Source organism: Crocuta crocuta, unplaced genomic scaffold, assembly GCF_008692635.1.
Source record: "Crocuta crocuta isolate KB4526 unplaced genomic scaffold, BGI_CrCroc_1.0 scaffold378, whole genome shotgun sequence".
NCBI classification, from domain to species: domain Eukaryota; kingdom Metazoa; phylum Chordata; class Mammalia; order Carnivora; family Hyaenidae; genus Crocuta; species Crocuta crocuta.
In genome coordinates this window covers 1,767,071-1,839,159 of record NW_027528871.1, presented here as the reverse complement: position 1 = coordinate 1,839,159, position 72,089 = coordinate 1,767,071, and positions in this window count along the sequence as shown.

The following is a 72,089-nucleotide window of genomic DNA, read 5'->3' as shown; positions in this document are numbered from 1 at the left end:
GTTTTAGCTAAAAGCATCCAGTGTCCTAGTAAGCTGATGTTTGAAGAAAGGCTTATGAATGTAGTTGGCAGAACAAGAGTTAAGGTCCAAGAAAGCTGGAAAAGACTGGAGCCATAATGGGATCACCCAAATCAAGCCAATAAAAGTTGATAATCATGGCAAGAAAAGAAAAAAGAAAAAAAAAAGACAGGCATGGAGACAGTGAGGTTCAGAAGAACCAGGATTTTGCAATTAACCATGAAAAATAATAGACAAATTGTTTTCATAATTTGACCAAAACAAATCCATACCATTTACAATGCTTCTTGTTGTGACAGATAATTCTTCTTAAAATAACTTAAACTATAAAAATTTCCCTGGGGCACCAGGGTGGCTCAGTTGGTTAAGCAACCATCAGCTCAGGTCATGATCTCAAGGGTTCATGAATTCGGGCCCTGCATCAGGCTCTGTGCTGACAGCTCAGTGCCTGGAGCCTGCTTCAGATTCTGTGTCTCCCTCTTTCTCTGTCCTTCCTCCATTCACACTGTCTCTCTCTGTCTCTCAAAAAAGGAATCCATGTTAAAAAATTTCAAAAAAAGAAAATTTTCCTATTCTCAGAAGTGCATCTATATGTGCTAGGATAATCTGGGGGTTGAGGATTGACTTAGTCAATCTTGTAGCATCTCCAACTCTCCTCCTTTAAGATTTTCTCCGTGTGGCTGTTTTATTTATTTATTTATTTATTTACGTTTTTAAGTTTGTTTAGGTATTTTGAGAGAGAGTGTGAGCAGTGCAGAGAGAGAGAGAGATGAAGAGAGAATCCTAAGCAGGCTCTGCACTGTCAGCACAGAGCCTGAGGGGCTCAAACCGACAAACTGTGAGATCATGACCTCAGTTAAAATCAAGAGTCAGCCGCTTAACCAGCTGAGCCACCCAGGTGCCCCAGTGGTTTCTTTATTTTTAGAGGGTAACAACAACAACAAAACAGTTTTTAAAAGTTCTACATGGGGAGGAAGGAAGACCCTGTCCAAAGGAGGACAATGAGGAAGGACTTCCTTAAAGCCCCCAACAAATACCTTTAAATGCATTTTAAATCCACAAACTGGATCATGAACTTATTCTTGAACCAGACATGTCCAACAGTGACCTTACATCCCAGTTTTCCCCAAACCTGTTTTCTGTCAGGATTAAATGGTGTCCCTTTCACTCTTGGAATTGTCTCAGTTTAGATAATAAATTATGTTGCTATTCCATCTAAAGTCATGCTAGTCAAACCCTAGAACCTGAGTTACGATCAGGTTTTGTTGGGGCATTTGTGCAGGATAAAGAAGGGAGGATCCCTGAACGAAGTCAAGGTTCTTTATGAAAGAGAAAGAAAACTAACGTCTGCAAGAAATCCACAGTGCCCTGCGAGATATCTTTTTTGGGGTTAAAGGATTAATTGTGTCCTTCCCACCTCCGACGTTGACATATGGAAGTCCTAACTCCCAATGTGGCTGTATTTGGAAATAGGGACACTAATGAATAATAAAGGCTCAGTGAGGTCTTCAGAATGGGACCTTAACCCAGTAACACTGAGGTTCTGATAAGAAGAGGAAGAGACATCAGAAATCCCTCTCTGCACACACAATAGAAACTATGAGGATATAATGAGAAGTAGTTTTCTACAAGCAAGGAAGAGAAGCCACCAGAAAACAACCCTAACGACATCTTGATTTTGGATCCAATAAGTATGAAAAAAATAAATTTTTGTTGTGCAGGCTATCCAGCCTGTAGTATTTTGTTATGGCAGTCCAAGCAGATTAATATATGTCCCAACTGTATTTTTTCTTTGATAAGTATATGGAAATTTACCTATGGTGCTGGGCACTTTCAACTGTGAATGCTTAGAGGGAATGTGGGTTTTTCTTTTCTACTTTTTCCACTCCATTTACCTCTGCATTTAAGATTCTCTAGTTCTTTAGTTATGGAGCTATATCCTTAACTCTAGATGAAGAGGCTGAATGTACAACTGACCCACGGTCCCCAAGCTTTTAAAATGCCATATGTTATGTATATATTCTTGGATATTTGTGACCCATTTTAGACTTCCCTTTTGCCTCATTTATGGGTGCACAGACATGTGGTAACTTGGATGGGCTCAGTATAAATTCTGTCTGGCATAGAGAAACTAAAACAAACAAACAAACAAAAATCCCCAAAACAGGAAAATTTTTTAAAAGAGCATGAATGGGGGGAGGGACAGAGAGAGAGAAAGAGGGAGAGAGAATCCCAAACAGGTCTTGTACTGCCAGCACAAACCCTGATGTGGGGCTTGAACTCACAACACCTCAAGATCACAACCTGAGCTGAAACCAAGAGTCAGACACTTAACCCCCTGAGCCACCCAGGTGTGCCTGGAAAGCTTTTAATATGAGATGAAAGAATATTAAAGAGAAGTTAAGAGAGAAATGTTTAATCATTTGAGTGAAGTGAAGAGTTGGTGCACATTTGAGAGAGAGAGATGCATTTTTAACCTAACCTCAACTCGGATCTTCCTTATGTTTATTCAAATGTACCTAATTCTACTCACTTCCCCCCCACCCCAGTTGAAAAGCTTTTTTTATGAAGAACATCACTTCCCATATTCTGTATTTGTCCTTAAATAAATAGAACCTCAGGTTAAATTCCTTTAAGGCTATATTAGATTTGCTCTCCATCAAGTTTGTTAAGGCATATTTTCGAAGATAGTGACTATCTAATCTAGGCATTCATTCTAAATTTAATGTACAAGTTATGAAAACTTCAGGGCATGAGAGGATGGAAGACTTATGCTGGTTATACACAATTAGACCAGACTTGGACCATCACCATCTTATTGTTAGGATTGCAATTCATTGGTTTCTAAACATTTTGTTTACATACCACTATTGAGAACACACAAAAGTATTTTCACCTGTCCAGGAGGATCTGAGAGAACAACCTGTAATAAAATAAACTAGAACCTTTGGAGTAAAATGTGAATATTCATACTAAGTAGGATGTATATTATAAGATCAATTCAAGTCAGCTTTTGCTTCTGGAAGAACTTAGGTCATGCTGAATTTGTAGCCATCTGAGATAATAAAAGAAAGGCCTTTTTACTTTTTGGAGAGTTTTGGATTCAGAATTGGATAAAGGGTTATAGACCTACAATATCTTCACAACCCAGATTTATGAGGAAGAAACTGAGACATGGAGGATAAAAAAAATAAAAAAATATTCAGAGTTCCACAGCTGGTTCCTGAAAGAGGCATGATTCAAATCCCTACAGTGCAGATTCATTAAGTCATATCTGTGAGACAAGCAACAAACCAGAAGAAATTCTACTCTCTCATGGGATGAGGAAACTGTTAAGAAGTGGCATTTGAGCTTTACTCTGTTGGATTTTTATAAGCATATTACTGACTCGATGCTCTTCCTCACCAAGTAAAGAAAACACAATCAGCATGAGAAGGAAATTCAAATGTGATCTTGACTTTTGGATGAGTTTGGAGGGTACAGGTAGGAGGAAAAAGATGAGAAAGAGGGGAGGGGCCGAGCTGCAGACTCTCAGCACTCAATTAATGCTTGGAAATCCAGACATGATCCTGGAAGTAACAGGAACATGACTGAATGATGAAATGGTATGGTCGGAGTTGTGAGGGATTAATGAGTTAACAAAACATGGATAGAGAGAAAGGTAGGAATTAACTGGACATCTTCATATATGTAACTTCCAAAACAAATCAAATGAGTTATCCCTATCAAGCCCGCCCCCTAAACCAGTGCATAAATTCACATGAATTCTTGCTATTAGCTTTAACAAATCACATTTGTACTGGGTCTATGAATATTAAATTATGACATGACCCTGTCTTCATCAAGCTAGGGTATAGTCTGTAGTAGATGGTGGTACAAACATGTCATGTACTCCTTGAAATTCGTAAGTTTGGAGCAATTTTCATAGAGTTCTACTCAATGTTTGATATTTAGTTAATACTCTAATTAGCTTAAGAATTTCCTATTAAGTATGTTAGAAATGGTATTATGGGGAAATGTCTCAAGGTAGCTAGCTATCTCATAAGCCTCCAAGCTGTAATCATGTGATGTGAACACAACCAGTTGGATTGATTGGAGGGTCCTACCTAAAGACATCACTCACTGAGTAAAAAACACAATATACTGAGTTAACTAAAAATGGAATGGCCCTACAGGGGAAGAAGGAACAGGAAGTAATATAAAGTAAATAGAAAATATCCTTTCTCAATGTATTGAAGTAAATCAAGATTGAGTATAGAAAGGGAGTCAGGCAAAATAAGGTGCCAAAATCTATAATGAAATATCAAAATTGTAGAAGGAGTTAATAAAAATGTGTTAGCTGCAGGTTACAAGTCACTGCTGGTTTTGTTATCAGTATATAAGAGAATTAACTACAGTAGCACTCACATAACACCAGGATAATTAAAGTTCTGTCAGGATCCCTATTATAAAGCCCAGTCTTTCATGCTCAGCCATATAACTTGGCCCAGAGATGAAATTTAGGGCACAGCTGAAGGCCAAGAAATTTTAGTCTCTAAATGAATACTTTGGATAAAAATGCACACACCACATATGTTGTGTGCCTATTTATCTATATATGTGAATTTCTCTCTCTATGTGTATGTATATGTGTGTATACATATTCTAAAAAAAGACAATAATTTATTAATATAAGGTTTTTGAAAGTTAATGTGAAAACTTCAGAAAGTTTAATCAGTTAATCAGTAGTATCCATTTGCCTATGAGCTCTTAATTCTAATTTTTCATTTTTTACTAGAAGCCTTTCTGTGTGTTAGACATCACCTCCCTTAAACATTAAGTGCATTTAGAGAAAATTCATTTTACAAAGCTTATAATCATGTTTTATCCAGTTTTCCACTTATCTTTTTCTTGTCTCTTACTTTCTTCACCAACCCTTGAGAGCCTTTTTTTAGTTTAAGCATAAAATTGTATGGGCTGTTCAATATTTGAAAGGTACAGACAACCTGGTAATCATCTACAAAAGCTGACAGATCTTTGATAGAACTTGAACTGACCCATCGCATGAGTCATGCTTATGTTTAATTTATTAAAGTATTTAAAATTTTTTTTTGAAGTTTATTTACTTTTGAAGGAGAGAGAGAGAAAGCACAAGCAGAGGGGACTGGCAGAGAGAGGGGGAGACACAGAATCCGAAGCAGGCTCTAGGCTCTGAGCTGTCAGCACAGAGCCCTACACAGGGCTGGAACTCAAAAGCAGTGAGATTATGACCTGAGCCGAAGTCAGACATTTAACCGATTGAGCCACCCAGGTGCCCCTAAATCATTCTTTTCTTAACCCCACGTTAATTTTTGTGTTGATACAATTCATTATTGTTCTTTATTTCACTGATAAAGAAAATAAATGCCTGGGCATAAAAATTATCTATTTTGCGTTAAAAAAAATTGATATGGACAAACAAGGAAAAAGATGAGCAGCATGCCGACTATTTTTTAAAGTATTTTTTTTTTGTTTACCTTATGTCCCAACCTTTATAGGAAAGAGGTGGGAAAGAGTGGAAGATTTTTCTATGCAATATTCTTAGAGCAATCATGTGTTTTTGCAAAGTTAAGCTGCTTGGTTATGTTGAAATTCAAGTACTAGTAAATGTAATTCCTACCTAAGCATATTTATGCATATTATCCATTATTAACTTCTGTATAATAGTAAAAAGAAAAAATTTCCAGGCATCCTTGCATGCATTTAAAAACATGAATCCCAGCATACTATTGATTATTATTCTATATGGTAACATAAATATACTAAGAATATTTCAATGATACACACTATTCTTCTGAAAATGTTTACATCTGTTTTGTACAAAATTCATAAATTGCATCCACTGTTAGATGAAAAAGTTTGTTAAATGGTCTATTTCAAAGATAGTTCTCTATCACACAGTATATTTAGAATTTCTCCGTGGGGTATTCTCAGCCTTTTTACATATGTTGGAATAGTAACAAGCTTTCTGTTATACTCCCATTGGTATGAGTAGTAATAGTCTCCACTGCAAATCACATTATTGCGTGAGAATTTAGCATGTGCATCTCTAATTTTTACAGACGAGTCCTGTTTGTTAAACAAACTTAATAATTTCAATCATACTATTGTTGAAAATCCATTCATATGAAAGCCATTGTGCCAGGTGCAGGAGAAACTAAGTGATAGTAAAATCATTTCAGAGCTCTCAGACCTCAAAGAGCCTATTTAACTAAAGTAGATAGATTAGAAACTGAAAGGACATCTACCAATTCAAACCCTGTCTCCTTATGATGCTTTAAATATTTTAGTGTCCTCCAAGCGAAACATTTCACTTTTATTTATCAAAAAGTGTGGTTTACATGATGCATATGTGTACAAATATATACACAAAATTAAAATTACTTTAATTACTTTTATTTTTTTAATGTTTATTTATTTACTTTGAGAGAGAGAGAAAGAGAGAAAGACAGAAAGCAGGGAAGAGTCAGAGAAAGAGGGAGAGAGAGAACCCCAAGCAGACTCTGTGCTGTCAGCACAGAGCACAATGCAGGGATGATCTCACAACTCTGGGATCATGACCTAAGCAGAAATCAAGAGTCAAGAGTCAGACACTCAACTGACTGAGCCACTCAAGCACTCCTACTTTAATTACTTTTAGTATAATTAATAGATGGAAATATACTATGCTAAAAGAAAAATGAGAATGTAATCAAATTTAATATCAAAGTTAAAACTTTGCATATAAATTTCCTAGAGAAAACAAGGTACTAACATTCATGGACTATACTTGGGCTAGCTGAGGTAGAGAATCACTTCTGAAAAGGAATTATTTCAAAATACAACCACCCTTATTTCCACTTGAGAAAGTAATCATTATTTCCAAGCTACATTGGGCTGAATTTCCTGCTAACAAATGTGATAATATAGAACTCTATGAAAATTAATGTTCCAATGAGAACTCCAAAAATGATCTCTTCAAAAAATAATATTAGTGCATTAAAATAAAGAATTACACATTAAGTTCCCAGTTAAGCCCTCATAGCATTAATGCAAAAATAGGCTGTGATGTATTCACCTTATTTCTTTCAGTTTAAAATATTTTTTAGTCCTGGAGGATGTTTAGAGAAACTAACCCATATCAAGATTAAGATCACACTGAAGCTTATTTATCAGGAATGTTCAGAGGTTTGTCAAACAAATAAAACAAAGAATTTCAGAAATAGTATTTAATTTCCATTATTGATACAAGATAACCCTCTTCACTGCATTTGATTATTTCGTAACTTTTTTGATTGGGGCTTTCAGACCATTATGGTAATTCATTTGATTATACCTCAGCTATCATGTATTGATAATTTAATTTTCTTTGTCTTAGGACCATTGTTTTCTCTTCCTTTCTTCCTTCTTTCCTTCCTTCCTTCCTTCCTTCCTTCCTTTTTAAAAAAATTTTTACTTTAAAGACTTGTAAGATTTGGTTTAGAATATTCGTATGATCTGGACATAAGCCAGAAAGATACCAACATGGAAAATAAATATTTTTCCATATTCCTCACTACATCACTTCCAACTTTTATACATAAACTTTTGTACAGGCGGTTCCTGTTCTTAGATTATTATCCAAGAAAAAAAAAAAAGAAGTATAAAATAGTGAGTGTTTCATATAAAGACACCAGTTCTATTTATTTTACAAGTATGCAGCAGAGGGGTAGGCAGAGAAGAGGCTGTGCTAATGCATAATCAGCAGTGTCATGAGCTGCCTGGATATGACACAGTCTGCTGAAGGGTTTATACTTCTTCTCCAGGCACTAGCATGGCTGTGCTCAGTGACCAGTGCCCATTCTGACTGACTGATGTCCTATTTTGATTGGTTGATACCCAGCTGTCCAAGTTGTTAAATATTTTAAATATCACCCCTCCTCTGTTGGTGAACTTGAACAAAATAATCCTTTCTCACTTTCAGCTATGAAACAAGGGGTGTCTTCCAAATCCCTTTCAGTCATTACAGCCTATCGCTTGGGATTTAACTCTACACAATGAGTAGGAGTCAAGATACACAGTGAAAATGCCATAGAGCAAATTTTTGAGAGCATTGCAACTCCACCACTGAGTTAGAAGATATAATATCAACTGTTGAAATAGATATTGAGAGCGGTCACTGCAGGGTCTTATGGAGACGATTTTATCAATTAGACAACATGGGCCTATGTGGAAATGGAAGCCAGCTGGTTTTATAAAACCAAGCCTCGAGAGTATAAAGACTAATGTTAAATATGTTCATCTACAAGCTTGCTGAGCAACTCCAGCTTTCTTGAACAAAACTGCAGAGCCAGAAATTTCCAAAATGTTAAGTCTACATTTTTGTTTGTGATTTATTAGTTTTGTTTTAGTAACAAGGTGGAAAATGACTCCAATTGTCTTAATTAATATGGTGAATATAAAAACACTTTGGTAATGTAAACATACTAAACCAAAATTAGTAAGCTATTTATCATCATAAAGTATCATTCTTTGGTTCATAAATACATGAGATACAGCATGTACTATATTACAGGCATTGTGTTACTTCCCGGAGACACAAATAAACTACCTATACTCAAATCTTTTTTTCAGTATCTGCCTCTGGAAAAATGTAGTCTAAGCCAGGTCAGTGTGTGTGTGTGTGTGTGTGTGTGTGTGTCTGTGTGTGTCTGTGTGTGTCTGTGTGCACATGTGTACACACTAATATGTTGAAGCAGGATGAGATGTAGGACATTCCAGACAGCTGAAATACCATATACAAAAACGAGGAGGTGGAAAACAAAAAGAATTCTAACAAAACCTAATAATTTACAGAATGAGGAAAGGACATAGTGTACAGAATGATAAGAGAACATCATGTATTGAATATCAGAAGCAAGAATATAAGTAACTTTCTATGGTGCATTAAAAAGAATTTGTACTAGCTCATGAAGACCATTGTGGACTTGCTTAAGTACAAGGGCATTGGGTACAGAGGAATTTGTTGGATATAAATTCTATTAAGAAAGTTTTGTGTATTCTTTAAAATAATAGAGAAGTCTAAATATGCTAATGGGGAGATGATAAAGAAGCAAGATATGAATAAAATAGTTATTAGAGTTGTTTAATGTCCATTTATTTTATGTTGATGAACATATATTGGTTACCAACAAGAAAAAACAAAATTGAACTGCTTTTTTTTTTAGTTTATTTATTTATTTTGAGAGAGGGAGAGAGACAGAGCAGGGGAGGGGTGGAGAGAGAGGAAGAGCAAGAATCCCACTCAGGCTCTGGACTGTCAGGGTGGAGCCTGACTCAGGGATTGATCCCAGAACAGTGAGATCATGACCTGGGTCATCAGATGCTCAATCAGCTGAGCCACCCAGGATCCCCAAAACTAAATGGAATTTCTGTTCTCCCATCATGTTAACAGTAGAGTAACTATTGAGTAGCAATAGAGTATAAGAATAGAGTAATGATTTCCACTGCCTTGTGTTCCAGTTAATTAATTCTTTCTTCTGCTTGGTCTAGTATGCTGTTGAACTCCTCTATTGAGTTTTCCAGTTTAGTTCTTGTATTTTTCAGCTCTATGATTTCTGCTTGACACTTTAGTATATTTTATGTCTTTGCTGAAATTATCACTTTGTTCATGCACTGCTCTCCTGACCTCACTGAACATCTTTATGCCCATTATTTTGAACTCTCTATTAAGTAAATTGCTTATCTCCATTTTATTAAGGTTGGTTTCTGGACATTGATCTTGTTCTTTTGTTTGGAATATATTTCCCTGTTTATTCTCTTTGACTCTCTGTGTTGGTTTCTGTGAATGAGGTAAAACAGTCACCTCTCCTAGTCTTTACAGAGTGGTTTTGTGTAGGAACTGAATCCTTGTCAAATTTTCTGAGATCCCAACTGATTCTCAAACCTTGGTGATTTGTCCAAGCATTTTTTTTTTTTTTTTTTTTTTTTGGTTCTTAGTAGCTTCCAGTAGTTGATGGTGGGCCAAGAACCATCAGTGTCCCAAAAACATGGGAAATACCCATATAACTACTCCAGATCCCTGGCATAATTGTCTGGTCCTTCATCTCTCCAGTAAAGGCTAATTGGAAGCCTGACTTTCAGCAGTCTAGCTCCTTATCAGGGAGAAACTGGGACCAGGTGTTTGCTCACTCATACTTGCTAAGCCAGAGAGAATAATTTCTGAAAATATTAGTGCTCCATAATAGAACCACCTTTTTGTTTAGTGAGATCCTGGGAGACTGTGGTTGCTGAGCCCCATCAGGATCCAGGGCTAGATGATTTGGGACCCAATTTCTCTAATGATAGAAGCTATAAAATTAGGGGTGATGTATATGTGAACAAGCTCCTTCTAGGGAGAAACTGGAGACTTGATTCTACTGTTGGAGAAATATGTGTGTGAGCGGTAGCAGGGGAGACAGTGGGACATGCCCTCAAGCTCCTTCAAGCTTCTGGGAGAATCCCAGTCAGGTCCTGTGTGCAGGATGTTTAGAAACTGGAACCTCTCCCAACAGCTGGGAAAGTATTCAGTCAACTCGTTTCCAGAGAAAAACAGGAAGATGAGTGCTTTTGCCTGTGCCCTCTGCACTGAGCCCAGGTGTGTGCTGCAGGGAGTATTTGTACACTCATTTAAAAACTTCTTCTCTCTTTGTTAGTGTTCTGTGTTACTTAAGAATGCAAGCCCCATTGCCTATCAGGGATAGGTAATTGTGAAGAGAGCATCCTTTGGGTGATAGTTCTAAATGTGGGGTGATTAAATGCATGAAGAAGATCCTTCTAGAGTGAAGCTGGAGATTGGTTTTATAGTTGGAGTAAGCCAAGTGAAGGATGTGAGGAAGGGCCGACTGGCTCTTTTAAGTTCCTGGGAGGATCTCTGTCAGCCAGCGCTAGATGTGGGTTAATTAGAAGCCGGACCCTCAAGCAATGCATACATTGGTAACGTATGCACTCAAACTCTTCCAGGTAAAAACTGAAAGATGGCCATTTTTGTCTGCTTCCTCTGTGCTGAATCTGGGGGCAATAGTTAGAGGGAGTGCTTGTGTGCTCCTTTAACAACCACTTATGTGTTTGCTATAGTCCTCTGGAACTCATGAATACAGCCCCAATGGCTATCAAAGCTGGGTGATTTGGCGACCTATTCCTTGGATGGCAGCTTTAGAAGTTGGGAAGATATAGGTGTGGTCCAAACCCTTTGCTCCTCAGGGAAAAGCTGGGAGTTGGGAGTGCCCAGTTGTAAGGCACCATGCCTTATTGGGTGGGGTTTTTGGCATCTTGGCTGTTTCTGCTTGTTTCAATGTGGGCAGTTCTCAGTCTCAGTGTGTAGAAGCCATTCAAATCTGGTTTCTGGATTTCTTGCAAAGGGAAATGCACCATCTGTAGCTGTGTATTCTGTGTGTCCATAGGAGGACAGAAATTCTGGAGTCTCCTCTGTCACTATCTTGGCATCATTCTCCTTTCCCCCTGTTTTTGAATACAATGGGAAAGCTGTAGAATATACTTCCTTTATTTAAGTACATTTTCCAGGGAAATACAGAAGAAAACCGATGTCCAATGTTATTATCAGTACTCCTGATTGCAACCTTACAGTCTGTACTATAATTATTGTTCATAACTCTACACTACATCATTGAGATAGGTTCATGACAATTCTATACCCACCTAGTTCACCACAGCCATGGATTGGCCACCATTCTGCATGTTTTACTGCTTCCCATCAAATTATAAGCTAAGTTTTTGCTTTATATATATATATATATATTTTTTTAACTATTGTGCACATTCTGTCAGTGTAAAGCTATACATGAGCATGGCGTTCTTCCAGAAACCAAGAAAGAACACCTTTCAGCTCAAATCAGTTATGCTACATCATTTGTAAACAATTGTTCATCCTCTTCGAATTAGGACTCATTAAAGAATATTGGAGATCCTCAGTTTAAGTGTCTGGCCAAAATTCAGATATCTACTTAGTTCTGAAAAATTACTGGAACAGAGCTGACACTTAAATTTTCTTGAACAATTCTATCATTAGGATATTTTTAGGCTGAGATTATTTTTTACTTAAATGAGGCAGTAAGCAAAAATCTTAGTGTACCATATAAAAATGTATTAATTTTAACATGGCCCTTTGTCTCTATTTAAATATTATATCCATTTATAAATGGGTTACTGAGCTGATGAGAGAATAAGTAATGGCCACCCAGGCATTCATACATAGAACCAAGAATTAAAATCAGCAGTCTTGGCTTAAAAAAATAAGATATTGTGAAATCAAAATAATTTCAAAATTTGGTATGAAAACTAATCATTTCAAAGAGTTTGAATCAAATATTTCAAATTTGGTCTTTGGAGTCATGTTGAACCAATATTTTGGGTAAGCTTATAATTATGATGTAGCAGATATACTATTACTGGATTTTTTTTTCCTTCACAGTCTAGCACACCCTTAAATCTCCAAGTCTGACATTTCAGGAGGGAGAATACATTAAAGTTCCAGACTAGTAGGGATACGGAAGAAAGGGAGCCTACTTCCAAAACAATGTTAATACTAGGCATTCTGCTGGCCCATCTCTCAGGCACACTCCATTCCCAAATCTCCTGTCCATAATATCTTCATTCTAAAATGGTTGACAGTCTACTTTCCAAATTCACTTCCCACCCTTTTCTTAATTATCTACCCACAAAAATTTGATTAAACAACCATGTAAAGCTTCATGGGAAGTACACACATGTACACACACACACACCTTTAGGTAAAACAAACAGCACTTGGAGTACTTATGTCACTCTCTCAGGTTGTAAAGCTGAAATAAAAATCTCTATTGGTTTGTTATTATTTCTCAGATTTTTTTCCAGGGTGATTAGCAAATTGTTCAAATTTATGAACCCAATATTGTTTATGTTATAAAAATTACTCTGTTAGTGATGGAAGGTAACATGCTATTTTCATTTTTATTTTCAGGAAGATCTTATGTTGAATCCAAAACTATGACCATTATCTTCCCCTTACTGGTACTCTTTGTACCTATGGGACACACAAAACAAGTCTCCTAAAATACGGTATCTGCTCAATTTTCAATGTACTATAATTTCTTATATTAACATTTTCTTTCAAAAGGATATGCACAATGCAGTGAACTATTCTCATGAAATGCTTTTCATACAGGTCAACAAATTTGTGATCCCTTATACCATGTTCATTCTTTAGGGTCTTATATTTTTTCCCCTAACTTTACAGTACTTACTCCTTATTCATTGTTTCCTTTTACTCGTTGAAATAAGTTCCCTGCAGAATGAAACTATCTGTCCTTCTCATTATTAAAGGCTTAAAATATACCACAATTCTTGACACATCATATAGTTGATAAATACCTATTATATGAATGAATGAAAGTATGAATTTTGTAGCTTTAAATAGTTGTGGGGAATAAGCACTGAATATAAGCTTATATTACCTTTGATTGTCTATGATACTGAGCTACAAAAAGACAAGTGAATTGTTTTAGTTTTTCATTTAACAAAACTTTTTAATGTTTATTTATTTATTTATTTATTTATTTATTTATTTATTTATTTAGAGAGTATGTATGTACAAGTGGGGAAGAAGCGGAGAGAAGGAGAGACAGAATCCCAAGCAGGCTCTGTGCCATCAGCTCAGAGTCCAACGTGGGGCTCAAACCTGAGCTGAGATCAAGAGGCAGACACTTAACTGACTGCACCACTCAGGCACCTCGCTTTAAATAGAATAGTTTGCAGTCAGGTTTGTACTAAATTCAGGTTGGTTAATTCATTCCGGTGCTTGTTGCTATTAAACCACACAGCCTTTACCCTGGAGTCTGCATAATTTCAGTTATATGGTAACATTTCTAATTAGATATGATTTTTATATATTATTCCATGCATCCTAGAATAATAATAGTTCCTATGATTGAAATATTTTTAATGTATTCTTCTAAAATTGTGTCAATCCTTTAAGCAATTTATGTCTTTGTTGCCTCATACTTGTAAACACTCCATAATTTTTAACATCATTTGGAGTTTATGCATTTTCACACTTCATTTGTCCCCATTAAGATGATAGCTTCTGGTTCCATCCCAGGTTTCCAGGGTATTGAGATAATTCTAAATCTTAATGCTGACATCTCTGATATTAAGTAGCAATTTCACATTTGTGTTTATGACAAATTTGATTAAAATGCATCTATGCTTAAGGATGCAAAACAATATCTCCGGGGCTAAATTTGATTCGTGTAAGTATTTTCATTAACCAGTCAGTTATTCTATTTTTTTTAAATGCTCAGGAAGATATATTCATTTTCTAGGGCTGTTGTACCAAAATACCAAAAACTGGGAGGTGTAAAACAACAAATTTCGTCTCTGCCGGATCTGGAGGGATGCGCGTTGGCAGAGCCTTGATCTCTCTGACGACTCCTGGGGAGAGTCCTTACTCATCGTCTCTAACTTCTGGTATTTGTCTGTGTAGGGGCCAAGGACAGGTTGCCCCCAGTGTGCCACTTTGGCATATTATTTTAAATAAAAATTACTTAAGAGACAACCTGTGCAGAAGGGACACCCAGGCCCTCCTCTATTCCTCTAAAAGCAGGAAATAAATGTCCCATGTGAAGGTAGCCATCCTGCACTAGGGTGAGGACACTCTAACTACTAGCAATAAAGTCTTCAAAGCAGAGAAGGCTATATATACACTTGTTAGTTTTTACCAATTCACGAGCACAGTCCAAATTCTGGCTAGAATTCCTTACTAACTGAAGTCCAAAGTTAAGTTTTCATTGTTCTGTCTATTCCTCACAGGTTTATTATTTGTATCTAAAAATCACAAAAACTGCCTGCCTTGGTCCTTTCTTTAGGTCTGGATTTCATTGTTGGGCCTCTGTGGACATGTAACAAAAACTGGATTTTTTTTGGTCCTGTTAATCTTCCTCATGAAAGTGTAATTCTTAATCCAGCTAGAGGGAGCTTGGACAGTGAAAAACTTCTCCCTTCCTGACACCTGCAACCCTTGTCATTTTTTGATTTGTAGATACATAGCTTCGGTCACATGGCCATCTTCTCCCTGTGTGGCTTTACTTTGTCTTTCCTCATTGTGTATCTGTCCCCATGTTCAAATTTCTCCTTTATATGTATTATTTTTTAAAATTCTTAATGTTTATTTATTTTGAGAAAGAGAAAGAGAGAGCAGGGGAGGGGCAGAGAGAGAGAGAATGAGAGAGAGAGGAGAGAGAAAGAGAGAATTTTAAGTAGGCTCCATACTGTGAGCACAGAATCCAACAGTGGAGCTGAGTCTCGCTAAAGGTGAGATCATGGCCTGAGCTGATCAAGAGTCAGACAGCTTAACTGCCTGAGGTGCCCAGGTGCCCTAAATTTCTCCTTTTTATAAGTATGCACGACATGTCCGATTGGGACCAATATTAAGGATCTCATTTTAACATAACTACCTCTGTAAAAACCCTATTTCCAAATAAAATCACATTCTGAGCTACTAGAGGTGAGGGCTTTAACATATTTTTGGGAGGTGGACACAATCCAACTCATAACAGAAAGCATTTAGATTTGTGATCCTTATTCATAGAGATATGTGGATATACACTATGCAATTCATCATATTATGCAGATTTGTCATGTAAATCATACATGACATACATGAGTCTTAAATGCATATATGTCCAAATATATAACATATATGTACACATATGGCATGTTTTTATATGTGGGTATGTATCCGTGTGAGTACAAAGTTACAAACTTTCTAGTCTGCATAAAAAATCTGCTTTGACAAAAACTAGTCATTAGGAATTTAAGGTAGTTTTGCAGCAGATAGCATTTCACCTTATTAACTTAATTGTGGAGGTAGTTTATATGACTTAATTTTATACAAATGATATCATAAGTCCTCATTCTTCTTTTTAATCTTGTAGCAGCTTTTAAAATGGAGCAAAAAGAGGAATCCATTATCGTCACAATGCTGAAGTGCTGAGATGGCATAATGCCTAGTAATATTTTTCTAGATCTAATAATGTCCAAGAGAAAACACAAATTCCCTTTAAACGACTCTGAGGTTGAGGCAAAATAACTCATACATGAATGTGACTGAATTCAGATATTTTCCAGCTAGTGTAAGTCATTTTCTTATTTTCCTTATTTATAGCTTAGTATTACAAAAAGCAGAGGTCATCAACTTGTGTATTTATCTCAGCTAAAAACATAGAACAACAGTGTATTTGATTAAGAGCTTTCTATTCATATCAATGATACACATGGGAAATGGAACAAAATGGAGCGTCAAATCTTAACTTTTCTAAACAGAATAATACATTTGTCTAATAAATCTGTGCAAAGTATGTTAAATAACATTTGGGTTACCATGGGATTTGTTATGATGGGATAAAATATATAGTGGAAATATTACTTGCTAAAAATCTTTGTTTAAATTCCAGACATATTTTCTTACCTTATGATCTATTAAAATCAAAGTGTCAATCTGATTTTCCTCCTGAAGAATGGTTTCCATTCACATTATTCAGCAACAGCAACTGCTGGCTACAAAGCTCACCACTAACTTCATGATGCTGGTTGGATTCCTGGTGTTTTGTATGATCTAAACATCATTCCAGAGTGTGGCTTTCAGTTGGAGAGTTGGATGACATGGGAGGATATAACAGATAGACAAAAGGGTGTGGGCGCAGATTTCTTTAACAGTTCTAGTTTTATTTATCTCTCACGTAGAGAAAAATGAGATCTTTCCATTGAGGGTTTCTACAGTCTCATGGCTTATGTCACACACAGCTACCATTTATGACTTTTGTCTCAGAATAGCTACTTTATTTATAGATATGAAGCATAGTTGTATATTGATGGAATAACAGGCTCTATAAAAATGATTAAAGGAAAGAAAAACACTATCATATACATCAGTATTTAAAGGATACACTTTATAACACAAAGGTAGTCATCACAGGAAGAGTACAAGATTTGGAAAGATATCTTGATTCCCTTATTATTTTCAACATATTCACTTTGAATTTCAAATGCAAACTCTAAATATCATCTTACAGCATAAATGATGCTTTTGATGTATCACTGTAAGCAATGGGTGTCCAGCCCACTGATGTGGATTCCTTGCCAACATCCTCTCACATAGACAATTGCTGTTTTAATTGGGATGTTCAGCTTGCTATACTTGAAATTTTGCCTCAGTAACATTTTTCTATAATGAATTTTCATTTCTTTTAAGGAAGCCAAACTTACTTTAGCCTTAAAAAATGTTATTTAAGAAAAATAATCTAAGCATGATAGTATTCTGGAAGAAAGTTTCTTCCTAACACGGTGTAATATTCATATTGCAGAGGTAAAAGATTTTCCTTTTCTAGCTCTATCAAGTTATCATCTGGTTAGTTATTTCTGATTGTTAAGAGTGATAGCAGTAGAATCACTATCCCTTAGTACTAGGAATTTATACCACTGGAAAAATTATTTGATTTTTGCAAATGATTACTGGTTTGTTTATTTATTTATTTTTATTTAGCAAATTCTTACATAGTATGTGATTTGGGATACCTTAAGAGATTAAAACATTAATTAATTTAATCATTTAACAACCTTAGAAAGCTGTAGGATAATTTGGATTAATTTTCCTAGGAATTATTTATTCTCTCTTCCACGTACTCTGGGTGAGTTGATTACCCTGACTGATTAAGCTGGGCTTGGACCTGAGACTTAACTTTTGCCAATAGGTGGCATTATTTGCTTACAAACATGTAAGGTTTCATGTTTAATTGCATGTTTTGGCTTGCTTCTTATGCTATTATAATATATTAGGCACACTTCCTTTAGCCAAAATGAACATATTAACAGAGGACCTGAACCCAACCTCCAACTTCAGAACCAAGCTAAGCAAAACCTCCTAGACAAACCTATTTTAGGTCAACTGAACCTTTCTTAGCATTTCACTAAATCTATCCTTATTGGTGCTATTTGGTCACTTGGTGTCCACCTGACAGCAAGCCAGTAAGCACAATACAGGGTTAGCATCCTTACAGGAGTAATTGACTCCGGTTTTCATGGAAGGGTGGATAGTTGCAACACAGTAGGAATAGGAAGGCATGTCTGGACCTGAGTTGACTCTCTGGGTCTCTTCTTGCCATATTTACATTTGATAACCATACTTTGAGAATGGTATGGAAACCAGAGTCTCAGTCTGGGTTATCCCACAAGGTGAGCAAACAAGATCTGACCAAATGGTAGATGATAAGTATTATTGGTAACCTTAGTACCAACTATATTAGTGGCTAGTATAGATTGTTCTACTACTTTTCCTCTTCTACATGTTTTTTCTAAAGAAATTATGCTTTGTTGCCATCATGAAGAAAGAAGCGTTGTCAGTACAGAGAGAATTTATTGTGAGAAACAAGTGGATCTGAGTAGTACAGGGATGAACTTGTATGGACACTGTCAGCACCATTCCATTAGTGTGGTACATTTATTGTAATCGATGAGCCAATATTGGGATATTTTTAAGTGAAGTCCATAGTTCACATTATATGTTGTATTGTACATTCTATGGGTTTTGACAAATGTATAATGACATGTACCCACCATTACGATATCATACAGAACAGTTTAACAGCCCTAAAAAGCCCCTCTGCTTCATCTATTCATTCCCCCACCCCCTTAATCACTGACAACCACTGATCTTACTGTCTGTATAGTTTTGTTTTTTCCAGAATATCATGCAGTTGGATCCACACTCTCCTTTGTTTAACTGTTAAGGCCACTATCACAATGAGCTCAGAGACTTGAGAAGTGCTGAAATTTATCTTGGATTGTAGAGTCTGCCCCCCAGGCTGAGTCTTTGGATTCTTGGTATGAGCCTTTGTTAAATATTACAAGTGGTAGGAGAACCTTTCTCTTACTTCCAGCAAATAAGTTATTCTCAGCTTTTCAACTGTTCTATTTACCTTCAAGAGATACTTCAGTGGCAGTTGGAAACATGAGCAGCTTGCCTTGAGGAGAATAAAAATTGAAAAAAATATATACAGCCATAAATCTACCAAAAATTATAGGTGGAAAGTCACAATTGAGAGTCAGAGTCACGGAGTAGGCATAGGAGCTATAAGAAAATACGTCTTTGGTTTGCTTTTGAATTCATCCTTTTCATAAGTATGTAAGTTAAATATTATGATCAACTGTATTATTTTTCCTAAAAGGTATACTCCGTTAATCTTTTCTGGAGTAGTTCTCCCATATATCCGGTGGCCACCAACTGGAATTGGTCACAGTTGCTCAGCTACATGTGAGATACTTCAATTTTTAAAGGGATTATATGTTGTGCTACTTGAAACCATGATTACTATTTTTATTATTGCTTATCTTTGCACTTGGAAAAGTATAACCATCAAATTGCTACCTCAGTCTAGCTTCTTTCTGTCGGCATTATAACCACAAGGAAAGAAAACAGATGTTTATGTCACAAAAAACATGAAGAAAATATGTGAGGCCAAGAAAAACAACAGTAAACACAGTGTACAGTTAGCATTATTTTCTGTAATCCACTAAAGGCGATTACCCCAAAAGGGACCTATTTACACTACTCATATTTCTAGGAAGTTGCTGATTGACTACTTATTATAGAGAAAAATTGCTTTTCTTTGGTCACACTGAATCTAGCAGAGTACCAGTTATATATCAATGACAGATTTTCCCTGATGCTTCGGCTAATATGGAATAATGTGTAATTTAACATTTAATTACTTATAACATGATTATCTGTGTTATCAGTTATTCTTTCAAGAAAAAAATATGTAGTGCATTTAATATTACCTAATTTCTGAAAAGAAATGAGTCTGAAATAATCCTGAACACAGTTTAAAAAAAAAAGTAGCAATAATCATTAACATGAACAATTTTATACACTCTAATCTTTTATATTTAGATTGCTTTTGGGCAATTATTGTATATTAGGATGCAAGATCTAAGGTCTAAGTATTGTGAAGTAATTATGTGTATAAAAATTTAAAGTATGAAAATCAGCTATTCTTGATACAATTGTATTTCACTTTTTAAATGAAATCTAAATCCATCATATGCAATATGTTTATACAATGTGCCAACCAGCAATCTCTTGACAAATATTCAATCTTTTTATTTTTACCACTAATTTTCTGGAAATGATATCCTTTTCAGATAATACTTTTGATTGTCTGCAAAGTTTATGTTATTAAATACACTCATTATTCTTTTTACAATAAATTCATAGAAGTAGAAGTGTGGGCCAAGGTTTGAATATGCGTTTAAATATATGATTCATATGGTAAAAGCTTCCTCCATAAAGTGTATAGCGTGTGGCACTCCACCCACAGGTCAAAAAAAGTTCCTGATTCTTCCACAACTATATTGATATTTAGCTTTATTATTCCTAGATTCTATGCCAATTTAAGAGATAAACACAAGTCTTGCACTAGCTTAAATCTTATTTTCTTCCATTAGTATTGGCGTCAGTATATTTTTCATATATATCTATGTATATATATATGTATCCATGTATATATGTATATCTGTCATCTTCATTGCAAATTACGTGATCATAACCTCTTCTCATATCCTGAAGTATTCATTTTTTACTACTGATGTAAACTAACTTCTTGAGTAATGATTAAAGCTTTGTATATCATCAATGCTATTTCTTTTCAATTTTTATTTATTTTTCAATTTTGCTCATTCATCCATATTTAAGGCACAGAAGTTAAAATGTCTGTATGGTCCAATCAGTAAATCTTTTCTTTTATGATTTCTGTGTTTGGTGGTGAAGAGTGATTTTGAGGCAAGAGTTTTCATTTTCAATAAACTTTTATTGAGCACTTGTCCTAGCTTAGAGGCAGAGAGAGTCAATTAAGTGCTTGTCCTACACGAAATTTCAATCCAGTTGTGGAGATAAAAAGATAAATGTACATTCACACAACATTAAGAAATGTTTTACCAACAGCGATCTACAAATGAATGCAAATTGATACAGTGCAAATTGAGAACATATGTGCTAAGAATAAAGGAATGGGTAATTGAATAGAATTTTACAAGAGAGGGAAATTGGAGATAATAAAATGCACAGGGCTTTCAAAATTTTCATGACATCTTTTTCACTGGTTTTTCTATGCATGTATGAAATATTCTACTTTGTATATATTGAAACAAGCTGGACATTGCAGAACGAATTTTATATATTTTCTGCTAGGACACAAGGAGTTGACATGCTATAAATACTTAAGCAGAATTGCTATTTTCAGCATCTTTCTATGAGAAATCGAGAAAGTTGAATATGGATAGGAAAGAAAAATTCATTATTTCTCTTACCAGCCATGAACAGGCTCCACACCACCTAATCCAATTATGCCTTTCTACCAATCTGCCAGACACTACTCTAGATGTGTAGTTTCAAAGGTAAATGTAGAATAAGAGACAAAATTGTGGAAGTGGTGATAGTATTATGAAGTCATCAAAAGAATAAAAGCCACAAAATTAGAAAACAGAACCGTTTACTTTTACTTCCAAAAATAGGTATCCTAATCTAGTTGTGGTTGTTGGTGTCTGATGCTCATTTTGAATGGGAAAAGAAGGCTTGCAACTTTGTGAAATACATTAGTGAAATATTCTCAGTACTTTCACTTGATTTTATTCTAATGTCTTCCAATGATTTCTTGGGAATTGTCTCTGTTCTCTCACCTTCCAGAAATCAGAAATCCCAACACTCATTGCTGATGCCAAATGAAGCAGGAAGAGGTGATAACATCTTGACAGTGGCTTATTTTCAGTTCCTGTGTGTGCTGTATATTTTACCTTTTAATTTTTTCTACACTTGGGTTCTGAATGATTCTGTTCAGAGCCTTAATTTTTATTCTTACTTGGAGTGTTTGTCAGGAAAACTTAACTTGCATAAAATTAACATGAGCGGGACAGGCCAACCTCATATAAAAATTCATGATGGTACATTTACCTTACTTCCTTAAACCAAAGATTCTAAAATTATGTTTCTCCTTCTCTGGAGCTTTTGGAATCACTTGATACTAAAGTAATCCACCTATCATAGTCTTCTCAAGACAAACATTCTTCTAAACCTTAATATATAATTTTGGGGTATTGTCCCCAAAGGCATGTTGGAAAACAAAGTGTGAAAGGGCATCTGCTTTCTTTCTAACCTATGGTAACACTTTCTGGTTCCATTAATTACCTATTTTTAAGATGCACACCTATTATATAAAGGTTTAAGCTTTTTAACAATTCTCTTAAAGCTGCTTATTTCTTTCTATATAATCCTCCTTCATAGGATATTTATGTTTTTGTGACCTCCCTGCTCCCCCCGACAGAACTGCATTAAAGGGGAAACATGGAACAGCCAAAATCTCTTTCAATCTGGTAAGGTGATAACTTTCTTTCAAGAAGCAACATCCCATAAAACATGTCTCATTGTTTAGTGTGCTCAATTACCAATGTGTCTTATTTTAGAATTAAAGAAAAGTGTGTTGTGTGTATTTTTGCAAAATTATTGTTTTTTATTTCATATTATGTATCAAATTCCAATGAAAACAAATTTTAATTTAACCATATGGCTGTTAAGATGTTCTCTTATTCATTGTAATTCAAGGGGTTTCTTCTGAAAAATGTTTCACATTTTGATATTGTCAATGAGAACTTAATATCTTACTGCATTGTGATAAGATAAAAATGAAGGAAGAAGGAAAATTCTTTAATCTAAACTGAATATTTCATGTAGGTACTACACATGAGAATAAATCTCAGAGGACCCTAATGTCAGGGAAGTCCACTAAAATCACCTTGAAAGTGTAACAGGTCACAACTCTTTATCCTTAAAATTCTTCCATGCAGGCTCGTTTGTTTTAACTGTGTAATATGACTCCAAGTAGGGTAAAGAAGGTCAGAAACTCAAAATAAATGCTTGGTAAATTAGACAAAAAGTTCTCCTTAAAAGCCTTGGAATTATTTGGAAGAGGAAAAGACATGAAATAATCTATACAGGTAATTAAACCATTACATTACACATTTCTTGAAAACCTACTAAGTTATTATTATTTCCCATATTTCTATTGTGTCATGATTCATATATGCCATTCCTTATTTACCTGTAAGCATTGGTCTCATCTTGAGTTCTAGTCTCATGTAAGATAGTACGAAATCATAAAATGTATTATCGGCGAGGGAGACAGAAGACTGAAATAAACATGAATAAATTTATAAAAGTAGCTCCAAATTTTGAAATTAATTTTAGTGTAGGATATGTGTTGTATGGAGTTAAAGAATAAATTGTGCTGGAATGTTATATAGGATCGTATACAAACATAGCCTTTAGGAAAACTTAAACATTCTTATACTTGATTCTTTGTGATTAAACTTAAACTGCCTTATTGGTCTTCTTTCCTGTTACTACCCTCTTGAAATCAGAGTTCCATTTAAATTTAACTACTTCCTATTCCTGGAATAACTGTACCTGCCTCACCCTCTTCCTATGCTGTATTTTCCACAGGAAACAGTTTTTCTTACTCCCTTCAACTATTTAGTTCCAATGTAACCCACCAGGTCTGGTACATTTCTTGATGCTCCAAAGCTAGGGCCGTTGCCATTCCCATTGCGCCCTCTGGTGGTCATTCCCATATCCATCTAAATTGATTAATTGAAGCCAATTCTGGTAATTCCATACTCTACAGTACTTGCAGTTTCGGAAAAAGGCATGTGATCAGATTCTAGACAGTAGAACCAGAAGGAAATTCTGGTGGCATGCTTCTAATAAAAGTTTTCTCATGCAAAAAATAGAGCCACAGGATGATATAGTATCTTCTCTGTCATCGTTACTGTTGATATTATTTTTACATGATTCCTGGGACTGCTGTTACTATATTTTTAACAGCTTTAGGTTGAAATCAACCAAAATGGTGGATTAATGAAAACACGAGAAGAAATTAAGTCTCTGTCCACATTGTGGTACCAATGAATCAGCCATCTTTGCAGTCAATTTTAGCAGTTATTAGCAATTCTCTTGTTTATCCAGCATCTGACTTGCTTTATATACTTGCAGAATCTTCTACTTTTTGAAGAAGAGCCTGGAACTCACTACCATTCTGAAAATGCCTATATTCTTTTTCTTAGCTTCCCTCATGCTGTAAGACATTTTCCCATGGATTCCCTTCCTGTACAACTGGAGTCCCTTGAGCAAAAGCATGTACAGTCAATTTTTGGGTAAGGAGACAGACCAGGAAATTTAAGTCTTTTCCCCTTTTTTGGAGGATATTTGTTTATATCCCAAAGTTATATACATAGAGATGGCTTTTCATTCACTGTCATATTCTCTTACATTCCACAATAAAGATAACATTCTTGTTGTTCTTTCTTGCTCTGGAGGGGAGGCTAGACAGGTCATGAGCAAACTTATATATGATCAACTTTTCTAATTTTGACCTTTTTTTCTTGTGATGCACCCCACATCATACGCAGATAACCTCTGGCTCTCATTATATTTCCCTGTGGGAATTGATGTGTGGGGAACACATGTGAGTTATAAATGATGCTGGTCTCTGACCAAGGAGTCATATGTATTTTATTAGCCTGCCACAGGTATGTATTCAACATTCTGTATGAACATGCAATAGAATGGACTCAGAATGGCAGCATGGTCCTTGACTTTCTTTCTTTTTTTTTAATGTGTACTTATTTTTGAAAGAGAGACAGAGTGCGAGTGGGAGAAGGGCAGAAAGAGAGAGGGAGACACAGAATCTGAAGCAAGCTCCAGGCTCTGAGCTGTCAGCATAGAGCCCAATGCGAGGCTCGAACTCATGAATCATGAGATTATTTATGGCCTCAGTCGAGGTCAGTTAAGCATCTGACAGGTGTCCTGGTCCTTGACTTTCTTTCTTTCTTTCTTTCTTTTTTAATGTTTTATTTATTTCTAGGAGAGAGAGAGAGAGAGAGAGAGACAGCGTGAGCAGGGGAGGGTCAGAGAGAGAGGGAGTCACAGATTGAAACAGGCTCCAGGTTCTGAGCTGGCAGTCAGCACAGAGCCTGACGCGGAGCTCGAACCCACGAACCGCGAGATCATGACCTAAGCGAAAGTCTGACGCTTAACCGACTAAGCCACCCAGGCGCCCCATATGGCAAGCTAACTTGTTAGCTGGCAAGTAGGGTAAAATTACAGACTCTTCTTCATTTTACTTGACATCTTATGGCTAGAGTTTAGTTACATGACTGAATTCAGCAATTGGCTACATTACCCATTTTCAACTGAAAATGTTCATATGTAAAATCAGGTACTGTATTGAATTTCTAGACACAACAGCTGCATTTTCCAGTGTCCATTGGTAGTGGTGCCAACGACGTGAGCCAGCTGAACTCTGCCTATTGACATTGGCAGCCCTGGGATTCTACTGAAACACAAGTCATTCCCTGTCTCATAAAAGCTTTCTCCCCCACCAGAAGATTTATTACTCTCCATAACACTCATCACAGTCTGATATACTTCATCGTTTACTTTCTATGTCCCCACTATGGAATGCAAACTCCATGAGGGAAGGGATTTTATATGTTATTACCTCTGTCTACACATAATAGACTCAAAAATATTTCTGAGGGAATGAATATCAGGATTGGGGAAGAAATCATTGTTAACTCACTATTTTTCTCTTGAGGAAATCATCTATTGTGTGGAGTGAGTAGGTTTTTCCTAACATCTGTAAATTAAAAAAAATTAAATATCTGGAGAAAAAATGGAAATGTGACCATAAAGAATAAAATATACCAATATATACAGTTTATTAAAAAAATTAGTATGTAGTACGTAAAGTGCCAATATGATCAGCAGTTGTGCTAGCTATCTAGCTGCACAATGAACTATTGAAAAACTTAATGGTTTAAAACAATATACATTATCTCACACAATGTCTGTGGATGGGGAAATCCTAGAATAGCTTAGTTGAATGTCTCTGGCTCTAATCTCTCATAAGGTTCCTGTTAAGATTATGGCTCTGGCTGCAGATATCTGAAGGCTTGTCTAAGGCCGGAGGATCTGTTTATAATGGGCTCATTTCCAGAACTGGCAAACTGATCAGGCTGTTGGCAGGAGTTCTCAATTTTTCACCACATAGCCCTATCCTTAGGATAGGATATCCTTAGGAGTTCTAAGGATGACTTAGAACATGGCAACTGAATTCTCCCAAAGGGAATGATGAATAAACACAGACATCACTATAGCTTTCGTGATCTAGCCTTGAAGTCATAGTCTGTAATTTCCAGTCTCCTATTGATTACACTAGTCAACTTGCTGCCATGTTATAAGTGACCCAACAAAGGCTAACTATGACAAGGTGAGCATTGCAGGGATGATACTAGAAGCTGGCTTCCATGCCAACAATGAAGTCCTGCAAGTCTTATCTATTTGCAGAAATGGTATAGATATTTAAAACATGTTTAAGGACTGTAAAGCATTTTTATTAATAGACAAAGGAAATGACTGGATAGTCCAAATAAAATACAGTGTATAGTTTTGTGATATTATATGATATTCTTAATATCTTGAGACACCATTATTCTTTAGGCACAAGTTACCAACATAGAGATTAAATTAAGGACATATTCCTGCTTCAATTTATGGATGTTGGTTGCTTATATGACAAATTGGCAGTAACCCAAGACTTCCTCACACACAATGAGTGTTCATATTATTATTTACTAATTTCAATCCTTGGCAGATATTTTCATTTTTTTAAGGAATGTGAACTCTAGGGGAGCCTGAATGAATGACCAATTATTAGAGGGTGTCCATGTTGTATTTACACTTGGTCTTAAGAATTATGTAGATTCTTACAGAATGTGTTGAAGAGACGTTAAAGTGCATTATGTAATGTATGATATATTATGAAATTAAAAATTTTAATAAATTGTATATAGTAAATTATGAAAAGATGTTTCTTCTCAATATATAGAAGGACTGCGAAGAAAGAATAGATTGGGTAGAACAGCATTAGTTTTGGTCAACCCTCTACCTCACCAATATTCACCTACCATTTTGATCTCTTATATAATGTATTACTTAGCATCTGTTACCCTGAAAATAAAGAGCCATTATAAGAGGTAAATGAGGGTTTATCTGGGATCAAGGAACTGCTTTTCAGGGAGCACAGATTCAGGTAGAAACCCAAAAAGTGTCCTGCTGATAGGGTGAAAGTAAGGGGTTTTTATTAGAAAAAGGAAGGAGGGCAATTCTCTAAGTTGGAGAAATGGAAAAAGTTTTCTGTGGGTATTAGCAAGCTAAGCTCTTCTGGATTATATGTTGATTGACTACTGAATCTACCCTTAGAAAGTCCACAGCCATCAGCCTTGTGATCAGGATGTCCCTTCTGCCTCCGACTTCTCAATCAGTTGCTTAAAACAATTGCCCTTCCACCCAATCCAAAGGGTTTGGCCCAGTTCAAACAAAGATGGCTGCAGTAGTTCTTCTGCAGTTGCTACTCTTGCTCTATTTTAAAATGGGTCCAGTCATGTCGATTTTTCACAGCTCTGTTTTTCCTACTGGAGTATATAGCATCAATTTTTCCTTCTCTACTCAGTGCCAACTGATACTATTATAAAACCTCTTATGTGTTTCCTTTTAATTCTCTGTTGTCAAACTTCTTAAAACTTGGATTTGTTAATATCATTGTGAATTTTTACTCAGAGTATTGCTCTACATAGTTAACCAAAATTTAAACTCGTATTCAAACATATGCCTAATATGATCTATATTATTCTCACAGCTATTCCCACTTGTGTCCCAAAGTGCTTAAATGTTCCCAAATATTGTAGAGATTTTCAAAACTAATTGAATGTCCTTAATTTTACTGCTGTTAAAAAAATGCAGTTTTTGTGTTTTTAATAATAAGAAAAAAGTTTTAAGCTGTTGTAATATTGTGATTTATAATAAGAAATATATATTAGATTTTTATCCCTGCTGGCACAGACTTCCTAAAACCCTTGGAATTTCTTAAGTGGTGAGACAGATTAAAAGGAAAAGTGTCTTTTGTTATATTAATGAGGTGACTTTTACATCATCCAAGGATGAAGGCTGGATTTGAGGAAGCAACCAAGTGACTAAAGTATTGGAACTTTTAGTCCCATCACCCTGACCTCTAGGGAGGGGAGAGGCACTGGAAGACGAGTCAATGGCCAATGGTCAATGATGTAATCAACCATGCCAATGTAATGAAGCCTTTATAAAAAACCCAAAACATGGAATTTGGAGGGCTTCCAGGATGATGAGCATGCGAAGATTTGGGGACAGTGGCACTCCCAGAGAGCATAGAAGCTCTGTGTCCTTTGCACATACTTTGCCTTATGCATCTTTTCCATCGGGCTGTTCCCAAGACATATCTTTTTATAATAAATCAGTAATCTAGTAAGTAAAATGTTGAAGTTCAGTGAGCCACTCTAGCAAATTAATAGAACCCAAGGAAGGGGTTCATGATGAAATATGCAATCTATAACCAGTTGTTTGGAAACACAGTCAACAACCTGGACTTGTTACTAGTGTTTGAAGTTGTGGAAAGGGGAGTTTTGTGGGGCTCTGCCCTCTGTGGGATCTGATGCTATCTCTGGGTAGATAGTGTCAGAATTAACTTGGATTGAAGAACATGTATCTGATATCTTGATCATTGCTTATTTGTGGGGCAATACCCCCCCCCACACACACACATTGAAATTGGTGACCAAAATCCAAGATAGCTGTCTTAAATTAAGACATATAATCTGGACTTTTTGTGTCATTTTTCCTCCTCAGTTTTAATGGATACCTCAGTTGGGTCGATGGCCTATATGAATCACCAGTGTTTTATAGACTTATAACTTCTGTCTCTTAGCTTTACACAAGTTCATGTAGTTGAACTTAAACTTTTACATGCATTAAAGTAAAGTGAATAGAAATTCAAACCACAACATTTAAATCTTTAAAAAAAAAAAGCTTTTATATTATGTCTGATGTCTAATCCACTGTTTGTGACTATTACATATCTTCTGACAGTGCAATATCCCAGGTTGTTCCCTCCCACTGGAAAGCTATTCTTATATGATTTTCCCAAGATAGTTACTGTATTGTGTTTTTCAAAGTCTTGCCAAATTTTTTTCTCAAATATTTTTAAATAAAATTTACTGACGGTATAAAATTACTTCACATTTCTTGACGTTTACCTTACTACCTATAATGTTAATCAAAATAAAACTATTCAAATTATTTGACTAGAATTAGCAAGAAAGGAGAAAATTGATTTCCTTTTCTCAGAAGCAAACACAAGATATAAAGTTTATATCATTCCCTACATACTCATGAAATGCTGCCCTATACAACTAATTAAGCATTTCACACCATGCCCTTTCTTTGCAGGTTGAATCCACATACATGGAGATTAAAATTGGTCAAGCATTCAAAGATGCTTGGAAAAAAACATGTTACTAAGTTGCAATTGCCTACACAAATAAGCACTTCATGAAACCAAACAAAGAAATAAATCTATTATAGAGGCACCTGGGTGGTTCAGTCTGTTAAACGTCCAGCTCGATTTCAGCTCAGGTCATGATCTCATGGTTTTGTGGGTTCGAGCCCCACATCTGGCTCTGTGCTGGTAGCACAGAGCCTGCTTGGGATTCTTTCTCCCTCTCTCTCTGCCCCGCCCTTGCTCACACAGTCTCTGTCACCCTCAAAATAAATAAATAAAACTAAAAAAATTATATTAAACACATTGATAAAAAAAGATCTTCTTAGTTTTAAATAATAGATATTTCCTTTGTTTTCAATTTTAAGCTGACTTTGAAGTTTTTGATATCCTGAGTATAATTATGGTTTTAAGGTTTGCATACAAAGAGCCAACATTTATTTTTTAAAGGTGTTAAAAAATAATGTTTTATATTATATCTTAGATTCTGTGCTCTTTCATTTCATTTATAAAAAATATTCCAATTATCTATTTTCTTTTTCTTCAGCTAAATCTTCAGCTCCGTGATATCAGGTATAAATCTATTCATTCGGTATCTCTATATTAAAAATGCAAAGTAGTTATTAGTTAGGGGCATTATAGTATCCTAAACTTTCTAAAGGGATTTCTAAGCAATTAAGGTTACTAAAGAATAGTGGACAATTGAGACTGGAAATGGACTGTGAGATCCAGAAGACTTTCTTACTTTTACACATGAGGCTAATTTTATCAGATATTTTCTGAGGTCATGCAGCTTATTAGTAAAAGGCAACATGAAAATGCAGCTTACTCATTCAACAAATGTGCACAAAGTACTATGCAACAGGTACACTGAATTGGTGATACTCATGAGGTATAGTTATAAATTAACTTTACTTTTTATTCTATTTTTTTAAACCTTCCCAAAATGAACAGCCCTTCCTTAATCCTGATTGAAAAGCTAGAATGACTCTATGACAGTTTTTTTGTCATTATTAAACAGCAGAAAGTCAAATAGTCACTTTACAATGAAAATACACCTTCAATTCACTAAAACCATTCAACATATTGATCAATACTGTAAGCATCATCCAATGAAGGGTTATTATTTTTTGTTGTTGTTATTGTTTTGTTGTTGTTGTTTGGCCAGCTAAAACCAGCTGTCGTGGGTTCCTGCCTGCCTTGAGATAGAGCTATGGTTCTTTAACTCTCGGTTATCACTCATCAATTTCCTTTCCTTTTCTGCTATGTTAACCCCATTGGGAACAAAGAGGTTGGACAGATAAGAGGTGAGAAAATCAGAAAGAGTTAATTCATTGGTACTATGAAAGATGGCTTTGCATTCTCTTGAGTAGTAAATGTTTAAAGCTTTTCCTTCACAGATATTTTCTGAGTTCTCTGCTGGTTTCCTCAATTGTCATGGCATGGGCTTTGTTTTTCTTTTAACCAGCAGCCCAGATTTACACAACTGAGCATCTTCTCCCTGTGGAACAGGTTATTACAACGTCTTAGTGTTACCTCTTACTACAACCCTGTAGACTGTCTCTATTGTGAATTCATTATTCTGGTTGCCTCAGCTGGCCCCAGGAATCACAAATCTTTGTTTCCCAACTAATGAGTAGTTATTTCCAAGTTTTAGACTTCTTCCTATTGCCATTGGTCACTACTCTTCTTTTTTGTTTTGTATTTATTTTTAAGAGACAGAGAGAGCCAGAGACCGAGAGAGAGAGAGAGAGACTGAGCACTAGTGGGGGAGGGACAGAGAGAGAGAGGGAGACACAGAATCCAGAGCAGGCTCCAGGCTCTGAGCTGTCAGCACAGAGCCTGATGCAGGACTCAAACTCACAAGCTGTGAGACCATGACCTGAGCCAAAGTCAGATGCTTAACTGACTGAGCCATCCAGGGGCGCCTGGTCACTACTCTTCTTAATTATGAGTCAGAATCTGATTCCCTGTGCCTTTCCCACTACATAAAGTACATAATAAGCTCCAGAAATGACCTAGATGAAACCTCTTCTGACTAAGCTTGACATTAGAGAAACAACCCCATCCATACATCACTACTTACTTTAGTGGAGAACAGATTAAGACTCAAAACAGGTCCTATCAGACTGGCTCAAAATTACTCCTTCAGTATTCACTCCCTCAAAACACTTTATATCACAGATATGAGTAAGGGGACCACTTAACAGTCACTTACTTTAAAGATCTATATGCACCATCAAATCTTTCCAAATTAAAAAAAAAATGTACTTACTGCAAGTTCAAGTTTAACTTTTATTTTTTTAATAGCTGTAATATATTGGGCATTGCCATGGGGATGCAATGGTGACTAAAAGAGTTCTGGTCTCAGTCCCCATGGAGTTTACTTTATAAAAAAGGAGTTAGCATTATTCAAATGATAATAACAACAACAGTGATAATAAAGTGTGAAATTACAACTGAGTAAGTGCTTGGAAAGAGAGGTAAATGTCGCTGTGAATCACATCTTAAAGATGGTTTGGACCAATAAAGAGGTTGTTTGAGGTTGTTGTAAGGAGAGAACATTTAGATGAGATCTGAAAGTTGAGTACAAATAAATTTGATGAAAGAGAGCGGAGCTTGGGGAGAATTAGGAAAAGCATCTAAGGCGGAGAGAATTCCTCATACAATGGTTTAGTGCTGGTACAAAAACAAGCAAGTGCGGCTCGTTTTGAGTGAGGATTCCTAGAAGCAAAACTTGGGGTTAGAGATTCTTACAGAGCCCCAAATATCCAAGGCCTGATAGACTGTGTTAAACATTAACTTTTAATCTTAAAGGCAGTGCTAATTCATTATAAGGTTCTTAACTGAGACTAGTAGTGGAGAACACAGCTACTCTTTAAAAAAGAGTACATTAAGGTGCAGGTTGGAAAAACTTGTGGGGAGAAGCATACAGATGTGGATGACAGATTAAAGAAGCAATTGCAATACTCTGTGCGAGATTTGTTTCAACTAGAGTGAGTTAGAAAAATCTTCCAACTTTACGATGTAGCCTGTAACCTCACTTTTCCAGCTTTAGTTTTCAGACTGCCTCTTAGCCTGGTTGCTATTTGAGTTATAGTTTTGAAGGGGTTCAGAAAGACACATTTTATAAAATAATAAGGTACAAATGTAACTCACCACTGCAAGCCTGCTTAATGGGGATGCAGAAATTTCCACTGATTTTATATTCTTCAGGTTCAAGTATTGTCTATAATACTTTACTAAATTCAGTGTTATTTAAATATTGAAGGAGGTTCACATCAGGTAACTTTTTAAAAGCAAATTAAATGGGTTCTAACTTTATCATTGTGTCTCTATTACTAAATGTTTGCACAGCATATGATGAGGCAATCACATGCATAGAACATCTTTGTGCAAAACACTGTATGTGCACAGATATTTTGAGCAGCCTCCACCACCCACTCTTAATCCCTGCAGACAAAGATTTCCATGACATGGATGCTTCCCGTCACTGAAAAAAAGATGTAATTCTCCACTAGTCTCCATCTGACAATTTATATTCCAACTTTGATGATCTGTTTTTGGTTCCCGGACCTACCAATTAGTTTCATGTCTCTGCAACTTCACAAGTCCCTTGCTCTGAAAAAAAAGATTGTTCCCTTCCCATTCTCTTGGATTCAGACTTCTGATTCTTTAGCACATAACTCAGATCTTAGCTTCACCAGGAAACCTCCATATTTCTTACCACTATCCTAACTCGAATCCTTATGGTTACATATCCTCCTCTTTTCTTCCCTAAAGCACTTTGAAACTTTTATCACTGCAGTCGTCACATGTAATTAAAATTTTCTTTTTGAAGATCTAATTTTCCAACTATAAACACTTTGATGAGATTGTTTTTAATTCACTTGTGCCTTCCTTGAACTTAGTACATTGTGTACATGATAAATCCTCAGGAAATATTTGTTAGAATAAACTACACTGACATCCCATAACATCTTTTCAGAAATCCTCACAATGAAAACATTTCTTTGAAAAATGTGTCTCGTTATGTGTATTTTGGCCCTAATGGCTATTGTTGGATGCAATCTTACATTCAAGACATGCACCTTGCCTTTGACACTAATTAGATTGACTCAGTTAATAAGGCTGCTGTGGCATATTTATGGTACAATACTGGGAATAAGTTATTACCCCAGTAGAGATATTTTGAATTAGTCTTATATTTTCTTTAACTCGTTCATCTTTAGAAATGCCAAATAAGGCAATTGAGTATTCACATTTTTCAGAAGGCATTCTTGGAGCAATCCTGAAGTGTGAAGTGCTGAAACAATATACATTTATCCTTTTTCCCTTATCTCAGAGCTCAAAATGATAATTTACCATATTGAGTTCTTGGGAGCTAGCACTATGGAAATGAATAAAAAATAAAGAACATAAAACTTTTTGTAGTAATTTGCTCTTTGGCAAACACAATAGATATTATCTTTAAATCCTGAAAATATATTTTGAACAACAAACCTCATATCAATATCTTACATTAGTGTGCATTTTACAACTGGCAAAATCCCTTCAAATATACTGTTATTTCGTTCATAATTTTATTTGTGGTACTTTTGGATCTTGCCCTGTGCTATGCTGAGAACTGAGGCTACAAAAACAAATTTGACCATCTCTACTTTTCTGAAGCTTTCCTTCTCATTGGAAGAATATAAATGGATGATTAGAATTAAGCATAGTAAGTTTATTTGGGTAAAGGAAGGTGACCTTGAATTTTCTGTAAGAAATTCAAGGTAAGGTAAACAACATTACCTGTTGAGTGATAAATGAATTTATGAAAAAACAATGGTCCCAAAGCCTAAAGACATAAGCAATAATTTACTGAATATAAGTATCAAATCAAAAGAAGGAATAGGTTACCAGAAGAGAGGTCAACCAATGGAAAAAATTAAGAGATCATAGAATCAAATATAGATAGTTTTTATTAAAGACCTATCCATGGGAGTGGGCTTAGCAAAATCAAAAACTTATTCTACATTTATTGCTAAATTTGATTGTATATTAAAAGTTGTACAAGAAGTTAAAGCCAAATAATTTCCAGGAATCCACCCCCATGTTTAAGGCCACACCTTTCATGGATATGAAAGCCATTAAATATTTTATACCTTTAATTTTTTCATTATCAATGAATGATGATGAAGCAAATTTTAATTATGATGTGGGTTCCCTCACAGATCTCCTGCAGGACAGAAAATCAGTGCTAGTTAGGCTGAGATAAACATTTTTATCTCTGTGGGAATTACATTTCTTGTTGTGTTAACAGATGGCATTCTTATATGAATTCCTTTAATGTGCATATACCATTAGGAATAGAGTTCCAAAATGTTCTAAGGAAATCAAGTTCTACGGGTGTCTGCGTGGCTCAGTCAGTTAAGAGTCCACCTCTTGGTTTTGGCTCAGATTGTGATCTCATGGTTCGTGGGTTTATTCCCTGCATCAAGCTCCACACTGATAGTGCGGAACCTACTTGGGATTCTTCTTCTCTGCCCCTCCCCTGCTCGTGGGTGTAAGTGTTCTCCCTCCCTCTCTTTCTCAAAATAAATAAGCTTTAAAAATGCTTAAGAAAAAAAAAACAAAGAAATCAAATAAAATCAGCCTGCAAGCCTGAAACACTGAAAGTTCTGTAACATAGAAGAGATAATAGATATAGAGGTTTGGGCAGAATTTGGGAGAGGATGCATGAGTTCATTTTCTGCATCCACTGTGTGCTGTCTGTGTAACCTTGGAAGACTTACTTTCTGTACCTCCGCTTCTTTATCTATGAATTGAAAATATTATGTTACTCACTTAACATCACTTAAACTTATTGTGAAGATATCCAGCCATATTAAGTAGAATGGGGCTTAAGATAGGGCACAATATGCTCCACAATCATTGGCAAACCCAAAGCAGCATGTTAAGGTTTAGTTAAGACTTCTAGAAAAAATTTGAGAAGAGGTCCCCCTGTGCCACAATCAAGAAGTTGGGGAATCAATAAACCATCAATAGTGCTGTTGTCTCTAGTGATACACCACTGTCACTTCTGTCCATGGATCAGGGAGCCACTGTTTCCATATTTCATTCGAGAACCAAACTCTCTCTGTTAGATTATTAATTGCAAATGCATGGCTCATGTAGTCCAAAGTGATGGCATTCTCTCTTTTCATAAATAGGCTCTAAATTCAGATTTTGTGAGACCGCATCTGATAGGACCTCGATATATCCATCACCCCAGTCACAAGGTGGTCTGGGGAGGGAATTTAGCTTTCCAGATTCCATAAGACAGGAAGCAAGACATAAATTATTGTTATAGGAAATGCCAATACACTGCAGGGGATGACACCCTTCTAACTCCCTTTAATTTTCAAAATTTATACAGATTGGATAATCAAAAGAGGCCTTCTAATAGTAGATGCACACAAACTGCTCTTTTAAAAACACATGAACAGACAAACAAAAATACTGACTGCAGTTATTAGCAAGGAAAAAGTGTTAGGAGATCCCAGACAGAAAAGAAAACAGTAGTTAAGTTGCTGAATGGAGATCTTATGGCATATTTTTTATTTCCATGCTACCTCTATAAAAAATATATTTTTTATTCTTTATTTTTGAGAGAGAGAGAGAGACAGAGAGACAAAGTACAATCAGGAGAGGAACAGAGACAGAAGGAGACACAGAATCTGAAGCATGCTTCAACCAGGCTCTGAGCTGTCAGCACAGAGCCCAACACAAGGCTTGAACCCATGAACTCTGAGATCATGACCTGAGCTGAAGTCAGGCACTCAACCAACTAAGCCACCCAGGTGTCCCCCACCAGTTACTTTTGTTTACTAGAAGCTACATCTATTTGCTACTTGTTTGTTAGCTAGACAGCAGAACTTAAAATATGAAATGATGAACTAAGCTTGAAATTCTATGAAGAAAGGAAGGTATGGTGAGTCTTAGAGCCCCAGTAAGAACATGAATTTCATCCTTGTCATTAGGAAGTTGGAATGATTTTAAGTACAGACCAATGAATCATATTTGCATTTATGGAAGGACAGTCTAGAGCAATATGAAACCTGGTCTGGGTGGGAATGGGTGTTCTAGGCATACAGCAGGCAAGACAAGAAGCAGGGTGATGAGGTGGGTATTTGCAAATCACTAAATAAAAATGATGAGAATATGAGGGAATTTTATAGCAGTGTTAATGGGAAGAGGTCAGTTTATGTATTAGGAGCTATAATTATGCACCCATAAATACTTAGAGTATTGGAAGTGGATAATTATAGATTTAGAAAAAAATTTAAAGAATTTTTAATGTTTATTTTTGAGATAGAGAGGCAGAGCACTAGCAGGGGAGGGACAGACAGACAGACAGACAGACAGACAGACACACACACACACACACACACACACACACACACACACACACACAGAATCCAAAGCAAGTTCCAGGCTCTGAGCTGTCAGCACAGAGCCCGATGCAGGGCTCAAACTCACAGATGGTAAGATCATGACCTGAGCCAAAGTCAGATGCTTAACTGACTGAGCCACCCAGGTGCCCTAGATTTAGAAAAAAAATAGATTGTAGAAATATTCTTAGCTGTAGGGACAGGTTTGAAGAGAACACGGTGAGTTCAACTTCCCGTAATTAATACACTGACCTGCCTGAAGGTCTTCCACTAGGAGACATTTTACATATAGTTAATTACATGGACAACAAGTGTTACATGACAGAAAGATCTTCTTCAAACATAAGTATTTTGTGAGTCTTTATACATGGGTGATAAATAATGCCATTGTTTAAGGTAAATAAGTTCTTACATATCAAACGGTGCAGAGGCAGCAAAACATGGAATAGAAACTTCCAGGAAACCAACTTTCCAATAAAAAAGAGCCCTGAAAAAAAACAGAAGACATGAGCAAAACTTTGGCAGAAAATGTAAGAAAAAGCCCTAGTTCAATGGCTGAGAATGCTAAAGGTTATAGAGAGGTCAAAGAAGATCATAGTGATAGAATATTTATAGGGATAATCCCTACGTCATTGGAAACATTGGTAAGAGTATTTAGAATGAAATGACAAGGGAAGAAACTGGAATTCATGGAGCTGAGGATGGAAAAATTGATAAGGGAAAAGGGAACAGTGAAAATGAATCACTTTCCACAAATGTTTGGCCATAAAGCAAAAGAGATATTTGGTGATGTCCGATTAAATCCAGGATCACAGAAGCAAAAGTATAAGGAATGTCGTGTGTGTGTGTGCGTGTGTGTGTGTGTTTTCTTTCCTTGTTTGGTGATTTGCTTGTCTGTTATGCTGAGAGATGATGAGAATACTTACACAATTACACAATAGGAACAAAAATGGTAAAGTATGTTTGTCATAGTGTGTTGCTGGGTTGCTGCTGCTTTGTTTCTAGATTCATACTTGAGATGATCATGGGTTGAAGAAAAATAACTTGGAACGAGGGGGAGAATTTAAGCAGCTGGTTTCCATTAGGGAATGGATTGAGCAAGACAGTAAAACCACCACAAGGATCAAGGGGAAGGGAAGAAAGAATGAGAAGTTGCTTTGGTTTTGAGATTTTTTTTGTGTGGGGAGAAGCCAGCAGCTGTGTTACATAGTAGAAATTATGAAGTGAAATATCAAAGGATGTATTAATAAAATGCCTCTTTGTGGTATAATGCTCTTTTTGCAAATTTTAAGTCTTTTGGCGTAAAGTTTTATTCACATCTTAAAAGCATGGCATAATGATATTTCTCCGTGGGGGGGGGAGGGACAAAATTTAGTCAAGTTACAATTATATGGTGAGGGAAAGACAAGAAAGGAGCAAGATTGAAAGAGCAATTCACATTTAATCTTTACGTGAAATTTCAGATGGGTATGGCTCTCTCTGAACTACAGATGAGAAAGTGGTAACTAGCACAGTTGTAAAATAGCACAACTGGATGAAAAGACAGATTTTAAAAATCTGTGAAAACACCCATATATTAACTCATTCATCCCTGCAGAAGAGGGAGAACACTTTTCAGAAATAATAGAACTAAGAATATAACTGAGCCCAGAGAACCCAATCTTCTTTTTTTTCTCTTTTCTTAAAGTTTATTGATTTTGAGAGAGAGAGAGCAAGAGCAGAGATAGGGTAGGGGAAGACAGAGAGGGAGAGAGAATTCCAAGCAGGCCCCGTGCAATTAGCATAGAGCCCCATGTGGGGCTCAATCCCATGAACCTTGAGATCATGACCTGAGCTGATCAAGAGTCTGACGCTTAACTGACTGAGCCACCCAGGCATCCCAAAGAAAACCTGGTCTATTTCTCTTTTTTCCATTTTGAAAAATAAAACAAAATTTTCCAAGTTTTACTCCAAAGCTTTGGTTTTGAGGAACAACAATGTATGAAAGAGAGAAGTAATAACAAATAACAAAGAGCTTGAGTAGAGCAGCTGGGAAGCTGTTTATATAAAGCAAATTTCCTGTGAGATAAAGAAGTTACTCAGAGGTCATTCACAGAATAAGGAAATATTGTTCATTTGTTTGAACACATGCAGGGTGCTTATCACACTGCATTCTCCTGACTTTGCAAACATTGATTCCTTTACTTCTTATCTGTATCTATTTACTTTTTCCTTTATAGGAAAAGAGACTCAATTGTATTTAAAACAAAGAGAATTTAATTCAGGGAACTGGTCATGGACGAAAGAGCCAAGCACCTAAACAAGGGAAGGTAGGACATCCCAGTTAACAACAGCAGAAACCTATACCAGTTTTCAAGTGGAAGGACAAACGAGGGAAGGGGTTGCCAGAGCCCAGGGCCCAAGTCATCAACAGAAGCTGGAAGACAGAGAGAGGATCTCTCCGGTGGTAGCTAGATCCGCTGTCCCTGGAGAGCTGCAGACGTGACCAGGGGGAGAGGAGCTTACGGATACACAGCGGTTCTTAGGGAGGCCGTAGAAGCAGAGAGAGTGTTGTGAACTGAAATGTGTCCCCAACCCCACCTAAAATTCATATGTTGAAGTCCTAATCCACAGTAGCTCAGAATGTGACTCTATTTGGAGATAGAGCCTTGAAAGTAGTAATTAGGTAAATGGCGTCATACAGGTGAACCCTAATCCATCTGTCTGGTGTCCTTATAAGAAGAGGAGATTTGGACACATAAAAGAGAAACGGAAGGAAGGGGCGATGCCTGGGTAGCTCAGTCAGTTGAGCTTCGGACTCTTGGTTTCGGCTCATCATGATCTCCTGGTTCATGGGTTCAAGCCCCGAGTCTGGCTTTGTGCTGGTGGTGTGGGCCCTGGATGAGATTCTCTCTCTCTGTCTCTCCGTCTCTCTGTCTCTCTATCTCAAAACAAGTAAACATTAAAAAATGTTATATCACAAGAGGCTCTACTCCTGCAGGCGGCATGTTCCTTCTCCAGCAATATTTGCCCATCGGAGGCTGAGACCAGGGACATTCTGGCCAGAGGAAAGAAGCCGGAGTGTATCCCTAGCCCCTCTATATCAGTTTTCTGAGGCCACCATAACGAAATACCACAGCTTAAACAACAGAAGCTTTTATCCTCACAGTTCTGGAGATTAGAAGTCTAAGATCAAGGTGCCAGCAGGTTTATTTTCTCTGAGGCTCCTCTCCTGGACTGTAGATGGCTGCCTGTAACAGTGTCGTATATGAGCCAAAATCACCTACTGAACCACCCAGCTGCCCCACCCCCTTGTGATATAAAGCAGAACAACTGAAATTGCAGGGACAGCATGCACTGTAGCAACCCTAAGAATCATTGCTACCTTCTTATCCCTACTTTAAAGAGAAGGGAGCTCCTAAGAGGCCCAGATACATCAAGCTATTCACCTGAGATCACACAGCTAGTTATGCTTCTAAAGCCCCTGCTTTTAACAAGTAGCTATGCTGATTCTTGTTTAATAAGCTCTAAAGTTTCTGAAGGTTTATGGGGTAACAACCTTCCTTCGCTACCTCTTGCACCATTTTCAGTGAAAACTTGGACTATGACAAGGAGTATGGTAACTGCACAGCACTAATGGTAACACAGAGCATCAAGGTTCTGTGTGTGTGTGTGTGTGTGTGTGTGTGTGTGTGTGTTATAAACCCTCCAGAATGTATTCTCAAAGTGATTCAGTTACACTGAGTGTTTCCAGGTGTTTGTAATAGTAATATCATGTTTAATATTATGCTTTGTTTCCTTCTAACCCTTTTTTGTAAGTACTATGGTAGTGTGCATTTATTCAGATTGAAACTGGGTGTCTTGTGGGGGGAGAACTGAAAAATAGCACACAGATTATTGAAATTAGACATCATGTGGGGTAAAAATTGTACTGTTTAAATTATGCTGAAAGGTATTTTGTCATTCCTTTCATTGACTAACCAGATATCTACTCTTTTGCTTCTGTAAACACATATGACTGAAATTCATCAGCCTTAGTTTTGCCAAAAAATTTTTAAGGGAAAGCTAATGTGTGTGTGTGTGTGTATGTATGTACACACACACACACACATATACATATACACACACACACATATATATACTCATGACCTAGCTTTGCTACATCTGGTCCAAGATTTTGGGTGGCTTACAAACAGGGCACCAGTTCTAAGTGTTAAATCCATAATCTTGATCATAACAGACCATCTGAACCCTCTCTACTGTGATTTGTCATAATTAATCAGAGTCTCCTAAGTCATGGTTGAGTGGCAGTGTTATTATTAATAATTCTAATAATTTGGCAATCATACTTTATAGCATTAAAAGAGACATCTAAAATATACTGAACTTTGCCAGATAAGTAAATATAAATTTTCATTGGGTGGTATGTTGTGCATGTTAATGGAAACTTTTTCAAAGCACGTGCTCTAACCAATGACATCACTGCTACCATCAAGCTATTGCTGTATAAATTGTGCTATTGAGCAAATCAGTGGCCTACTAAATAAATGATTTTTATTACTTCATCAAAAATAATTTTTCCTGAAGTGTTTCTCTTCCACCACCATATAATTTGCAATATATCCTTACTTCCATTTAAAACTTTCAGACTCTGAGGATTTCTGATAACTCTGTAATAACCTTGAGAGGAAAGCTCAAATGGTCTTTCATGTCTTAGGATCCTGAAGATGTATCGCCTTTTTAATAGGATCTCTTGGTTGTTTTGCATAATTCATGGTTCACATAAGACTTTAACAAGGAAAAATGCATAGTTTATATGATGTTTTGCTGGCATCCTGCATATTGATTGTCTATTATATTTTATGTCTTGATTGCAATATTTTCCTGAAATAACTCACTTTTAAGTGGTAGGACTATAATACCAAGAGTGATTCAGAAATCTATATGCTAGAGGTTTCCATATTTGCATACTCTAATCCTTTTTCATTTCAGATTACAAAGTAGAGGCATTTCTAGATGCTATATGATTATAAGATATTAAGTGAGTCCCCTTTGAACAGAGCTTTATGATCTTCTGTCACTAATACTAGGAAACCCATGCTTTTACTAAGTCTCGCTCAAGACCCTCCCTGGAATATAAACATCATTGAAAGCAAAGCTCAGACTCTGTACGTTATTAATCATGCTTAGTAAACCATTGTTACCTCCCCTCAAATTTTAATCACAGTGTGATGCAAATAAATAATCATGCAATAAAGGTCAAGATAGAGAAATAATTTTCATTGATAGCTTAAGTGTGCATCACTTCTCACTTTTAATTTAAAGGAGAAATCAACAAGCAATCAACTTGTAAAAATACAAGTAGAGCGATTTTAAAAATAAACTTTAAATTTTCTATAATCTAATTTTACTAGTTCAGTCACTTAAGGTTACTAGTTTGTGGTTGAAGTAACTATTCTTTCTTAACCATTTTCTTAATTTGCATTAATGGAAAATGTGGAGAAATAGTGCTAAATCCATAGTTGTCTGTCCTGTTCTAGCTTTCATTTTCCAGGATGAATGAATGAATGAATATATTTGCTTTTGAGTTTTCTGGAATTCTGTGTTCAGATGAATTTATCTTGAATAACATAAAATAGCAGGATGTTAAATAAAGGCTAATTATAAGGAGATTTTTAAAAATAAGGAACATAACTGTAGATGTATGCAATTCAACCTTCACTGAAGTACATCTTAGCACCTTTTCTAGGTCAGCTAATTGGATTGAACCCATCCAAATGACCAGTTAATTCATTCTTATCTACTCTTCAAGTACAATAATGTGATTCCTTCACTCTTTGAAGGTAAAGACAATCATGTCTTTAAGAGACCCAGGGAACCTGTGCAAAGAGACAGTAAAAAACAATCAGTGAAAACAGTTATGGGTTCATCTTTTATGCAGCTGTTTGATTTTCTTCTTTGTTCAAATAGTTATACTGTTAAGTAGAGACAGTCTGAGATGACATGATTATATGAGTATGTGTGATGAGGGAACAAATGTTCAGCTTTGAAGACAATACTGCCTTTCTTCTCCTCTTTTGGCATATAAGCAGAGCACATTGTGACCTACGTACAATTTGTGATATCAGAACAATGACAGTGGAAGTAATATGCAAACCTAACAGGCCAAGGCACAACTCCAGGCCACATCACTTTAAATGTAACTCTCTTTAAATTTAATATAAAAACATAAACACATTCACAGTACTGGGAAGATTTGCTATTATATCAATAAAATGGAATCTGTATTTCATTTGTCTTGTACGTTTTCTTAGAGTAGTTTTTTGGATTATTGCATGAAAATTCCCTGAGCTCCTTTGGGAAATTCAGTCTGAAAGTCTGGTATATTTGTTTTAGATTGTTTTAAAGCTTTGGTTCTCCACCAGGGGGGATTTTTCCCTCCAGGGTACATTTTGCCATGTCTACAAATATTTTTGGTTTTCATGACTGGGGAAGTGTTACTGTCATTTAGTAGGTAAGATCCAGAGATGCTAATCAGCCTCCCACAGTGCACAGAACAGCTTCTCCATGATTATTCAGCACAAGAGGGTGAGACTCCCTGTTTAAATGAACCAAAAATGGAGATGCTGTCTCCCCTTACGGAAAGAAAAGTTGCAGTCTGGAATGTGAAACCCCATCTTCCCTCAAACATCTTGCTGTTGAATGTGCTTAGACGTCTAAAAATTTCCAAATCAAAACTGTATCTCTGAAAAATCTCTATGCACCTGGGCTGAGGAAAAAAAAAAGATTATATGACGTTTTTCTCTGTGACCAAATTAGGATTTAGTGGTAAGGTTGAAAAGTTCTGAAATATTGCTGCCAACCAAATATAAAGAAAGCTTGCTTGTAAAAAGGTCACTGCTTATGATTAGGTAAGGAAGGGTGGGTATAATGTGAGTGGGGGGAGGGAAAAAAAAGTAGATAAAACAATACATTTGAGAAGTATATCCTGGATATTTTGAAATAAATGAGAATGAGGACAAGCATGCCATTTAACTGTGCTCTGTCTAAATACTGTGAAGATTTTTTAAAACAGCTTATGGTACCTCCATCCAACATGTTAAGCCTTAATGTTTGAAGAAATAAAAGGAATGAATCTACTAGCTAATAAATATAAGCTTTGACATGTGAAGGAGAAAGATTATATCAATTATTTCTTTTTTAAACTTTTTTACAGAGTGAACCGGGGAGGGGCAGAGAGAGAAGGAGACACAGAATCTGAAACAGTATCCAGGCTCTGAGCTCGCTGTCAGCACAGAGCCTGACGTGGGGCTCCAACCCACAAACCGTGAGATCATGACCTGAGCCGAAGTTGGATTCTCAACTGACTGAGCCACTCAGGCGCCCTGTCCATTATTTCTATCAGTATTCTCACCTTTGAGAGATACAGCCCCATGCTGGGCTCTGGGCTGACAGCATGAAGTCTGCTTGGGATTCTCTCTCTTCCTCTGCCCCTCCCTCACTCATGCTCACACATTCTCTCTCTCTCTCTCTCTCAATAAATAAATAAAACTTAAGAAAATAATTATACGGGGAATACATATTTAAGCTAATACTGTGCTGGCCAATGAGGAAAATTGGTCACATGACCTATAAGCCACATACAACCAAAGATGACTCAAGAAAGGCCTTTTTACTTGAAACAAAGTGTGGAAGTGTAGACTGAGTGAAGGGGGCAATTTAAAACTTGTGTTTTATGTCCATTCACTCAGTAACTGGGTCTAGTTTCAATTTCAAAGTGTTAGAGTGCTTACCTTAACTGGTGCGTTGAAGAGAATAACAGGAAGGAATCTTCAAATTCTTGGCATCAACTTGTAGTAGTCACTATAGTACAATGAAATCTGAGATTTTCACAAGACATACCCAGAATTCATCCAATTCCTGGATTCACACACAAGAGGAACATACTTTTCAGGCAACATATCTGTGTTGAATTGTCTCAGACCATCTGGAATGCTGGTAACAAATTTGGACTTCGTATTTTCATGTAATTCCCTTTAACCCTTCATATTGGTAAATATATTTATTTTTTTCATTTTGTCCTAAAGACTCATTTCTAGGGCTTAATCATCACCTTTATCACCTCCCACATCTTTGACTGCTAAATATCATTATCAGCAGAAGGTGAAATATATGTTGCAGGAAAATCCTATTGATTTCCATAATATCCAGTGAATAAATAGAATTTGATAAACTGGCTACCTGCATTAAGGGAGAACAGTGGAAAAGTAGTGAAAATTTTATCAAAAATATCATACTAGTTATCAGTTTACCTTTAGTCGCATGTCTTCCTTTTCTTCAATAATTTAAAGTAAAATTATTTTTCACCCGAACAATTCTTTACGTTGGTTAGTGGAGAATGACTTCAGGATATCAGGAGTAAGAAAAAATAGTGTGATATTGTTCTTTTGTATAAAATTATCTTAAAGTAATTTATGTTTAAAGCCATAAAAATATGTCTTAAAGAATTGTGATTTTTATTATTAATAGACTGTGTGTTTTTATCACAGTAATAAAATTATTTTGTTTACCATAATTTTAACCTTTTTTCTAGTTTTACCTTTCTATAGTTTATACGAAAAATATTGTCATTGTAATGACTGTTATATTTGCTTTTCACGACAATAGGGTTTTTACATTCCGAAGCCTTGATAATGAAATTAAACCTTAAGAATATGCATTTTTATTTTGTTGTTCTTTATCTAAATGTTATATATAAATACTATAAATGCTAACTATCAAATGGCCTAAAAATTTAGGCTTTGTTTGATTTCATAATACAAACTTGATTCCTTTAACAAAAGAGGTTACAGGAAGTAATGTACAATAGTTTGAATCAATCACTAGGCTTGAAAAAAATGTCTTTTTAGCACAAATCAAGCTGACTGATCTCATTTCCACTTATAGGTATCCCTTGCTTTCTGAAAGTTTGCTTTATGCCACTTGCCTTTTACCAAGTACCTACATTAGTACAGTAATGGCTTTTTTTCCCCCCCTGTAAAAACAGAAATCTTCTTTGGCTTTCTATTGGTAAGCAAAAAACAAGTACAAGCAAAACTTTGGTTTGTGAGCACAATTCATTCCAGAAACATACTCGTAATCCAGAGCACTTGTATATCAAAGTGAATTTTAAGAACCATTGGCTCAGTTGTGATCAAGTGATGTTCAGCATCACATACTACTCATATTGCAAGACATCACTCATTTATCAAGTTAAAATTTATTAGAAATATTTGCTCATCTTGTGGAACCCTCACAGAATATGTCACTCACAATCCAAGTTTTTACTGTATTCATAACAGTGAAGGGACATAACGTGAACTTCAGAAAGTGGGGGCCATCTTTCCCTTTATGTCATTTCCCCTTAGGAGAGGTCTCGTAGAAACTCTCTCCTTTGCTCTAGTTTTGGGTAGTAGGGGAAATCTATTGCAGCCATCAAGCCCAAGTGGGCTTTTCCTATCACCCAGGAACCCTATTTTATTTGCTGTAATCCATTCATATTCTTACTTCTCAAGTGACTATTTCATAACTTGCAATATGTTCAACCTCTGCCTATACCCAAGTCTTCTACCTTTTTCTTTGTTTCTTTGTTTCTGTGTTTCTATGTTTCTTTGTTTTTTTGTTTCTTTCATCATTGTTGTTGTTGTTTTGTTATTGTTGTTTCTTTTTTTTTATTGTTGTTTCTTTTGTGGAGAAATTTGGCTGTCCCCACACTCAAACTTTTTATAGTACTTTCACCTGGTAGGTGTGACAATTCCTTTTAAAAAATTCATTGGATTTTATTTGTCCAGCTATTTTCAGGATATTTGGAGAAAGGGAAATTGAAAGTGGTCAGGTAAACCTCAGAATTTTCAAATTAATGCCTCCCTTTCAGTTGCTACATTGATAGACTGTTTCAATAAATTATGGTGACTTTTTTTTTTACACCTCCCTTTGTTAAGGACAGCTTCTAGTCCAGTTCTGAGTTACCAATGATCCCACGTGCTACTGACCTCAAGGCACAGGTCATGCATTTCTCTTAAGATGGATATATTTGTTAATATATTCTGGGACTTCCCACCTCCAGGCTACATGCATACTTTATGGGCTTTCTCATTCTTGCTTGTCTAATGATCCTACTCTGGTTGATGTCGGCACTGTTCACAATGATTCCCAATTTGGGTGAGGTACTTTCCTTACTTTTTCTGAGATCTGCCACTGCTAAGTCTTCTTGATGGCTCCTAAGCCTCCTCACTGCTTTGGTTTTACTGCTAATGTCTTCCTACAGGACTGTCCTACTCTGGGTGGATGTGTCATGACTTAAAAGTAATGTGAATTATGAAGATGTTCTCTGCCTTCTAGTTTTGCTGAAAATGCAGCTTAGCTTCAAAGGTTTGTTTTTCTGTTTTTGTTTTTGTTTTAATTCTGTGTGGTTTAAAGAAGGAAAACAGGAAGCATCAGAAACAAAATGCTTCTGAGGGAGGGGGCAAGATGGCGGAGAAGGAAGGAGCTCCATACTTGCACTCACAGCCATACATCACACGGAAAAGATCTGAAGCCATTGGAAACCTTACAAAACCTGAGAGATTGGGAGAAAAAAGACGCAGAATCCACTGAGAAAGCATTCTAACGTGAGTGCGAACCAGGGAAGATAAAATCGGGCCGGGATCGGAGACTCCAGGGTGGGAGGCGATCCCCCTCTACCCTCTACGGGGAGTGAGAGGGGAAAAGGAGAGAGTCCGAAACAGAAAATGTCGGTAGGTGTAGAATTTACCGAGAACCTCCACTCGGTGCATAGAAAGACTGTACTTGCCAAATACCTGCACGCCAGGTCCCCTCGCATCAACTGGTCCCGGGGGGGCTAAGCACAGAAACTNAAAAAAAAAAAGAAAGAAACAAATTGCTTCTGTAAAGACACCCCTAAAGACTTTTTGAAATCGATCATATTATAATTCAATTTTTATATCAATAAATGTAAAGATCGTATTCATTATGAGAACAAATGTAATTTCTCTGTTTCTTTTTTCCCTTTCTGTCTCTCTCCTTCTCTCCCACCATCCCCCTCTCTTTCTCAAGGATGGCGTGTACATTGCAAAGAACAATTGATAGTATGAATGAGGAGCTATTAAATATTAAAGATTTGGTTACACCAACAAAAATCTAGTAAGCTAAAAATGCAATAGATTTAAATGTCATTGAGTGAGTTATTAAACCAGAAGAATCTAAACATTTATATTTTAGCTATGGAAAAATATTTTTTCAATATTCTCTGTTTAATAGGTATTATAAAATTATTTTATTGTGTGTATCTTTTAAAATGTTTTCTAATTTGGTTTTAATTTAAAATGTCATTTAAGTTTGCTTCTTAAGCATATTATCAAGTCAATGTGCAAAGCACTGAGTTAGATGCACTAAATGTTAATAAACTGTGGCAAACCCCCAAATGAATTACCAATATAAGAACATATACAGGATGTCGGAAATAGTATATGGATTATTTTCTCACTGTATATTTTCTCTGCTTCACAGAAACAGACTCTACATAATCTGAATTATTTAGAAGAACATTTTTATTGTTAAAATTCTTATTAAACTACTGAATAGGAAAAATTCTTTTCTGTGTGTCATAAAGGAGATTCATATTCACTATGCCGGGAATTATTTTGGTTCAAATTACTGCAGGTTTTATTTGTTGTTGTTTTTTTTAATCAACTCCTTGCACATGTACACTTTTGAGAAAGCATGGCCTAAAGTATGTGGTCAATAAATAGTACAGATTCTCAATCCCTTCCTCAAAATCTTTGGGGCCAAATGTGTTTCAGAATTCAAGTTTTCTGTAATTCAGCAAAACAGATTCGCACAGATATAGTTTTTATCACTCGACACATCAGTGGGGTCTTGGCAGTACACAGTAATATTTCTTAAGGAAAGTGAGTGAAACATACATGTTAGTTGGAATTAAGAACAGCCACAGAATACAAAGGAAGCTTCTTATAGCTTCATTGTCATTCTGACCGTATTTTGTCATTCAAAATGAATTTTAAGAAAATTCTGATTGGCAAGATTTTGGATTGCAGAGTGGTAAGGTAAAATTAAGTTTAGAGATGGGAGACCATCCCGGCAGTTCAAAATACTTTTCAACACAAGACTAAAGAGTTTTTGGAGAATTTTAAGTGCTATCCACATGTCAGGAGAGAGTGCGTAGCTATAGATGTGATAAGAACCTTGTAATTCTGTACATGAGATGTGGGCTGCTTAGGTCCTGCCTCTGACTTAGGAATTTGCTTTTGTTGCATATGTAAGTCTTCTGAACAACCAAAACTGTGTACCCAGTAAGAATAAGAGGGTGTTCCATCCCTTGCAATTAGGTTTATTTTTCCTTTAAGTGGGGAAGTAGAGCTAATAGAAATAAAACAGTTTATACCAGGTGAAGCTATATATATTTGAAGTGTCCAATGAGTGGTAAGGGTGATGAATTCTGGAAGAGTTTGGAGATTTAGATATAAGAGTGATATCAGCTCTTCCAAGACCCCGAGTCTGCTCCCCCATAATCCCCAGGAAATGTTTGCATCTGAGGGAGGGAAGCATTTGAATGTGATAATAGTTCTCAAAGTTCTGAAGTCAAAGCAATATTTGTCTTCATTGAAGATTGTATAAAGTTTTGTATGGGATGAGTGGGTTTTCACACAAATGTATATGAGAGAGAGAGAAGATAGTGAGTGTTTTGTACACATCCTAGGAATTTTAAGAAATAATGCTATGTCAAATGATTATGATGTACATTATGGACAAAGTGAACATTTTTCTTTCATCCATTCATTAATTCACTAATGCAATCATTCATCTATCATTTAATTGCTTTTCGTGTGTTAGATATGGTGCGAGGCAGACAATAAATGCTGAAAAAAAATGTGCTGACACTTTTTGGAATATCCCACATGCCTTTTAGATCAAATTGCTGTGTAGCAGCAAATAGCATTTGAGTAGTATGTCCAGAAAGAGTCAAATTAAGTTCAATTTATGGCAGGAGGAATATTCAATACAAGATAGTTATTTGTCATTTTTATGCTTTCCAATTTTCTCATAAGACATAAGTTCAAGAAATCTATGTCCATTAATATTGCAATTCCTAATTACCTATTTTTTTTTTTTTGCCAGAAAAAGAACTAACTTTTCCTTATGGAATCTACTTGACAAGTTAGGTGTTTACACTGAAAACCAGCATCTGTTCATTTTTCCAAAAGAAAGCTGTAGATAAATTTCCTTTAGTTACAGACATCCACTTTGATTTCTCTTATACACAATTTCATTTGTGGCATCTTATACATTGTGATTATATGTTACATGTTTTGTTTATTATATACATTCTGATTCAAACCATCAAATTAGTTTAGAAAGCTCTTCTTAAAAGTAAAATACTTCCCACACAATATTTGTTTCAAAAATATCTGTATCTCATAATTTAAGATTTTCTATATTTTGAGCCCCAAATTAACAACATACTTAGAGTGTATAATGAAGGGCAATACTGGCATTATACTACTCACAAGTCTATATTATTTCATCAAATGATCAGCCAAATCCAGATATTTCTCCAGGGCTTGAGCTGAATAGAGGGCTCTATTAGCTGTGCTTGCTTAATAAAAGTTTCTAAAAATTGATACTATCATAACATATAATCCTGTAATAAAAACAACTATATCTGAATATTTTAAATATATATTTTAATTTTTTACTTACTACTTTAAATAGGGACAGTATGCCATGAATATTTATCCTTTTTCTGAAGAGACCTGATACAATTGTGATTTGCCACTTCCACTGGTCAAGAAATCCTTCAGAGGCATGATTGGAATAGCATTAAGATTCCTATGGAAAATGGAATTCCTAGCCCTGTCTCCTCCACGACGAGCTTTCAATCCACCTTATTTCAAAATTATAAGCAGGCACACATGCCCACACACATGTACGCAAACATACAAATAGTTTATGTTTTGCATAAAAATCCATATGAAAAAGATTGCAACACTAATAAAGGTTTGAGTACACATTACAGTGTAATTTAAAATTGAGTCCTTGTATGAATATTTAAAATTATTTTTTTTTCAAATCAACCCAGAATCAGCGGACATTTAGTTGGTTTTCCAGCCTATGCTATAATATATAAAGTGGCTATGAAGCTGAGAGCTGAATTCTTGACTACATACGTGATAACTTTGAGGTAGAATTGGTAAACATTAAACATGTATACATAATGCTAAATAATCTCTCTGTAACATTTTGCAAAAATCACAGTTATGGATAATTTAAAAAACAGAATGTATAACACCGAGTAAACTCTAATAGTAAACTATGGACATTGGGTGATAATTATGTGTCAATGGAGATTTATCAACAGTCACAAAAATACCAGTCTAGTGGGTAATGTTGATAATGAGGGACACACGTGTATGTGGGGGCAGGAGGTAAAGAAAACCACTGTACCTTTTGCTCAATTTTGCTCAATTTTGCTGGAAGCCTGAAACTGTTTTACAAATAAAATCTATTGGAAAAAATAAGAAAAGTAAAATAACACCAACAAAAAATTAGGATTGTAACCAAAGCTATGTTACAATAAGAATGTTAAAATAAGAATAATTTTCCTTCAGATATCTTATTTCTAAAAAAAAAAAGAATACTGAAAGTATTTATCTCAAGAAATTAAAACAAACAATAAAATCAATAGTAGGGAAGCAGTAGTTAGGATGCAAATTTAAAAATGTATATTTAATGAAGTTGCAAACTGAAAAAATGACGAATGACAGTACCCTTAAGTTCTTGAACTCTTTCTCAGTGTCAGACCTTGTGTTTAGTGTTCTGAATTCCTTATTGCATTGAATCCTCAGCCCTTTGAGGTTGACATGTATCTCTATTTTACATAAAGAACTAAGACTTAGAGATAGGAAGGAAGTGCCAAGGTCAAATAGAAAGTAGATGGTGGATATGTAATTTAAACCAGTTCTACTTGAGCACGTGCTTAATAACTAAATCACAATGTCTATAACATACAAATTTAATGCCTATTCTTTAAAGAGATCATTGAAATATAATAGTTTCTGAATAGATAGATAAGGACACAAAATTTTTCTGTAAAGGATCACACAACTCCAAAATATAGACAAGAAAATTTGACATAATATGAAAGGGAAAATAGATAAACTTTACCATTTTTAGAACCTATTTCTCTCTGGTTAAGCAGATAAAAAAAGCTAATAAAGGCATGTGTCATAAAATCAGCACAATTAGAAAACAGTTTGAAATTATCTAGTGAATATAAGTAGATTATTGCACCCGATAATTTGAGATTACATATTATTCTCAAGTCAAATTAGGATAACTATTTTTGCAACAGGTTGTTCCCAAAGTCCTACTTTAATAGTTTAAAAAAGACAATTTAGAGCAGAAACAAAAATGTATGAAGCACATACACATTAAAAGAGAATTTGTGTCAATGGTGAGATATAACATATTCTTAAATAAGAACTATAAAAATCAAAATAATAAAATCACAGTTCACCATAGTACTGGACAAGATAATTCTAAACCTTATATGGCACAGTGATCACAACAGCTAAAGGCCAGGAAGAGACTGAGTCTTTCTGAAGGGTTAGAAATAATAGGACCGGCTTACTTGAAAAGTTTGTGTTTATGGTGGAAATAAAGGTCCAATTTATTAGAGACACAATAGGAAGTCAAAAAGGCAATCTAAAGCTTGATTTTCCTATCAACACAGGAAACCTAGAAGCTGTACTTGAAAAGAAAACATATTTAGCTGTATAAAATTTAAAACTTTTGTGAGACAAACTATATGGCAAACCAAAGATATATAAATAAATAGGAGGAATGTTTGACTCAGATAGCAAATAAAGGGTTAGTAACTATTATACAAATCATGTATATATTGATAACAAAATTAAATCCAATACAACATAGAAACAGAAAAATTATACAAAAAAATCACTAATAGGAAAACCGAAGGACCAGTTAACATGTGATGGCAAATGGTGCCTCATCTTCTTAATGGTGAAGGATAATGAAAATTAAATTCACAGCAAACTACATCTAGCTGATTGCCAAAAAATAAATGTATAATAACTTCTAGATTTGGAAGAGATGGGGGAGGAACTGGTAACTATTCTGAACAACTGAAAAACAACAAAGTTTATGCCCAGACACTTAAAATTTATATCAAGTACTATACAAATGTCTATGCAACACATAACACAGCATCTGCATTCATACAACAACCACAGGAGACAAAATAGAAAAACAGATGGAGACAGAGTGTGGGAAGAAAACACTTTACTATACCCCCATAATCCCATGGCAAACCAAGTGAGATCATTATATAAAGACTTATCAGCAAGTCAGATCTAATTCCAATATATTGTACGGTACTTCTTGAAAACAGAAATTAGATATTCTTTTCACTTATACATGGAACATTTAAACAATCTTATCTATTTCTTTACAAAGAAATTTTCAGTAAAATCTGTCAATAAGAATAGTACAGAGAACATTCTTTAATCCCAATGAAATAAAACAAGTTATGGATAACAAATCAGAATTTAAAAAGCCCACCACACACAAACATTAAAAATCATGACCCCTGGGTAGCTCAGTCGGTTAAGCATACAACTCTTGATTTCAGTTGAGGTCATGATCTCCTGGTTTGTGGGATTGAGCCCTGTGTCAGGCTCTGCATGGACAGTACCTGGGAGTCTCTCTCCCTCTCTGCCCCTCACCCACTTTTGCCTTTTCTCTCTCAAAATAAATAAACATTTAAAAAGAATAAAAAATTAACAACAAAACTCTTCCTCAAACAACCCTTAGGTCAAATGGAAATCAAAACTGCATCTTTCCCTGGGATACAACTAAAATAATTACTATGAGAATAATGGATAATTCTAAATTTATATTTTAAATTAAAAATAACATTTAAGGTTTTTAGCATATAATTCAAAAGCTTAAGGAAAAACCACAAAATAAGATCGAAGAAAAATATTAAATACCAAAAGTAATAGATCAGTGGCAACATAGTTTTATACTTGGTAATTAAATATTTAAGCTAATTCTCTGAATAAAATATGAAAATACATTAGAAGCAGTAATAATCAGAAATCAGGAGGAACATGTATAACACACATATACAACATAGACAACACACATATACAACACACAATGGGAAATAGATATTGATACATTGAAACTGAGGAACAGTTTTGCTCAACACTGTGACAATAACTGAAATCCTGAATGAAATGGGCAATTTAGTATGAACACAGGTTACTAGAAATAATACTAGTGCAGACAAAACACCAAATAAGCAAATAGTTTTTGGAAAAAAGCAGGCCAATTTGACCCTAAGTCCTCAAAAGCCCAAAGGGCTAGTGCCTATTAATGGAGAATTCAAACTTCAAAGAACAGAAATTTCCACAGGTTTTAAACTTGTTTCTGAAAAGAAAAAGAAAAAGAAAGATTTTTTTACTGTTTCTGAAATTTGTGTGGCATGTCTCAACTCTTCAAAGATGTTGCAGAAATAAGCAAAAAAAGAGACCAATATAACTTATTAATATACAAGCAAAAACGCCATGTATTAGCAAACATAAACCAGAAACAAATTAAAATAATAATGAAACATAACAAGAAACATTTTTTCCATCCTCAGGAAGGCAAAATTATCCACTTAGTGAGAAGTATATTAGTTATCTCATATTTGTTTTATGCATACATATATATGATATATACATGCATACATGTATATGTAATGATATATCTAATTTAATAATTATACTATAAATACATGTTATATATTTAAGATGATAAATAAGTAAATCAAATTTTAATACAAAATCATGAAATAAAATTATTAATGAAATATGAATAGATAAATACTTATGTAACAAGATTAAATTATTAGAAAAGTATGATAGTGTAGGAGGAGGCAGGTAAATGTAAAACAATGGAATGTCTGGAAAGGTACCTAAATACCTATAAATATTTAGTATATGGTAAAGATCAGGAAGTAGATCATTTGATATATTAATGAAAGTTGTCTGGGAAAAAAATGCTTGAATCCGTATCCAAATGGAAAACAAATTTATTTATTTATTTATCCATCCATTAAATTTTTTTTTAATGTTTTATTTATTTCTGAGAGAGAAAGAGAGAGGCAGCACGAGCAGAGGCGGGTCAGAGAGAGAGGGAGACACAGAATCTGAAACAGGCTCCAGGCTCTGAGCTGGCAGCACAGAGTCTGACACAGGGCTGGAACTCAGAAACTGTGAGATCATGACCTGAGCCGAAGTCAGAGCCTTAACCGACTGAGCCACCTAAGCGCCCCTTATTTATTTATTTTTAAGAAAGAGAGAGGCAGAGCATGAGCGGAGGAGGGGTGGAGAGAGGGAGACCCAGAATCTGAAGCAGACTCCAGGCTCCGAGCACAGAAGAGCACAGAGCTTGACAGGAACCTTGAACTCCCTAGCTGTGAGGTCATGACCTGAGTCACAGTGAGCCACTCAACTGAGTCACCCAGTCGCCTAGGAAAACAAATTTAAAGATAGAAAATAGAATCATAAAAGTGAGAGAAGGAACCATGTGATGACTATTTAAAATTTTTTCTTTAATGTTCATTTTTGAAAGACTCACACAGACAGAGCTTGAACAGGGGAGGAGCAGAGAGAGAGGGAGACACAGAATCTGAAACCAGCTCAGGCTCTGAGCTGTCAGCACAGATGACGTGGGACTCCAGCCCACAAACTCTGAGACCATGACCTGAGCTGAAGAAGAGTTGGACATTTAACTGCCTGAGCCACTCAGGCACCCTGCAAAGAAAATTTATCTGACCTAACAAAAACAAAAATAAAACTTTTCTAGATAAGAAAACAAATCACCATAAGCAAGAATTTGTTAAATGTGGAAAAACATTTACAACACCTAACTGGAACAGTATATAGTTATAAAAATATATATAGTTATAAAAATTCTTAAAACAACTCTATAGAAAAAATAGGCAAAATAGTAAAGAGTTGTGAAAAAAAGTAGATACGAGTAGCTTTTAAACATGACAAAAAGCATTCAGCCTTGCTTCTGGTAACAAATAAATGAATGAAACAAAAATCACTGAGGTATGGTTTTCTACCTGTCAGATAGGCAAAGATGCTAACGTTGGATTATATTTATACATTAGTAGGATGGGAAATAAGAGACCCTCCCATATACTGCTGGTGGGTTTGCAAAGCACTGAAAATGCATGTGGGCAAATAATCTTTCAAAATAACAAATGTACCTTTTAAATCAATAAGACCCCATCGTGGAGTGTTTAGTTCCAATATATTTGCAAATTTTGAAATGACAAATAAACACATAAGCAAAAGTTAAGCAAAGTAGTAAGGATTTAGGGATATGTTGCACATAGTCCCATAAAAGATAGAGGAACATGAAGCAAAAATTGGAAGGGAGTTCTAAAAATATTGCTAAAGGAAATAAAAAGGTGAAAACTCCTCTACATTCTGCATCTTTTTGTACAAAACATACAAATATCTAGCTAGGTAGTTAGTTCTTCATGCATGCACATAAATTATCTCTGAAAAAAATATGAAAGTATAGTAAGATAGGTTTGGTAATTAGTGTGGGAAAACTGAGTGGCGAGGGCAAGAGTTGTCATGATAGATCTTTTTTTAACCTTTGCATTTTAATGTTGTACCTCATAAAATCAGGGGGAAAAAAACCCAAGAAGTTGTCCAAAGATTTGGTCCATCATCACTTCCTTATTTTTTTGATTGATTGTTAAATAAATATCATACAGATGATTCCCATTTCAATGACATTACAGATGATCATTTGATGATATCACTTTGATAAGAATATGTTCCTAGGATTTCACTTGCTTTATCTTAAAAACTTAACATGCAGACTGGAGAACAGGGGAGAATAACAACTGTAGATGTTAGATCCAGCTAAGAAGATCCAGAATCACGTAGAGACACTTGAGCCCAAGGACAGGCATGCTGACCTTCAGGTCCACTTGGAGGATGCATCCAAGCTTGCTGAGGTGCACTTGGTGAATTACAGCAGAGGCCCTGAGACAGGAGCTAAAGAACAGAGCAGAGCTGAAAGCTTAAGTATCTGTTAGGCAGTAGAAGCTTAAGAAATATCGAGCTAGAGTTGGGAAAACGATCTGAAACTTTGATCAACTGGCAGACAATAGTAATCCAGTCTAAAAGCTGTATTCCTAAGGAATATTTCTAGTGACCGACCAACCAACCATTTATTCATTCATTCATTCATCCTTTTAAGCATACAATTGAGTGCCAATAAGACACTAATCCTGTCTAATTCAAGAAAAAAATGACTTTTGGGGTGCCTGGGTGGCTTAGTCGGTTAAGCGTCCGACTTTCGCTTAGGTCATGATCTCGCGGTTCGTGGGTTCGAGCCCCGCGTCGGGCTCTGTGCTGACTGCCAGCTCAGAGCCTGGAGCCTGTTTCAGTCTGTGACTCCCTCTCTCTCTGACCCTCCCCTGCTCGCGCTGTCTCTCTCTCTCTCTCTCTCTCTCTCTCTCTCCCTCTCCTAGAAATAAATAAAACATTTAAAAAAAAAAAGAAAAAAATGACTTTTAAAAATGTTTTCAAACATTTCATTGCTTTTCAGAGTTGGCCCTTAATATAGATACTCGCTGCAATTTTGACTGTAAGCTCCTTAATGTCATATTTTTCTTTAATGCTAGAATGGAAGGAAAAATCACAAAATTTTTCTTATATCACATGACTTTTTTCCCAATACATGTAATTTTTTCACCATTTATTTTTCATTTTTGATAAAAACAAACTGTTGTAAACTATTTGTGTTTTGGGAATGTTTGAAGGCTGTGTTCTTTGTTTTCTATACCAAATGAGTGAGAACAAAATATACCAATCTAGGGTGTAAAATGTTAGGAGACTTATATTTATTATTCACCTAAGAAATATTTCATAAACATGTGCATGCGTAAGCCCAGTATTTTATGTATTGAGAAGTGAGGGTTAATTACTTAAAGGTAGACAACTGTGAAAATATTTTCTTCTTATGACAGGGTTCTCTTCACATCACTGATTTCTTATGTAGAATGAAGATAGAAAGGAATTCCAAATGTGAATCAGATGGGAATCAAATGGATGTAGTTAAAGCTAAAAAAATGGATGTAGTTAAAGCTAAATAAATGCTTCATAAACACATTGTTTCGAGAGTACACTTGAAACACACATAGTTATCTTCCCTACGATTTACTCCTCTGATTCATTTTATTTGCTAAGTTCAAAGCTTCTTAGCATATCCTTTTATCAGAAAATAGCAGTTTGGGTTTTGACATAGTGACTTCTTTTTTAACTTAAATGTATAAAGTCCTTTCCCAGTGCCTTATTTTCATGAAGACGCCTTAGCAAATTTAACGATCCAAGGAATATACAATCAATTCTTTTATTGGGATGAGCATGAGGTGTTATATGTAAGTGATGAATCACTAAGTTTCTGCTCCTGCAACCTATACTGTATGTTTACTAACTTGAATTTAAATAAATAAATTAAAAATTTAAAAATGTATGGATGCATAAAAAATAAATTCCTTTTTTAGTCAGAATTTTTTTCTTTTAAATGTAGAACTTTTGCATAAGAAGATAAATATTATTAGAGAAAGGGATGAACTGGAAAGTTCATAGGTTTTGAGTCCTGATAAATTTTCCAGCTGTAGGGTTTAATCCACATCCAGTTCTTCAACTTTACTCTCACCTTCTAGGAGTGGGGATAATTCTACGTATCTGTCTGTTCATCCATCTGACCATCCCTCCATTCTTTCTCCCTCTCTCTCTCTCCATCCATCTATAGACACACATATGTATGTATCAATAGATGTATTGATGTATACATATAGATGTATCAATAGATATGCATATCAATGTCAAATCTAGTATATAAGCAACTAAAAATGAAAGTTATAAAACATAGAAGCTAATCCATATTTGTCTAATTGACATACATTTATTGGACGCTAATTATGTGTCAGACATATTATTATAGTCACTATTATTTTTGTGTAAATTAATACAATAGACAAGTCATTTTTGAAAAGTAATATTGCTGAGAATTTCCCTTTGGACAAGCAGGAAAATTTATTTTGTTGGGGATCCTTACAAACAGCAATTATTTTTAAGCAAATAAAACTATCCCAAGGCATTAAAATTCAAGGTAAAGTACTAGAGGTTTAAGGATTACTTGAATTTCAATCACTCCAGAAAAAAAATGTAATGGTAGGAAAGAGCAAATTGGAAGCAGTAAGGATGGTAGTTTTTGACAAAATGGGCAGCAAATGCAGGCTGGACAGAAATGTGTTTTCTTTTTAATTTTTTAACGTTTATTCATTTTTGAGAGACAGAGCAATAAGTTTGATAGTTGTTGAAATGGGCAGCAAATGCAGGCTGGACAGAAATGTGTGGATTTTTAAAAATTTTTTAATGTTTATTCATTTTTGAGAGAAAGAGAGACAGAGCATGAGCAAGGGAGGGGCAGAGAGAGAGGGAGACACAGAATCCAAAGCAAGCTCCAGCTTCCTGGAGCTGTCAGCACAGAGCCTAATGGGGGGCTTGAACTCATGAACTGTGAGATCATGACCTGAGTTGAAGTCAGACACTTAACAAGCTGAGCCACCCAGGCACCCTATGGATGGAAATGTTAAGCACAGATTATGGGAACCAGTGTAGGGAATAATGCATCGCTTTTAAATAGTGTTAAAGTAGTTTAGATTAGAGGGAAATGGTAGGAAATTTCACAGTTCCTGAAGGACAAAGGTAGCTTTAATATATGTATAGATTTACCAGTAATAAGTTTAGTAAGCTATTAACCACATACACAGGTTTTTGACATGGAATTATGGGATTTCCCACTGACTAAATGACGTATGCCTGAAAGAAGATCATGACGTAAAATACAGTTTTCTTCACCACAACACAACTTAAACTTAATGAAATAAATTTTAAGTAATTTAAAGATTATCTTGTATTAAAAAATAAAAGTGAATAATATATAAAAATACATAGAAATTTATATTTTGAATATTTAAAAACTACTTTTAATAATAAAAATATTTAAAATATTTTTATATTGAAAATATATAGAAAAATAAAACACTGGCATACTGTAAATATATATATGATATGTGTGTGTATTTGTGCAAACCTTCCTTTGTATTCATCACCAGTTTTTGTGAACAAGTATTTTGTCTAATTCACATATTGTTCCAAAATAACAAAACTATAGTACAATATATTATTAAATATTATATTGAAATCTTCAAAAGTACAGGTAGTAAATTAGCTTGATGTAAATTTGAGTAGAAAATATTCCTTCAGATTAAGCTCTGGGAAAGCTTCTTTCTATGTGTATAGTCAATGAAGCATATTCTCCAACAGAGGAGTATGTATATAACTGTTATCTTTCATGTGGAATGCAATAACAACCCACTTTATATTTCTGCATCTTTGCCTAAGCGTACATCCCTAAATATACGTTCATACAAAAGCATCACCTTTTAGTACCCATTGAGTTATTTTCAAAACTAATTTGGGGGGTGGAGAGAAAGATCAAACTGTTCTAATACTAAATTATACTGGAAAAAAGCCAGGGTTATTACTGTTGGCTTATTTCTTGCTCAAATTTGACAGTCTTTTTCAAGTTGTCTTTATTTTTCCCAAGTTGTTGCTTTTTTTATGAGCTGCTCTTTCTTATAAGCAGTTGATAGAACATCCATGGCATATCTGCAATATCACATTTCCTTTCTCTTCTGAAGAACATACCCAAAAAGACAGGAAGTTGTTTTGTTGTTGTTTGTTTGTTTGTTTAACACAACATTTCTAACCTGCTTATTTGTAATAATAAAGTAAGCCATTGTGAAATAAACGTTTCTTACTCACCCATAGTTTTGATTATAAAAATTATAACATTATAATAACTTAGTGTCTACTTTGAATTGCTATAGTGTTTATAAGTAAACTTTACCTTCCCAGAGGAAAAAAAAAGTTTTTTTTTTTTCCTAAAATAGTCTCTAAAATCTGTGATTCAAAAATGCTGAGTACTAAATTTTGGTTGAAAGTATTTAAGCGTATTTATAAAAATCTCCTTAAAGATACTTAATAAATTCAATGGCCAAAATGAATAAGGCTGCAAAATAAACAATTTAAATGTTTATTTAATGGTTAATTTTAGCTACTTCTGCTTAGTTATATTTCAAGCATCATTTTGTGATACTCAACAATTCATTTTGATGTAGTTTCTATTGGTAACTATGTATTGATTTAACAAAGTGGAAATCCAGGTTTATTCTTCATCTATGTAGAATTTGGCAAAGTCATAAAGTAGTATTCTATAGTATAATGATTATCAACCATATTAGTCTGATATATTTATGGAAAACTCTATTTCATGGCTAAAATCTTATAAATGATCATACTCACATATGAAATTCTCTGAAATATGCAGTCGTACATGCAGAGTATAAGGGCACTTCTTTGGTTATGGGGATAGGCATATGAATATTAGCTGTTTTAATGAGTCTCCACACATTATCCAGTATATTTCAACATGTTTTACTGATAGCTCTTACATGGTAGCAGTGTATGGTAGTTTTGTCTTAGGAAACTCATACATTTTAATCTTTGAGTTCTCATTCTTGAGTCTCCTTGAATGGTTAGAACAAGATAATTTGGGGATTATTAAACAAAAGTATTTAATAATATAAAATAAGAAGTACAATACTGTCAAAACTTTTCAAAATGATGTTTTCCAAATATTATATACTCAGGAAGATACTGTATTCCTAAAATCCAACATAAACTATACTGAACTGCACCATAAATTCAGCATTTGTGAACATCTCCTCATCCTACTTGCTTCCAAAGATCATGTTTTTAAAGAGAACTTCAACACGAGTGTGTTCATATTAACAAAACTCATCCCTTTGAACCAAATAGAAATCTATGAGTCTATACTGATGTAAATATACAAGGTGATTATAAATGGAGAGAGAAGAAAGTTCTTCCTCAAAGTAAAGTAAGTAATAAATGTAGAAGGAATGACTGAAATAGTAAATCTCCATTTGGCAATCATCATAGTAATGATTAACCCAAACATCAATGGATGATAGAGCTACTATGTGAATGTTAGACGGGCACTGGGATATTTGCATAGTCTCAAAGTACTTCCCAACAGAATTCTTATTAACTATAAGGGGAAAGAGTACATAAAGCTAGTCCACAACCTTAGCATATTGATCAAAGTTAATATTCCCAGAAATGTGATAGAGTGATATGCAATGAGAAGAACACAGCATCGATTCTGATATTCTTGTCAAAGTGCATAACCTGAATCTTATCATGAGGAAACATAAGACAACCTCAAATCAAGGAACATTTTACAAAATGGCCTATATTCTACAAAACTTTAAGGCCGTGAAGATCAAAGAAGCCCTGAGAAAGTACTTGGGGATAAGGAAACCTAAAGAAACTTGGTGATCAATGCAAATAACCAATGATTAGATTTTTCCACAAATGGCAGTTAAATGGGATGTCTTGGTGAAGGGTTTATGGAGCAATTTCACATTATACTTGCAATGTTTTATTATGTTTTAAATTTCACCATGACAAAGTAGAAAGCACTACTGATACTGCTGCTAATATCTAAAGTTACACTAGCCTAATGGGGAATATATTATTAAAATAAAATTTGAAAATTAGAGACTGTTATTTATCTGTCAAACCTTTGTCATTCAACCTTCTGCTCTAACAGAAAGTATGTTTTCTAATTTCTTAGCTAGATTAACAGACTTACTAACTGGGGATAATTGGGATTTTTCTGTGAGTAACCACAGAGCCAACAATCCAAAAGGAACTGTATTAAATTCATTTCTGCCAAGTACTTTTTAATGAACTAGTCATCTGCATCACAGTGCTATCACACTGTATGTCTATTATACATGAAGCATGGTTCATCTTTTTTTATTTAAAATGATGAATGATCCAAGCATCATTGGCCAAATAATTATCTATCATGACAACATTATTTTAAAAAGCTTGGAGTAGATTATATTGTATCACACAGGCAATAGGGTTTGAGGCAGATGACATGATAGTGTCATCACTCTCATTCTGATGATGAGATAAGAGAGGTTATCAAACACACACTTAAAATCATCTCTTATGACAAATATATATAACCCTTACTCACATTTCCAACAGTTCATAAGTTATTAACTTTAAGATAAATATGAAATTATAAGAGATATGCCATATTACTTTTCTATGGACTATCTTGGGTATAGACCTATGATAACTTACAAAGTGCTCAACGACATTTATGTGTGTGTGTTTCTTGTATAATAAGCTTCACCCCATGAAATTTTACTCAGATCACAATGAAATGTATTTTACTCACTATGTCAGGAAAAGAAATCACCACTAAACAGCTTGAGTGTTATGTTCATTCAAATTTGTTATGGCTGAAAAGAAAAGGAAAGAGGTTTTCTATGCAGTTGTATTTTTCAATTTCAGTAAGACAAAATGAGATTATGTTAGTTATATGAAAACACCTGAGTTCTGGTATATAGGTCTTATATTCAAGCTTAAGTATAGGTGGAAAGTTATTTAGAGAATATCATTATCTTACACAGTCTACAAAATGTTGTGAATAAAAGGATATGCAGCAATTTAGCTTTAGTAATCTGAGCTGTCCACTTCTTGTTAAAGCCTGAGATTAATATCTGGCAAAGGAACTGCAGGACCACAAATTCTAGTGATTTCTTCCATTTGTTTTATAAATATATAGTAAGCAAATGTAAGGTATTTATTTAGAGATATCTCAGTTATTGATAATGACAAATAGTATGTGCTTTTCTAAAAATCTATATATAGTCAGAGGAATGAGCTTCCATGAGAAAGGCAATGCTATAATTTGTTTGGACTATTTCAATTTTCTCCTGTACACATTCATAGGCTCCATTTCATCACTCCCCTATCAACTAGATGGGGACAAGTAGCACGTTCCTGGGCAATGAGATATGGGCAGAAGTACTGTAGGTCCACTCCTGAACCCAAAATATCACACATTCTTAGACTTTACCTCTTTGTTTTCAGTGGAAGAATGGCAAAAGCCAAAATTCCATAGGCTCAGTAAGTGAAGAAATTTCCTTCCCTAAATTACTCCTTGAAAAAGAATTTCCCAGGAGAGTTCTCTGACCAAGAACACCCCTATTAGACTAAGACATAAACTTAAATGATGTTCATACATTGATATTTGGGGTTATTTCTTACAGCAGTTTATCTATCTCAATCATAAGGTAATCTTGAAACAAATGGCATTCAAGTCTATATGTGTGTGTTTGTGTGTGCCTGTGTGTGTGTGTAAAAGTGAGTCAAATTGTATGAATTTCCCATTGTCAAACAGAGCAAATGGGCTTTCCCTTCCCATTTTCTCAGTTAATTTTATAAGGAAGATGTCCATTGTATGCAAAAATATCATGATTCTGATTTATTTTTATTTTTATTTTAAAAAAAATTTTTAATGTTTTATTATTTTCCAAGAGAGAGAGAGAGAGAGAGAGAGAGAGCGAGCAGGGGAGGGTCAGAGAGAGAGAGGGGGAGATACAGAATCTGAAGCAGGCTCCAGGCTCTGAGCTAGCTGGCAACACAGAGCCCAATGCGGGGCTCGAACCCACGAACTGTGAGATCATGACCTGAGCCGAAGTCGGACGCTTAACCGACTGAGCCACCCAGGTGCCCCTGATTTATTTTTAAAAGAAACCAGAATTCAGCACAGATTTGGTTCAGCTTTCTCACCATCTATATCTAGAGTACCATGTAATCTGTACATGGTACAGAACATGTCACTCATGTTCATGACAATGGTTCTGAGAATTTACAAGATGCTTAGCCCTTGGAACAAGATTTTATCTTAGTGCCAAATTATGAAAATTTTAACTCTAATGGACCAAATATTATTTTTAGATGTTAATGCCCACATAAAGTATATATAGCTTAATTAATATGTAGTGGGTGAAAGTTGGTGGGTCCCCTCACACACTGATCATTCAGAAAACAACTTAAGGACTGTTACTCCACACTAACAGAAGAGACACCTACTATTTAGAGAGCTTGGCAATATAGACAATATTTTATTTATTTAATTTTTTAAATGTTTTTATTTATTTCTGAGAGAGAGAGAGAGACAGTGTGTGCAGGGGAGGGTCAGAGAGAGAGGGAGACACAGAATCTGAAACAGGCTCTAGGCTCTGATCTAGCTGTCAGCACAGAGCCTAACGCAAGGCTTGAACCCATCAACTGTGAGATCATGACCTGAGCCCAAGTCGGACGCTTAACCAACTGAGCCACCCAGGTGCCCCTATAGCGAATATTTTAAATGGATCATCTGATTCAATCCTCGTAAATAATCTGGGGCTGAGAATACTGCTGAATATCCCTGATTTATAGGTTAGAAATTAAGCCAGAAGGCCACGACTTGGAGACTGCTCTAGATGGAGCAGTTTTACTCGAAGTAGCCTCAATATTTCATTCAGTGTCTGTTAAACAATAAACACATGAACATTATTGTTTGAGGAGCTAAGGAAACGAGGATTTCTCCCACGTCCTCTGATTCCAAAAACTTGTCCTGTTTGCTACTAACACTGATGTTTCCAACTGTGAGACTCCTGTGATCTTTTAGTAGTATACCTCCCCTGGAGCTCTCGCTGTGCTTCTTCCTTGATCCTCTAATAAATGATCACCAAATACACCCTATAATGAATGAACATCCTACTTCTGAGGAAACTGGAGCCTAAATGCATTCTTATGAACTTGTGGTGAGGAACCGCAAACTCACAGATAAAATAAGCCAGTGCTTTGCACTTTAGAAGATGTATCTTGCTTTCAAACTTTCCTACTCAATCCTAACCCCACAGAGCCATGGATTATATTCTAATAGTAAAAGATAAAAGTAAGAAAAATTAAGAGCTGACCTCAGCTGCCAGTTCCAAAAATCAATGTTCACACCCACCCAATCTCAAAATGCTGCTTCAGCCTGGTGAGGAGAAATGGTGATCTCAGTGGAATCTTAAAGATAAAAAGAACACTAAGTTGTGGGAGTTAATCAATAGCTTTCTGAGGAGGAGTAGGTCATTCAGCTGGGCTGTGAGCAGGATTCTTCTTGTCAAAGTTTAAGAAAGGGGTTTGAGGTTTATAAGTAAAAGTTACATTTTAAATGCAGCATTTTAAGGCTTTTTGCATTTGGTAGCTTCCTTTGCTGATAGTTAAGAAAAACTGGTAGCATGAATTTCTTTTTCTATTTGTTTAGGGAACTAAAGAAAAGAGGGATGTATCATCAGTAATTAAAGGACACCAAAAAGAATTGATATTGATATAAATCTAGTAACTATAGTAATATGATCAGTTTTAAGATTAGTTTTAAGACAAGCTTTATTTTTATATTGCTATTTTCTTTATAATATAGAAAAGGGTCTGCAGCCCAATTCTCATCTAGCAAATTCAACATCCAATTGCGTTCAGCATCTTATTTTCTTTGCATTAGGGATGGGTGGGGATCTATTTCCATTATCAGAAGGTGATGTCTTCAATTCAAATTGGAAGAAGTTCCATTATCAGTTTATTTCTATGCAAAGGGTGGATAAAAGAGAAAGAACTTAAAATTTATTTTGATTTGGGAATTTTACAAATGTTCTCTAATTTCATTCCTGTGGTAACACTGTATAAGACAGATCCTGGTGTCCTGTGTCTTCTTCGGCCCCACCCCCAATTTTTAGTTTAAGCCTAGAAAAGTAAAACTCTAAGAATTTAATTATTGTGTTGATCATGACTCAGAACTCCATCTGTCTGATTCCAAAGAAACTGCTTTATTTTTCTTCACTTAAAAAAATAAGAGGTTTCGACTGGGAGCAATTCCTTATAGGATAACATTGAGAGAAATTGTCCAATATGCTTGAAGCGGGTATTTTCTTTTTTGCTCTGAGCTGTCAGCAGAGAACTTGATGTGGGGCTTGAACTCACAGACCATGAGATCATGACCTGAGCTGAAGTCAGACTCTTAATGGACTGAACCACCCAGGCACCCTGGGGGAGGAGGGGGGTATTTTCTTACATATAACTAATTAAATGTTCCTCTTATTATTACAAAGAAAATACCTTAAATCAAGATGCAACATGGAATTCTGCTAGACTTTTTACTTGTTCAATTTGTGTCAATATGCTCCTATTTGTCATTACAGATATGTAATATGTAATTAAGCTGTATCTGCATAACATGGGTGACCCAAATTCTGACCACAATTCTATGAGTTATGACCCAAATTCTAACTCAGCCTTGTCTCCCATTATCTCTTTAAGCAGTATTCTGGGGTACAGGCTGGCTTGCCCCTTCATGAAAACTTATAGATTCCATGGTTTTCTGTTCTCTCATAGGAAATAAATAAATATATGGTTTCTCATTGTCTTGACACATCTTAATTCAGGAAATGGAATGTCCAATCCAAAATTTTAACCAATACCATGATTCTGATTTTGTTTCAGATCTTCCTCCCTTTCTGATTAGGGCCTGGTTAGGGTGAGAGACCGCTGAATGACAGGCAGACTTGACAGCTTTTGTGTTTCATCTTCCACACGCTGCTCTTCCTCTTGGCTCCTTCCTCCATAAAAGCTAACTAGCTAGTTTATCTGTGCATCAGTCTTGTGGATGAGTGGGGCAGTTACTGGGAAGAAGATGGGAAAAGATCTTATTTGAATAGATGCTGTTATGAGTCAATTTCACCTTCTCTGGATCTGATAAAGGTTTCTTTGGAGGTTTCTTGCTCTTGTTCCCTTCTTTTGCAATTATCTCGCTTTGGATGGAGGTATCTCCACACTTTAGTAAAGGTGGTCACTTGCAACAGTTTCCTTAGATTTAGGTATCTGGCAATACCTGCAGTTTCTTTGAGCTGAGATTTCCCATCCATCTGGACAGCCATCTTGAACAGGTACAAAGTTACTGCTCACCAGACTATTCACAATGCAGGATGCATGTGAATAATAGGGTTTACATATCCTATGCATGGCATGATATATCTCGGTACTCGAGTATTAGGCCAGTCTTGGCTACTAGCACTCTCTTGGGTCTGCCTTCCAGAAGGCCATGCGCCAGAGTGACCCCAATGTAGGAAAACAACGGAAGCTCTGGTGAAGCTCTTTCACCTTTCGACTTTGAATGGAAGGAAGGATCAGCAATCAATTCAGTTTCATGGGAGATTGAAATGGAATTAACAGCATAACTTTCTGCAAAATATCTTCCTTAAAACATTCAACCTTCTGCGTTTTAAAATGTTATTGAATAAAAGAAAGATATTCAAGAGTCATGAAATAGGTTCTTAGACATTTGCTTTAAAACTCTGCATGCTGATTTACTAATTTTGGACTCTTCTAACAGTATTAGTTATTCAGTTAGACTCAGACTGAAAGGGTTGAATTAAAGCATTATTTTATAAGCAATTGAAGATTTTCTCATTTGTCAAGATACTGCACCTAGCCATAAAAATTTGCGTCATCAATAGGAAAAACTGATAGTAAACACATCTGATGCCTGCTTTACATTAATGTGAAGAGTAATTAGGTATTAGATCTCAACATCACATGTGAATATTAAAACAGTGTGCAGGTCAGGAAGACAGGAACACTCAGGATATATTTAACAGAAGGGAATATAATATAGAGATTTTTAAATTTACACAGTATTTAGGAAAACCTTGGGGTTTCAAGATCTGTAAAACACTCTGGCACATTACGTCAACTTCCTACAGAGCTAAAATGAATACTTTGCTTATTTGGAGACAAGTAGCAAAATTTCAGATTTCCACAGGCCTACCTGCAGAACCCACAGAAGAACAATGTGATTCTTGTGGCTAGAAACACACCAAAGATCAAGAAGAAAATATTCTTAGATGTAAGATGACAGTGGTAGTGAAAAATTAGAAACCATTTTAGAAATATATGTGACCTCAAACAAATATAATCAAATTCCTTGTAAAAATAATGCCATGTAATAGAAAAGAATATAAAATTGAGTTCAAAGAAACTATGTATCGATGGTTTTGCTGCAGGATAATTGATGATGATGTGAATTAATTCTTCCCCAAAACATGTACACTGATTAACCTACTATAAACACACTTATTTATTTCCTACTAAATGTGACCTTCACTGAAAACACATTGTTTTCACTGAAATTTTACACATCTGAGATATGGTAAAGATGGAGGCTATGTAACGGACTTAAACTCATCTTCTTTTGACATTTTTTATATACTCACCAAAGATGTCATAGGGAAGGCTTTCATGTAAGACACAATAAAACTTCTTACAGAGAATAACATGAAAGTTTGTCTCCTGGTTCCCTATGTTTGGAGCTGGGTGATTCTGTAGACTAACAACTTCATAGTAGATAGCTCCAAAGTAAGAATACAGCAAAGGGAGGTCTTACAATTAGCACAGTGCACTGTACATTAACCAGATCAGTAGGGATATGCTAAAGAGCTACTAACATTCATCAGAGTATAATTCCAAAGTGTTTATTTTACACACACACACACACACACACACACACACACACCCATATGGCATTTTAGAATTGAGACATGCAGATTTTAAGTTATTGCCCCCAAAGCTAGAACATTTTGTACTATGTTATTCAAAATATTAAACTGAGAAACTTGAATTGGCAACTATAAAGTTGAGTGTAGCATATTATTTATTGCTCTCTTTTAATGGCATAAGGACTTAGATTTCACCCAAGATTCTAATAGTACCAGTTTTTCAAAGAATGTGAAATGAGCTTTCAAATAAAATATGTGTTTTTACTTGGGCTATCTTTTTTTGTTCACCATGGAAATATAATTGAGAATGGGGGGGAAAAAAGCGTTGATTCTGACAGATTTTAAGCATTTTTGCCAAGAGCTATATTTTGTAACAATGTGTATGCAGAATAACAAATATTATTAGAGTTAAAACAATAAGTATTCTTTGCAGCTGTGCTTTTAACTGATGGTAGATTCAAAGTAGAGTAAATGGCCAAAAATAAATAAATAAATAAAAGTTTTCAAGTACAGTGTGTTCTTTTGTTCTGTCTTCTGGTCTTCTTTCTTTTGTTTGTTACGAGTTTTCATAATTATTTTTAGTTTGTAATTTCTTTTTTCTTTTTTTTTCTTTCTTTTCTTTCTTTATTTTTTGTTTGTTTTGTTGTTGTGACCTAGACCTTTGAAAGTGTTGGGATTTATCTGTGGTTGCCCATATAAAGAGGCTTGCATTTGCCTGGGAGAACACTGAATACTAAAATTCAAGTTGTCAAGAAAAGCCTGCCAGTCTGGCAGCTGATTAAATGTTATTTGTGAACTAAGGCACCTTGTTCTCTTTTTGGTGGGTAAATTGAGAGCCAGTATCATTTATGATGAGATCAAGTGTGATATTGCCACTCTGTGTACAACTGAACATTGCAGCTTTTCCAGAATTCTGCAGATTAAAATCCCCTATGTTCTCTTAAAGTCCAGGAGATAAGAAACTTAATAATTTTATTCGAAGGATCGGTTTGAAACTGATATACAATTCATAATAACAACACATAAAGGCACAGTATTCAATAAATATTCAGTGAGCACCTATTCTGCTTCAGATATTGTACTATGATCTAGACATGGTGTGGCCTAGAATAAGAGATGGTTTTGAAGAGATTAGGATCTTGAAACAAATTTTCTCTAATGAAACACATTTAATTGAATTAACAAAGACCACAACCATCACATATTCTCATGAGCTGGCAATTCTGCATTAGGCACTCATTTATTCATTGTTTTGACCAATACTATTTTATCAATGTCAAGTTTTAGAATAATCTGAATTCAAATAGTCTTCTCACTCATATTGTGGGAGAGGTAGTAAATTGCATGTTCTTTCTAGGCCTGTGAACTTGATCACTATACTGCTGTCTACTACTTAAGGGTTACTTAATTTTAAACACGAAGGGCCTTTTCTGTCACAAATACATCACCCGGGCCCTGGCGTTGGGAGTTCAGTATCCATCATCTTTCCATCTTGTGACTCAAACCTATTTAACAATACATGAGAAAGTTTGGCCCTGTGCTAAATCAACACTTCCTGACAAGGGAATAAATAAATTCTGGGGTTGGAAGGCTTTGTCAGCTCCCACACAACTTGTATTGCAGCAGGGACCAGTAGAGCCTTGTCAGCAATTTTTCTGACTTAGCCCATTTCGATGTGACTACACTTCCTCAGCTTATCTACAAGAAGAGAACATTCGTACCAGGTAAGCTTATATTTACAACCAGAAAGTAAGTCACCAGATATTGCCCAGGACCCAGGCAGACAGAAATGGCACTTGTAAAAGGGTAGTGTTGGTATAAAATGAAAAGTGGGTCAATGAAGTCTCCAGGTGACAAGATGCTCTCTTATTACATTGAGGAGATGATGGCAGAACACATGAAGTTGTCCCAACTGAAAATAAGCCCTGTTCTGTAATATGGCAGCAGCATGGAGATGCTTAACACCAGTTTCTTCTATTCATAGGAAGAGGTCCAACTAGCATATATACCCACCAAGATTGCTTTTATGTTATACATGCCAGTGATTGAAGTGAGAAAAGAATAAACTGTATGTAGTTCTGTACTCAAACCTTAAGGCTATTATGTGAACAATCACTTCCACGATATCAATTATGTTCCAAAATCACAGGGAAGATGTTGCTTCTGCTTTTTGTTTTAACACAAATAAACACACACACACACACACACACACACACACATATTCACTCATACATATATATAGATTTGTAAGCAGAAGCTCACAAATTCAAAATATAATGTTATCTGTACCAATATCACAGAATGCCTAAAATGAATTATAATTTGCCCAATTTACATGAATAATTATAGTTGGATTTCAAATATTATGGCATTGTTTTCATAGCAGATGGCACTTTCATTATATTAGTGCCCTACTTCAGACTGTTAGGGATATGTACAACGTATCTGCAGTTAAAAATCAAGTTATTTCAGATTTTTGTCAAATATATTTCAGGA